The sequence below is a fragment of the Cryptomeria japonica genome, chromosome 4, assembly GCF_030272615.1.
Source record: "Cryptomeria japonica chromosome 4, Sugi_1.0, whole genome shotgun sequence".
NCBI lineage: Eukaryota > Viridiplantae > Streptophyta > Pinopsida > Cupressales > Cupressaceae > Cryptomeria > Cryptomeria japonica.
This window is the reverse complement of record NC_081408.1, coordinates 138,528,700-138,596,292: the sequence shown is the minus strand read 5'-3', so window position 1 is coordinate 138,596,292 and position 67,593 is coordinate 138,528,700. Positions and strand designations below refer to the sequence as shown.

Below are 67,593 nucleotides of genomic sequence, written 5' to 3'. Positions count from 1 at the left end.
GAGAGTAGGGTGTTGCACTAGTGGGTGTACTGACACTTATTCTATAAGCCCATAAAGCAAGGTTCCACGATTTCATTGACTATTTTCTTTAATATTTTCAGAATTGCTTTGTTGGGAGCCTCAACTTGGTCGTTGCCTTGCGGGTAGTAAGGTGTAGAGAAATGGTGTTGGATATGGAACTTGTCATAGAGCTCTTTTACATCCTGATTTTTAAAAGGTCGTCCATTGTCAGTGATAATGGATAGAGGGATTTCGTAGTGGCAAATGATATAATTTAGGATAAAGGAGGAGATTTATTTTCCCGTGACAGTAGTGAGAGGGACAACTTCGATCCACTTTGTAAAATACTCACTGACGGTTGTGATGAACTTATGGCTATGGGAAGAAGGTGAATGGATCTTACCCATGAGGTTGAGTCCCCACTGACAAAAGGGCAATGGAGTTGCTAAAGGTTGCAACTCTTGTGTTGGTGCATGTATCAAATCACTATGAATTTGACACTTCTTACATTTTCTGACAAAGTGGTGTACATTTGTCTCCATACTTGGCCAATAGTATCCTGCACGAATGAGTTTCTTAGCCAAGGTAGGACCACTAGAGTGAGTCTCACAAATACCTTCATGAACTTATCTTAAGGTGATTTGATATTTGTCATGTTCCAAACACCTGAGGAGAGTACTGTCAAGACCTCATTGATGTAGGGTGTCAGCAATTATGGTGTAGCGAAAGGCTTTATGAATGAAGGTTCTCTTTTGATTATTGGATAAACTAGGTGGTAGGGTATTATCTTTTAGACAGGTATATATGTCACCATATAAGAGAGAATCAAGTCTAACCAAATGACAAATAACTTGAGATTTAGGATCCTCATATGTAGGTGTAGACAATTGCTCTACCAAGAATTCACATATGGCATTAGCTGCTATGTTCTCCAATCTTGGCACTTGTTCAAAGTGAATTAGGAAAAAATACATTTTGAGGTCATCTACCATACACTTGTATGTCATCAACTTTTCATCCTTAGTCTGATATTCGTCATTCACTTGGTTAATGACTAGTTGAGAATCTCCATAAATATTTAGTTCTATGATTTTCCACTCTACTACCATCTTAATTCTAGTCACGAGTGCCTCATACTCAACCATATTGTTAGTCTAAGGGAACAACAATCTATAAGATTTGGGTATTGTATCTCCTTGAGGAGTTACAAAAAGAATGCCAACTCCTGATCCATGCTGAGTATAAGACCCATCAAAGTAGAGTTTCCATATTTGATTTATAATATTAAGGATTGATTCGTTTGGAAATTCTGAATGCAATGGATGATAATCAACTAAAGGTGCCTCTACCAACTGATCTGTAATCACTTGACCTTATATAGATTTCTGATCCACATATTGTATATCAAATTCGCTAAGGATTAGAACCCATTTTGCTAATCTACCTGTTAGATCTGCTTTGTTGAGCAAGTACTTTAAAGGATCTATCTTGGCTACAAGTTTGATTAGGTGAGTTAACATATATAATGGCACAATTTTTGTGATGCAAAAACCACAACAAACATGCTCGCTCAACTGGTGTACATAGTTTAGTTCATAGCCAACAAGAGTCCTAATAAATTGCTCTTTCTTTTCCTTCAATGTTTTCTTGAGTTAGGAGAACACCAAGAGATGCTTGTGTAGCTGATATGTAAAAAAAAAGTGGTTTTCCTTCATAGGTGGCATCAATATTGGAGGACTCATTAGATATTCTTTTATCATTTGAAATGCTTCTTCACACTTGTCATCCCACTTAAAAGATACATTTTTGTGCAATAAATGAGCAAAAGGATGACATTTGTCTGCCAACTGAGAGATGAACCTGGGAATGGACTGCAACTTGTCTTGGAGTGATATTAACTGATTGATGTTCTTAGGTGGTGGCATTTTCATGATCACTTTAACTTTCCTAGGGTTTACTACTATTCCATCTACAAAAACTATATATCCTAGAAGCTTGCCAGATGTGACTCTGAACACACACTTCTTTGGATTTAAGAGGACATTGAACTTCTCCATGCGCTAAAAGATCTTATCTAATATGTTCAAATGCTCTTCTCTAGTGAATGACTTGCCCAAGATATCATCTACATAATCTTCCATAAAAGTATGCATCATGTTGAGGAAGATGGTAGTCATTGCTCCCGCATTCTTTAAACTAAACGACATGACGTTCTAGCAGTATATACCCCAAGGATAGATGAAAGCTATTTTGTCTTGATCTTTTGGTGCTATCCTTATTTGATTATAACTAGAGAATCCATCCATTAATGATAGCATAGCATGTCCCATAGTCAAATCCACAATTCAATATCAATATTGGGCAAAGGAAAATCATCTTTTGGCCATGCTTTATTTAGATCTCTAAAGTTTGTACACACTTTGATTGTTTTGTCTAGTTTTGAAATAGGCACTATATTTGATATCCACTCGGCATTGTCAATTGATTTGATAGATCCCACATCTAACAACTTCTTCAATTATGCTTTAACTAAAAGGGCAATATGTGGATGCATCTTTCTTAACTTTTGTTTCATTGGCTTGTCACCTAGAGTTATTGATAAATGATGCATTATAAGATTTGGATACAAGCCTAGGATATCTGCATAAGACTAAGAAAAAATAATTTGTTTCTCTTCGAAGAATCTAATGAAGTTTTCTTATTCTTGTGTTGATAAATATGTTGCAAGATGAAGGATCCTAGAATTCTCTTCGGTTCCAATATTGACAGGTATTGTAGGCTCAATGATTACTGAAGACATTTCCTGATATTTTGGTCGTGGAGGAAAGTCAAGCCTCCCATCCTTTGGCACCTCAAGGAGGTTTTCACCATTGGATGCATCTTTTGTTTTTACTTTTTCGAGATCTAATACTGCCACATTGTAGTTTTCACCATTAGATCTATTATTTATTTTCACATTTTATGGCTGGAAGGCTTGGCATTTTCTCCAAAAGAATTTGCATTGTTGAGTTGATAAGCTGAGCACGTGTCATAACCTCCCACATATGAACGATCCTAAGGATTCAATTAATTAATTATAGAACTATCATTGCAAAAGGTTTCGAGTTCAAGTGTGGTTTCTTGTCCCCAATCTATGAGTTCGGGATGTACAAGAGGTAAGGGATCATCGGGGCTATTGGTATCAAAGGATATGATGATTAAGATAGAGGTTCTCAAGGTTTATTATGATACCTTCAAGGTCAAGATCGATAATCACTTCATTGTTGTCTATTATGTCTGTTATTCGACCCTCCTTGTAAGAGTCACTTTCGATATTTTGTGGATCTTTCTCTAGTGGTCTAGACCCTAGAATTTGTCCCTCATCATAATTTTTAGTAAATTGGTAAGAATAAATCACATCTATCTGCTTGTCTTCGGTAGATACTTCAGAAAGTCCCTCCCATTCATGAGAATTGGTCTCACTATCCTCTTGCAATTCATGAATCTTCTAGTATAAATTATCGGTAGCTTCCTCAATATCTCCTTTGTATCCCAATCGTTTTGTTTCTTTTGTAGGTACGAAAACAGGTTATATTGGTTCAACGATTCCTTGTTTTCTTAATCCAATGGGACCATGGCTATCATATCCCATCTTTTTCATTATAATGAAGCCTTTACCATATTGTTCAAGAGGTATTTGTATCTCTGATTCTGATGTGTTCAACTTATCTTCTTCCTCTTCATATAACCATTCTTTGATATCCTTTTCATCAGTTTCATCTGATAGAGTTCCCCATCTGATAAAAGTATCTCTAGATTGCCTCTTAGAATACAAGGATTGTTGTTTGCCACCCAAAGATGGTTTGCCATAAGATCTAGGTGAAGGAGGTAGCTGTGAAATACAAAAGGTTTTCTCAATAGAGTATTCTCCCATACCTTGATCTTTAAGTTTAAGCTTTGGTTCAACAACTTTAGATGTTGATGGGATTGAAGTTGGGACTATTTGTAAAGTGGGAGGTGAAGCTGCATGGTTATTTTGGATAATTACTTCAAATTTTGGTTTGATGGTATTGCAATACGAAAAAGGATTGGGATCTCCTTGGATAGTTATCTCCTGGCCATTATATGGAGACTTCAGACATTGATGGTACGTAGACGAGACTGCTTGCATTGCATGCATCCAAGGTCATCCAAGAAGTATATTATAAGCCAATACAAGGTCAAGCACCTAGCAAACCACATCTTTTTCCACTTGTCCCACTCTGAGAGGCAAAACAACTAATCCTTTGGATGCTCTTTCTTCTTCTTCATAAGCCTTAATAGTGATCTTCTTCTTTGGATCCATGACATTTTTGGAAAACCTCAATGCAAGGACTAATTTGAAAGTAAATATTTAAACCAACCCCTCCATCTATAAGGATACATTTGATTCTATTTTATGTACAAGTACTTATATATGAAGGGGCACATTGTGAGGTTGATTTATGACAATATGATCATGTTTGGTGAAATATAGGAAATGCGCAGTGGTAAGGTGTCCCACCATGGCCTGAAACTATGCGAGATCAAGGTTTGGGGATACATTGGTTTCTTGTAGAGCTTTCTCCAAAATTTCTTTATGGGCTGGCGATAAACGTAGAAGCTCTAGGATAGATATGTGAGCTGGTATCTTTTTAAGTTTCAATCTAGGACATTATATTGATTAGTCACGGAAGATGGCTTAGGTAGGACTCCTTGAAGCGTGACTTTGCCTCAATGTGTATTCACATTACAATCAGGTTTGTTGTTTATGGTAATCACATTTGTATATGAATCACTTTTAGATATGTGATTGATGGCATAGTCATAAGATGCATTTGTTTAATTGACATTGCTTTTACCTGACGTTGGAGGATTTCCCTTTTCATAGTTTGGAAGGGGATCCTTGAATGCTACATGTTCTTCATTAGATTTATGTCCATCAATTGATATATCACCCTTGTTAATAAAATCTTGAATTGTATTTTTTAGAATTTGACAATGATTGCTTTTATGTCCTTTGCTTCTAGGAAACTCACAATAATATTAATCTTTCCATCATGCAAGTTTGACCTTTGGTTCGTAATCTCTCGCTTCGGGTAATGTTATGAGGTTGTTCCTCAAAGTGATTTCAAGGGGTTTGCCCAATGGTGTAAATTTTCTACGAGGAGCATATGGAGCTCTAGATTTAGGTGCATTGTTGTTGTTTTGATTGTTTATATTATTCAATGGTCTTGATAAATTAAAGATGGGTTGTTTTGGGTGGAGATTTTGTGCATCTACAACACCATCATTCACAATGTTTTTGTTCTTAGTCCAAAATCTAGATTTGTCATTGTTGTTGCTTGGACCGATGTTATTTTGTAGAGTTTGATTTGTCCTTTCTCTATCAATGCTTTCTCTATAAGGAGGCCTTTGTCAATAACCTTTGCAAAGGTAGGTGGACATTGGAGTTGCAATTGGGAACTCAATTCAACATTCAAATTGTGGATGAATATTTCAATCTTTTGTTGCTCTGGAATATCATTGGGGCACTTGCTTATGAGTTGTCTCCACCTTTGTAAGAAACTAGTGGAAGATTCTCCATTTTTTTGTTTGGTATTGCAAAGGTCTAACACCAAAACATCCATGTTGTAAGAGAATTGTGTGATAAATTTGTCCACCAGTTCATCAAATGATTTAATTCTTGGTGGTAAATGATAGAACCACTCTATAGCTCTGCCACCTAAGATCTTAGGAAAGAGTCACATTAAATAAGTCTCATTATGTGCAACTTGTATGCATGTGCACAAAATTCTCTGATGTGGTCACACAGATCACCTTTTCCCTTGTACTTGTCAAACTTTGGAACCTCAAAATTGGGGAGAAAAGGTAGTAACATTACCAAGCTTTTGTCAAATTCGTAAGGAGATATATCCTCAAGTGAATATTGTTTGGGTGATGATCCTGATTGTAATTTGGCAAGTTGTGTTTGTAGATCTTGAATTTATTGCACAAGTGTACTCAAAGGATTCACTTGAGAATTTTTATCCTTCTAGTTTCTAGTTCTTGTGTTCACATCGGCTTGATTGATACCATCATTTATATTGTCATTGGTATTTATGTTGGCATTTGTTTCACTTTCAATTGTTGCTTTCAGTTTGGAAAGATCAAAGTTGGATGGAATTTTAACACCTTGTTATTCAAGTTGAAGAAAATATTTCTCTCTATCTTTCTACATCACTTTTTCAACAAGTTTATGAAATTTAGGATCTTGTGTTTCCACAAGAACATGTGCCTCATCTATGTCGCTATAGATCTCATAATCACTATCGTTGTCATACAATGGATTTGAAGTTTCTCCAAAGAAATCTGTTGAATCAAATTTAGGACCTTTTCGTTTCCCTTTTGTAAAGAAATCCATAGTTTCCTTGATTGCTCTTTGTCTTCTTGTTTCAACCATACGAGATTCTTGAAGTGTCAATGAAATTATGTTAAGGTATGAAGTTTGTATGAAGGTTGGATGAACGTTTGTATAGAAGTTGGATGAATGCTTAATGCTTCGATTTAGAAGAATGAGACTTAACACCAAGGTATCTAAAGTACAATTTTGATCTTGTTTTTGAAAGATTAAATCTTGAACTATTGAGAAATAGTGATACAAGGTATGTCAAATTTGGAGATGATAGATCTCTATGATGGTGCCTAACCTTGTCAAGATTCGACACTAGTTTTAGCTCCAAAGTTGAAGGATGATAGAATCCTGATAGGGGAACTAACCAAGTTGAATTGATGATCTTAAAGCACTAAAGAAATATTGATTTTTGCCTAAGGTTGAAAATGTATGTATGAAATATGTATAAAAAGTATGGATTGTTGGAAAATCTCTTTAGTTTGACAATGGATTGAGTATGTGTCTTTTGAAATGTGATCTTCACGAAAAAGGGTATCCAAATTTGTTTTTAATTTTCTCAGTAGATGTATGGAAGTACCCTCTATCATAGATGCACTAAAGTATAGGTGCTAAAAGAGTTTACAAAAGTGCTATAGGATTGATCAAATGCACTACTATAATGAGAAAAAGCGCTACTCTATGGAGTGAATGCACTATACTAGTTATCAAAAGCACCATTCTAGTTTACAAAAGTGCCACTCTACACTTTATATGTGCTACTCTATGTTTCAAATATGCTATGCTAGGGTATGAATGCACTAAAGGATTCTTCAAAAATGCTAATTTGTGCTGCAAATGTGTCACACTAGGTCGTAAATGTGCTACTCTAAGTTTTTTGTTTCTACATTTCCTAAACTTTTTGGTTAAATTCTTTGATTTGTCTGATATTTTTTAGGGATGATTTTCTCTATCTTGGTAAGAAATCATAATAGACATAACAAATCCACAATGTTTGTTTGAAAAGGAAAAAGAGAAAAGAAGAAGCATGTACAACCTAAACAAATGGTTTGGCTAGGACTATACTTATCAAATCCTCTTCCAATAGAATAACTCACTTAATAGTATAGATAGAAACTTGGTAGCACTGGCTCCCCCTTACTCGACACTCACTTCTCGTGCATACCAAGTTTCGAATTTCTAAAAATCCTAAGATTTCCAAAAAAATTCTCTCAAATTAAGGAGTACATGAGAGGTATCTTTGGAATGTGTGTATCACAACTCCTGTGTCAACAAGTAGAATAGGTAGGCTTCTAATGACAACAATTTTTAGTAAGGTCATCCGTTCAAGTGGCCATACATGCGGTGTTTCTCTCTTATAAAAAGAGGCCTCCTAGCCCTTGCGGGTTTTACTCACCACTATGGGCAGTTGAGGAGACAAATATTGGTATGATACATCAACACCTGTTACTTATGAGTTTCTTCACAAGTACATTTATTTATAGTGGCTTGGAAGGGCTTAGCCTTAGCCTCATTACCACTTGGGTCGTTCCCTTTCCCTTGGCCTTATGGGCTACTTGGGAGGTAGGCCCTCTAATGGGAATAACAATCTAAAGAAAAGTGAGTATAGCTTTCTGATCATCTAGTTAAGGGAAGAGCATAACCCCTATCACTTTTGCAAATACAGAAAACATTTTGTTTATTAACCACCTAAATTAAATTATATGTAGCTACTCTAAGAAAACAAAGATGCAAAATTTTGCATGCTATAAATTTAACCACCTATTGAATCTATGTGGAACAAAAATGGTTTAATTACTACTCCCCTAATTAAACTATGTTCCTAAATACAATTAAAATACCTTGCAAAAACCACAATTAGTAGTTTTCAAATAATTTCAATCTTCAATGTACGTAGGTACCTGTAGATTGTTAGATGGAAAATACCCTTCTCTTTGTGACGTATGCACTAAAACAAAATGCATATGCGCTACAAGAAATTACCTACATGCTATACTATGTCATGGATGCACTATATTGTGCAATGGATGTGCTAATCTAGGTCTTCAATGCACTATTTAAATTTTTGTATGTGCTACTAGAATTAAAAAATGTGCTATTATAATGGCTATATGCACTAAAATAATTGGTAAATGCACTAATAAGAGAAGTATATGCACTAAAATAATGATTAAATGTGTTAAACTGAACAAAGAATACACTATTCTACGGACACTAAACTTCATGCACTAAAACAGAGAAAATTTGTTAAAACAGGGCAAGGGCCCCATGGTGGGCGCCAAAAATATGAGGTGGAAATCCGAAAAAATGCAAGATTGTAAATTAAGCTACCACAAACCTAATAAAATCTTACAAAAAATCCAAATCACCAATGAGACAAATACAAGAAATAAACTAAAACAAGTATTCCTCATTGTTGTCCCGTTGTGTCCAATCATCTCCAAATATTGTTGTTGGTATATTTGCTCTCAGATTGCACTAATTTTGCTTCAAGATGACTAAAAATAAATGGACTATGGTGTGAATGATGCAATTTGTAGCTATATAGATAATGCAAGTTTATGATGGATAAGATGCTATGAAATGCTATAATGATAGTTAAGCCCAAGGCACACTGTTGATTTTCTTAAATGCTCTAAGATTTGTTGAATGCTCTAAGATTGCTTGATTGGTTGATAATGACTAGCTTCAAATGCTGGAAAATGGCATCCTTTTATAGATTTTGCAAGACCAAAGTCCTATGTGGCAAAGATCAACGATTAAGAGTGAATCTTGATAGAAGGAAGGGCTGAGAAGAATTGGTTGGAATGTGAGAGAGGAAGGGGGAAGATGTTCCTCCTACAATGACAAGGTGGAGGGTAAGGTAGAAGAAGAAGCCGCATGGCATGATGCTCACCTTAACTTGGAAGGATGAAGACCCAAGAATATAGGATGGTTGAAGATAATTTAGGCTTTCCAAGCCAAGTAGAATCAACAACCTAGGGAGGTTGGAAAGAATTTAGGCATTGTAGGACAAGTGGATCTTGACCAGGTTGATGTGGACAAAACCACCACCTAGGATGTAGGGGTGATAGAGAGAATATAGGAAGTAGGAGGACACTTAAGTTTCCTCCTCCTTTTGACTAGGAATGGATGTTAAGGATAATTGGGAGAATTAAATATTTAAAATATTTAATTTACTTAGCCACATGGTTGTTGAGATGGCATGATGACTTGGAAGAGAATATGACGTGGAATTAGAATTTGAAGACAAGGCAAATGATCAATTAATTTTTTTTAGAATTATTTAATTGAGATGAACTTATAGAGAAATGAGAAAATTTAATTAAATAATAAATATTTAATTAATAGATTGATTAAGAAGAATATGAGACATGAATCAAATAAATAAACTTTTCAATTTATTTATTGATAGAAGAATAGCACCATTAAATAAATAATAAACATTTATTTAATTATTTTTAGTCATTTTTAGTTGTATACACATACAATTGAGCAAGTTTATGCCAAGCCTCCTTGATTGCTTTGCATTTTTCAATATGAAAGATAAGATCAGGTGATATATATTTTCTCAATACTCCAAGAGCCAAAGAACTTTTTATGAGCCATTCCATTTCCAGATTAGCATCAACATTAGGATCCAAAAAATTTGAAATAGTGTCATCAACATAATGACATAAACCTTTTTCCATTAGTTTACTCCATGTGCATTAATCTTGCAAGTTGTATAATTATGTGGAGGTAAAAGTGGAAATTTAGGAGAACCCATAAATGAAAACCAAAAGAGTGCCAAGCAATCACACAAGATATCCCCCAAATTCACTTAATCAAAGAACCCCCCAAAATGATGATTTGGCAATTTATACTTAGTGCGATTATAATGGCCACTTACAATACAAAGACAAAGTGGACTTTTGATTTCAATTTTTACAACTGCCTCTATCAAGCAATATGAAACTCAAATCACTAAGGTAAAAGACAACATTGATATCTAAGCATTACAATTGCTAAAAATAAACCAAATAAGGCTATCCGCTAAAAGTGAAATTTCAGATCACAGTGACTACGAACTGATAGAACCACTATAAAATACATAAAAAATCATGCATTTTCAAAAAAATGCACCTGAAAAGGAGTGCATATGAACTTGAACGACGCCCCAAAAGTTGTCAAATAGGAATTTTGCAATTTTTGGAAAAATTCATGCATGGAAATTAGAAAAATCATGTACCATTATGAAGAGTGTGAAATTCTACCCCAAATAAAATATTAAAAAAAAAGGAGTCTAGATGACTGAGATATTGTTGTTTGAAAATCGCTTGCGTAATTATGGTGCCTAAATCAATTGCCTCACCTCCAAATTTTAAATGACCTTAGATTGGTCTCTAGAATTGGATTAAAATTAAAAAAAAGGCAATGTTGATTTTCTCAAACCTCTTGAATCCAATGGTGGCCTCAGATCTAACCTAGCAAGCTCCAATTTTGACTTGCAACAAAAAGCTATGAAATGCAAAACCCTAAATTACACCAAGATCTCACTAAAATGACTATCCAGAAGAATCCTATTGGATTTGATACCTTGTAAGAATTGTCTTTGGAAGTAGCCACTCAATATTTAGAGGCCAAATGGAAAGCACACCAACAAGAGAGATTGAATATGAGAAGTATAAATTGTGTTCCTATCAATGATACAATAGAATCCAATACATGTACATAGGAGACACTTAGGTTACATAGCTAAGGTGAAAACATAGGAGTGCATAAGATTATAAAAAATGTCATAATATTATGACATAAGACAAAAAGAGAAAAGCTATCATCCCATCTAAAGTGGAAAAGTGATAGTGTGATAACACCACTAAAGGTGGAAAAGTGCAACCACAAAAGGTGGATATGATAATGAGATAACATGATAAGTGCACCTAAAGTAGAAATGTTCCAACTACTCCTATGTAATTCCCTAAGATTAAGTAAAATACAATTAGGGCCTAGGTGAGAAATAACCAAGGTAAAACAACTTAATTAATCCAACAATACATATCTTTATCCATCTCTATATCTATTTATGAATATTTCTTTCATTCACACACACATTCCCTGTTTCTCCCTCCCTATCTCTATCTTTATATCTTTTTCACTCACATAGACACATAGTCCCTATTTTACCTTTCCTATCTCTATCTCTATCATATACACTCCTCTTCCTTCATCTCTCCTACTATTTTTCTATATATCAATTCCTATATATTTATCTTTCTATCTCTGTATCTACCTCTCTCATTGTCTCCCTCTTTCTCTCTCCCTCTCTAAATCTTTCTCTCTATTACTTGTTTTTGTCACCTTCTTTCTCTCTCACTCTTGCCTCCTCTATCTCTATCTCCATATACCTCTCTCTCGCTCTCTCTCCCTCCCTATCTCTTCTTGTGTATCTCTCTCTATGGATCTCTTCCAGTATATGTCCGTCTCTCATTCTCTCTCCACTATTTCTCTCACCCTCTCTCCATATCTATTTGTCTATATCTAGTTCTCTTTATTTTTCTCTCTTTAGCTATCTTCCTCTCCCCCTCTCTCCATATCTCCTTATCTTTCTCCCCCTCTCTCTATAGATATATCTATCTCTTCCTCTCCCTCTCTATCCCTAATATCTTTCTATCTTTATCTCTCCCTCTACACATCTCTATCTCTCCATCTATTTTTCCCTCTTCCTCTCTCACTCTATCTTCATCTCTACCTCCTATATTTCTCTCTCTCCCTCTATTTCTAAAAATGTCTCCCTCTATCCATCCATCTCTCTCACTTTTTATCTCTAGATATTTCTCCCTCTATCCATCTCTCTCCCTCTCTTTTCCCTCACCCTCTTTTTAGACCTCTATATCTATATCTCTTTTACTCTCTCTCTCTCTCTATATATATACCTCTCTCCATATTTTTTCTTTCATAGATATCCCTATAGATATCTACCAAGTTATCTCTCTATCTCTCTCTACCAATATATCTATCCCTCTCTATTTAGTTTTTTCTTTCATCTTTATCTATTTCCTCCTCTCTCTCTCTCTCTCTCTCTCTCTCTCTCTCTCTCTCTCTCTCTCTCTCTCTTTTCTCAATCTTCATCTCCATTTCCATCTCCATCTATATCTTCTATATCTCTATCTCTTTACCCCCCCCCCCTCTCTTGTTGTCCCCCACTCTATTTCTCCATCTTTGCATCTTTATCTCTATTTGTCTCCCTCTCACTCTATTGCAAACATAACATGAGCCTATTAGTAATTGAACTTGATTATTTTCCTAATTTAAAATTTTCAATTCAATTATGATTAGATCCTTGTAAGTGGATGTATATTTCATTTGAATCTATCACTTCTCCAATGAGACCTTTGTTGCACAAAAAATACCATTTTCTAAATGGTTTACCTGTTGATTTCATGTACTACAAAAGTTTATGCAAAAAGAAGACCAAATTTTTCCTAATTGACCTTCCATACCTTTTTGGAATACCCATTGCACAACAAGGTGCAATTGCTAGTGTATATGGTGAAAATGGATAACAATGATAACAATATTGAAAGACTAAAATGGATTCAACCACTAAACCCTAGCCTAACAATGAACAAAGATCCACCATAACATATGAAGATAACCTAAGACAATGCAAATAACTCAAAAATCACAAAGATTATACCATCACATGTCCACTAGGGTTTTGATCTCCATTCTTCCTATCTCCATTGATCTTGCTTGATATACTTGCTCTCAGATTTTTGTATGCACAAGAGCTCAACAAAGAACGGAATGTGGTTGCAAGTGGAATTGTAGTGTAGTCAATTGATCAAGTAGTTAGGGTTTGACAATGAAGGAAGCATCTCCTTAAATAGAAGACACAATAAGAAATGGAGGGTTAAGATTGAGAGGTGTAAAAAAGGAGGTCGGCTAGGATTAAAGGGTAGGTATAAGAAATACCAAAATAATGAAAGAGGTAGGTAGTGTATGAATTAAGAGATGAATGACATGTGTCATGTGTAAAAAAAGATAATGAATTAATTAAATAAATAAAGATTTATTTAATTAATAGAAGAAGTAGGATAATTAAATAAATAAGATATTTATTTAATTTAGGAAAGGGATAATTTAAATAAATAAATGTATTTATTTAAATGAGAAATAAGGCTAGAAGAGGATAAATGAATTAATAAAATAAATAAAGATTTATTTAATTAATAGAAGAATTAGGCTTAGATAATTAAATAAATAAAATATTTATTTAATTAGACATGACAATTTTAGGTGTCTACATTTTGCCCCTCTTTGAGACAATGCGGCTTGTCACGTTGTTTCAAAGAAAAATAAGATGAACTGATACAAAGTTGCCCCAGAATAAGGAATTATATGCCCCCTCGAGAGATTGGATGAAAATGTCTGAAAAGATTGCAGACAATCTCTCGATAAGAAAGACGGGATAGAATGGACTGATCGGATAAAGTGACAAAGTCACGGGATGAGAAAGACTGACTCGGGAAATGAAGGCGAGGGCTAGGCTAGGCTATAAGATAGACCACGGGCAAAAGACATCCTCATTGTCATCCACACCCTTAGAAGATCACAGTGCAGAGCGAGAAAAGAGCAGCAGCAGTCAGCAGCGATGGCATTCATTCATAGATTCGACCGTGTCCGCCGATTCCAGAGGCCAGCAGATGCAGGAGAGCCGGTAAGTACCCGAAAACCTCCTCGTACTTTCACGCATTTCGAGTTTTGTCATAAATGCATGTTTAGGAGCAATAAATGCGCTAGGAATAGGATATTTAAAAAGTGCAAAAACGCGCAACCGCGTCTGTGTCAGCGCCAGGCGCGTCTGTGTCCAATAGGCGCGTCTGTGTCGGGTCCAGGTGCGTCTGTGCCTGGAACCGCGTTTATGTTGAATGCGGACGCGTTTGTGAAATGTAGCAGCGTCTGTGCTTTATAGGAGCGTTTATGTCATGTAGGGACGCCTGTGTTCCCTGGTCGCGTTTGTGTCTGGCATAGGCACGTTTGTGTTCATAAAACGCGTCTGTGTTTCAGAAGCGCGTTTGTGCAGTCTATAAGCGCGTTTATGAGTTAAAAGCGCGTGTGTGTTGTAAAAGTGCGTTTGTGTGTTTAAATGCATGGTTTTAGTCTTTTAGGTCAAATTGGCAGTTCTGTGATGAACATACGCTGTCGATTGGATAAGCTGCTGAGAGGATACACTCAAGTAGGTCCTCTAGGAAGATTAGGATAAATCCAGGCACTTTGTGATGAATAGGGAGCACCAAGATAGGCAGCACTTTGTGATGAACAGGGAGTGCGAATGTGAGTGACACTTTGTGATGAACAGGGAATGTCACACACGTAGTACTTTGTGATGAACAGGGAGCACTACTAGGATAGATAGCAACACTTTGTGATGAACAGTGAGTGTCACTAGGATAGATAACCAGATGCATTTAGGTAGCAAGTAGCATTTTGTGATAAACAGTGAATGCCACGATAACTGACAAGATTGATTGTGTGACTGCAGGAGTATTTGCCGATGTTAGAGTCACGGGAGAGATTCCCGTCGACTCAGAGACTGCGACCAGAGTTGTCGATTCAGGACATGATTTCCATTGAGGAGATGGGTCTCACACATATGCTCTATGTGCCCGAGTTTCGGGCCAACATGGGGTTGCTGACTGCGTTGGCTGAGAGATGGCACTCAGAGACATGCACGTTTCACCTGCCGATGGGTGAGATGACAGTGACATTAGAGGATGTATATAGGATTCTGCATGTTCCTATTGATGGAGAGTTGATTCCCTACGACCGTGACGGTGACAGGGAGGCATTGAGACGGGTTTTTCAGGATCCTGAGTTGGAGATGCGAGCAGGTCATGTAGCCTGGGACACCATGACTGCCACAGGATTAGCATTGCCGGCAGTTGTTGGGGGAGTCATCAGTGGATATTTGTGTCCAGACAGGGCCACACGAGGATTGGCAGTGGGCTGGGGAGGGGCCTTGGAGACACTGATGGCAGAGCACACTAGGTATGCATGGGGGCCATGTGTCCTGGCACATTTGTATTATGAGCTGCATCAGTTTGTATACCACGGATCAGTGGGTTTGGGCTGCGGTGTGACTCTCTTGCAGGTGTGGGCCTATGAGCACCTTCCCATCACACGGCCCATTCACTTCAGAGGCAGAGGACAGGGACAGAGTTTTGTGCACCTGTATGACATGATCACATCGTAGCCTCGAATTGGGAGATTGGAGCATTGGATGCGAGTCATTGATGATATTGACATGGTGATCTGGAGGCCGTACCTGGGGTGCGAGGAGTGGGAGGACGATGCCTTGGAGCTACCATATGTGTTTAGGAGCAGGTATCTGATGGGGCGGACGCCCTATATTCTGGAGAGGCAGCTGGTAGACAGGGTGTGCAGGCAGTTCGGGCGGATTCAGCGGATGCCACGAGGCTCGGGCATGTATGCCCGTACAGTCAGAGATCAGGTGCAGTTTGGTCCACTGCTATCATATGATCAGGCAGTGACATAGTTAGCTGAGATGATGCCGATGCCATAGGACATGTGGCCAGAGGTAGATGATGCAGGGATGGATGCAGAGTACTCTGCGTATTGGGCAGAGCATCCATTTCCCAGATTGACAGATCCGGCAGAGCCACTGGATGGAGAGGGTGGAGGAGAGGATGATGATGGAGGAGGGGATGGAGGTAGGGGCCGGCGGAGGCGGAGGGGAGTGGTGGGAGAGAGGCGGGTGGCACCTCGGAGGGAGGGAGGACAGGAGAGAGTAGCTCCAGTGGTGAGAGGACGGGGTGGACTGCCCCTACAGGTGCCAGCAGCACAGGGTCTTAGACAGGGACCTAGACAGGTGCAGGCAGAGGGACAGAGACAGGTGCAGCCACAGGTACCTATACAGGCACAGGGACAGGTGCAGGCAGAGGTTGAGGGACAGGCACCTGTAGGGGAGGAGCCACAGGCGGAGGCGGAGAGCGGAGACTCTGAGGAGGATGAGGTGGTGAGGCTGCGGGAGATCTGCCAGGGCCAGGCAGATGAGATTGAGGATTTGGTTCGAGAGAGGAACCACCTCAGGATCAGGGTCCGAGACACAGAGCGGGAGAGGGATCAGGCCATCCAGAGATACACAGAGGCCGAGACAGCTCTGAGGGCAGGTAGGCGGGCAGCAGAGGATACAGGGGCAGGCTACGCATATGTTTTGCGAGCCGGAGAGGAGATCGCCTACTGGAGGAATCTATATTATGCAGCCGTGCCAGCAGATCAGCGGGCTAGGAGCTTCCATAGATTGTTGCGCACAACGACGGCTACGGGAGGGAGCCGCAGGAGACAGGCATCCAGCGGTGGGGTTATGGGGCCTCCACCACCACCAAAGAGACAGGGGGATCCTGGGGCGGGGCCATCTATAGCTCAGACTCCATCGAGGCGAGGCGGCTCCGAGGGAGGGAGTTCCTCATAGCTATAGTGGGCTCCCATTGTATCAGTATATGTATCATTGTTGTATTGTAGACACCTGCGGGTGATTCTTTTGTAGCCATATGATTCGTTTGACATCATTGTATCATGACACTTTTGATTATATATGAGAGATGGTCCATTTTTGCGGCAGCTATATGCATGTGTACCTATGTGATGAAATGTTCTTATGTGATACATGTTTTATGATATGGATGCTTATATGATGCAATGCAATATATTTTTGTTCTTTTATGTTGTATATGTGATGCATGATGCAAATGTGAATGTATGTAATGCAAATGAATATGATAATGCAAATGATTATTTACATAATGAAAATGTGAGATGTGCTAACATGTGTTGTATGCAGGATGTGATGCAATTGTGATATCTATATGTATGTATGAAATGCTTATATGTGGTGATGCAGGTGCAACTACATGAAATGCAAATGTTTTTGGTGTGTCATTACACTCAGTCATGTGATAGCGGGCTACGCGGACTCGAGAAGGACGATGGAAGTCAATCAAGAAAGGGGGATGGAAGACAGAAGATATGAACGTGAAAGAGCTTCTTGTGCGTTATCATCATTGAGCTTTATTATGGCAGAATAGGTTATGACAATCGAGGCATTTGTTCGGCCCAGAAAGTCATTGTACCTGTTTGCATGGAGATAAGACAGTCACAAACAAGGAATGCCCCAGTTCATACTAGACTCACAGTGTCCTCATATCCTTGGACAAGTCATAGCATTACTAAAAGACAATCCATAGACAGCAAATGCAAATAGGTGACGATACCCCATCCTCGCCTTTCTAGTCAAAGACATCCTGGAGATAGAATCTCTAGTCAAAGACATCCTAGAAAAGCTAAAAGACATGTCACCAAAAGATAAAATCAAAAGAAAACCAAGACTCGACACCAACATCCACTGTAGTCCTCAAGTTTAGTGTCTCTTGTCACTTGTTTAAGTCGAATTTTGATTGTGGTCACAATGTTTACTTTCACAAAAAGGATAGATAGCACTGAACCATAATGTTGTCTGAGTCTGTTGAAAGATTTGATTTTGTTGAAGCTCATTGTTGCTGCCGTGTCTCCTTTGAAACTGACTGAATCCATGAAACTGATACTTTATTGTGGAGAAGATGGAACTTTATTGTGGACTGGCGATGCAGATGTTGCTTTATTGCGGATTGTGCGCGGATAGACTTGAAGGAAGCTGGAAGAAACTGTACTCCTCGAAACATGTGATGTTCTCAGTTCCACACCCATTACTAGACTTAGGAATTGGCCGTAGTCACAGATAGGATCCGATTTATTATGGATGGAAAGGGAGTGAAAAAGGAGGGTTATGGATGGCTAACCAATCTTAGGTAGATCAATAACAAGCCATGATGGGAATGCGTAAGTTTATTATGGATGAATTGGTCGTGAGTGTGTGCAAAGTGAAAGGATGAAAGAGAATCCTGAAGGAGGGAGGAGCAAAGTCCCTATGCATGGCGCTGGTGACCCAGTTTTCACCATGGTACTTGCCCAGGGCGCCACCGAAGTGGTTTTCACCGTTGGACGAAATTATTTCTCTTTACTTTTTTTTTTTTTTTGTTGTCACAAGGCGCCTGTTTGCCAGGTTTTCACCAAGTGACGATTTTTTTGTTTTATAATTTTTTTTGTATTTTTGAATTTTTTGATTTTTTTTGTGTTTTTGAATTAGGATATTCCAAAGAGCTTATGTGTAGAACCTGCGAAGGTGCATGTTGTTGATAGGATCCTCCAAGGGTTCACCTTCTGTAGTTGAGAGCTGATATGCCCCAGATCTATATACTGCTGTGATGATGTAAGGACCAAGCCAATTTGGTTCGAACTTGCCCTTCTTATCTCTGTCTTGCTGATTTTTGGGGTTCTCTCTGAGGACTAAGTCACCTACCTCAAATGTGCGAGGCTTGACCTTGTGATTGTAACTGCGACTCATTCGTTGTTGGTAAGCCTTGAGATGATTAAAAGCAGTGTGTCGTCGTTCCTCCAGCAGTTCTAGTTCTTGTAAGCGAGAGACCCTGTAGTCTTCATCGTTGATTATGTTTCTCAAGGAGACCCATAAAGAAGGTAGCTCGACCTCAATAGGCAAGATGGCTTCAGCGCCGTAGACAAGTGAGTAGGGTGTAGCTCCTGTAGGTGTGCGGACACTGGTACGATAGGCCCAAAGTGCGGGATTGAGTTGGACATGCCAGTTACGGCCAGCGTCGTCGACTGTCTTTTTAAGGATTTTGAGAATTGTTTTGTTAGACGCCTCAGCTTGGCCATTACCTTGGGGGTAGTATGGTGTGGAGAAACGGTGAGAGATATGGAAGTGCTCACAGAGTTCACGAACATCCTGATTCTTGAAAGGACGCCCGTTATCGGTGATAATGTAAGTAGGAATCCCGTATCGGCAAATGATGTAGTTCAGGATGAAAGTAGCGATTTGTTTCCCAGTAACTTGTGTGAGAGGCACAGCTTCAATCCACTTTGTGAAATACTCTGTGGCTGTGATAATGAATTTATGTCCATTGGAAGAAGGAGGGTGAATCTTGCCTATGAGATCGAGTCCCCACTGACAAAAGGGCCAAGGAGATGCAAGTGGCTGTAGTTCTTGTGCTGGTGCATGTATAAGGTCTCCATGAATTTGACACTGCTTACACTTCTTGACAAACTGATATGCATCTTTTTCCATAGTAGGCCAGTAGTATCCAGTCCTGATGAGTTTCTTGGCCAAGGTAGGACCACTAGTATGCGGACCACATATCCCTTCGTGCACTTCTCGTAACGCAATCTGAGCTTCGTCACTCTCTAAACATCTAAGGAGGGTGTCATCTAGACCTCGTCGGTATAGGATATCAGCTAGGATAACGTATCGGGAGGATTGGCGAATGAAAGTGCGGCGTTGGTTGTTCGATAGATCGGGAGGTAAGATATTGTCGCGAAGGTATGTGAATATGGAACCATATAACTGGGATTCAGGACCAACAACACATATCATTTCCGTAGGAGTGATCTCATATGACGGAATCAGCAGGTTGTCAACCAGGAACTCATAGCAGGTCTCATTTTGCGGTAGATCAATGAGCGAAGCAATTGTAGCCATGGCATCAGCAGCGCGATTCTGTTCTCTTGGTATCTGTTCAAACTCTATCTTTGCAAAGTGCTGTTTCAGATCATCTACCAGTTGTTTGTAAGGCATTAGCTTTTCATCTTTTGTTTGATAAAAATCAGTTGCTTGACGGATGACAAGTTGAGAATCCCCAAAAACACGAAGTTCTTGGATCTTCCACTGAACTGCAATTTTTAACCCAGTTGTTAATGCCTCGTATTCCGCTATATTGTTGGTACAAGGAAATGATAAGCGGTATGACTTTGGTATAGAATCGCCTTGGGGAGTTATAAAGAGTACACCCGCTCCTGCCCCATGCTGTGTGTATGAGCCATAAAAGTATAGTTGCCATGGCTTTGCAGGTGATATTGTTAGAATGGACTCATCTGGAAATTCTGACTGTAGAGGAACATCATCTATCATGGGAGCATCTGCCAGTTGATCTGCGATGGCTTGTCCTTTTATGGCTTTTTTGTCCACGTATTCAATGTCGAATTCACTCAAAATCATTACCCACTTGGCCAGTCGCCCAGTAAGTGTAGCTTTGTTGAGAAGATATTTTAGTGGATCAATTCTGGCAATCAACTTGGTCTTGTGAGTAAGCATGTAATGTCGTAATTTTTGTGAAGCAAAGACCACAGCGAGACATGCACGCTCAATTGGAGTGTAGTTTAGCTCATATCCCACCAATGTGCGACTGATATAGTAGACTGCTTTTTCCTTGCCGTCAGGTATTTGCTGTGCTAGGAGTGCCCCCAGTGCTGTTGGAGTAGCTGATATGTAAAGTAGCAATGGTTGATCCGGAATTGGTGGCATCAAAACTGGTGGGTTCAAAAGATAGTCTTTGAGTGCCTGAAAAGCCTGTTGACAGTTCTCATCCCATTTGAACTTGATGTTTTTGTGTAGCAGGTGCTGGAAAGGATTGCACTTATTTGCAAGTTGTGCTATGAATCTTCGTATGGACTGGAGTCTCCCTTGTAAAGACCGAAGTTGACTGATATTCTTGGGTGGCGACATGTCCAAGATAGCCTTGACTTTTGCTGGATCAGCTTCTATTCCTCTTTTAGACACAATGAATCCTAGGAGCTTCCCGGAGGTTACTCCAAAGACACATTTCTTTGGGTTACCTTGTATTTTTCCAGCCTATTAAAAGCAACTGAAAGTAAGTCCAAGTGTGTATTTCTGTCTATTGATTTAACCAAAAGGTCGTCAACATAATCTTCCACCGTTACATGCATGAGATCATGGAAGATAGTAGTCATAGCTCGTTGATATGTGGCACCTGCATTTTTCAGCCCAAAGGGCATGACATTCCAGCAGAAGGTTCCCCATGGACAAGTAAATGATGTTTTATGTTGATCTTCAGGTGCAATCCTGATCTGATTATATCCAAAGAATCCGTCCATTAAAGATAACATCTCATGGCCTGCTGTAAGATCAACAATCAAATCAATGTTTGGTAATGGGAAATCATCCTTCGGACAAGCCTTGTTGATATCCCTGAAGTCTGTACATATTCGGATGCTACGATCTGGTTTGCTAACAGGTACTAAGTTGGAAATCCATTCAGGATAATCAATTGGGCGTATGAATCCGACATCCAGTAATTTCTCCAGCTCTGCCTTGACTAATAATGCCACTTGTGGATGCATTTTCCTCAATTTTTGTTTTACTGGTTTTGCCCCCGGTTTGACTGTTAAATGATGCATTACTAAATCGGGGTCTAGTCCAGGCATATCAGCATAAGACCATGCGAAGTTGACTTGTCGTTCCTTAAAGAAGCTTATGAACCTTGCTTTCTCGGCCTCTGTCAATGATTGAGCCAAAAATATGTTGTGGAACCTCTGTTGTACCAATGTTTGTCTTTATAGTCTCCTCTACCAACATGGATGATTTTTCCTCGTATGATGCTGGGAGAATGTTAAGCCTTCCATCTTCGGGCGCCTCAGAGAGGTTTTCACCCTCAGATACGTCCTTTCTTTTTACTTTTTTAGAGTCAGATAGCGCCACAGTGTGGTTTTCGCCTTAAGACCCTTGTTTTGTTTTTATTTTCACATTTTTGCGACTAGAAGGCCCGACACCCTCACCAAAGTATGCCATGTTATTAAGCTCTATGGTGTATCCTGCTTTATGGTCTCCAAGAGGAAAATCATCGCGAATGCCAAGATAATCGACAATAGCTTTGTCATTTTGAAATGTATCAAGCTGTGCTGGTCCATCCTGATCCCAGTCAATGAGTTGGGGGTGAACGAGGGGAAGGTCTTTAGTGTGTTCAGAGTTCGCAAGGCTAATAGTGAAGATGTGGTTATATTCAGGTATGTCAAGATAGTTATCGAGGTCGTCAATGGGACTCTCCTCATCAGTTTCGATCGTGAGTGAGTCCAAATTATCATCACTAGTAGCACCCTCAGGGACAGGTGTCCTCATCCTATGTGATCTTGACCTAGGGCCTTGAAACGAAGCTTGTGCGGGATCCTTATGGGTTGGTGTTTGACCAACTCTGAATTTTTTGTAAAACTCCTCCTCCTCTATAGGTTCCTCTGGCTCTCTAAACGTCTCGCTGAGCTCATAGTCGCTGGAGGATTTGTCTGAACCCCATTCCCATTCGTTGGAATCTATAGAATAGTCATCTTCTTGTTGAACTTCAGCCACTTTGACTCGCCATATCTGTTTTGTTCTTTTATTGTGAATCTTGGGGTTTAGAAAACCAAGCCCCTTGGAGCGTTCCCTTCTTGTAGTTAGCTCAGGTTGTAGAGGCTCCATGACACCTTCTTTGCGTAGTCCGAGAGGGCTTTTTCCATCATACCCAAATCTTTGTAGAATTTTGAAACCTTTGCCATAGTTCTCACAGGGTATTATAATTTGATCATGTGTATCCTCTTCAGCGTCCTTATATAGCATTTTATATAAATTTTCTTCCTCTAGTTCGCCCCATTTTTGAAAGACGGTAGGATCCCATTTGAGTAGCATGATGGAGATTTGCTTATTAGGCTGTGGCCTCCCATATTCCTTGGGAGAGGTCATGACTTGTCGTAAGAACATTGTTTGATTCAGAGTGTATTCTCCCATGCCTTTGTCTTGAAACTTGGCTCTAAGTTCACCTTGTTTGGATGTCGAGGGCTTTAATGACTCAGGATCAATATATGCTGAAGAAGGAGTAGCCTCACGATTGCTGGGAATGATAGTCTCAGTATGCGATCTCAAGTTATTGCAATATATGAATGGATTTGGATCACCATTGACCATTACCTCGACTCCATTATGAGGAAACTTAATGCATTGGTGGTATGTTGATGGAACTGCCCTCATTTCATGAATCCACGGATGTCCTAGCAATATGTTATACGTGAGGTCTAGATCCAGGACTTGACAAACCACATCCTTTGTGACTGGCCCTATTCTTAGTGGTAAGATGACTATGCCCTTGGACGAACGCTCTTCATCATCATAAGCCTTAATAGTGATTTGGTTTGTAGAATTTATAGCTTTGTCAGAATATCCCAATTGTCTGATGGTGCTCAATGTACAAATATTAAGACCTGCTCCTCCATCTATCAGGACTCGCTTTATTCGGTGTTTATGTATGAAGGCTTCAATATGTAGAGGTGCATTATGAGGCTGACTTATGGAGGCGTCATCGGCTTCTGTGAATGTGAGGGAGTGTGGAACGGATAAATATCCCACCATGGCTTGAAACTGGTCCACGTTTAGATCAGTAGGGACAACAGTATCTCTCAAGGTTTTGTCAAGGACAGCTTTATGTGCAGGAGATATACGTAAGAGCTCAAGAATAGAGATGAGTGCGGGTGTTTTCCCTAATTGCTCTACAAGGTCGTACTCAGGCTTAGTTGACGGAAGATTGGTATTCTTAGTAGAGGTACCTGGCAATGCGATCTTACCTCGACGGGTTGTAACATGACATTCAGAGGTAGATGTGGACGAAGATCCCACACCTTTTAGGACAATTTTGGGTCTTGGAGAAGAATTCTCAGGATTTTTATTTTTGATAGTAATGGTAGAAATATGATTGTCCATTGAGATGTGATTAATAGTGGAATCATAATTGTAAGATGCTCTGGTGTAATTGGCTTGATCATCTGTGACTTTGCCTTTTCCTTTGTCATGTTTTGGGAATGGTTCCTTAAACACCTCATGCTCTTGATTAGATGAATGTCCCTCAATCTCAATATCTCCTCTGTCAATGAGATCTTGTACAATGTTTTTCAATCGATGGCAATTACTTGTCTTGTGACCCTTGCTCTTATGAAACTCACAATATTCATCATCATTCCACCAATTCGGTTTTACCTTTGGTTCATATGGAGGAAAATCTGGGACCGTGATCACTTTGTTTGCTACAAGCTTTTTGAATACTGATTCAAGTGGTTGTCCCAATGGAGTGTACTTCCTTCGTGGTTTAGCAGCCGTTTGATTGTTCACTTGATTGTCGGTAGAACTTGAACCAGAAAAGATGAACTTTGGTCTTACTGTGTTGGCATCAACAACACCATCATTAACCGTGTTCTTGTTCTTGTTCCAAAATTTTGGTTTGTCCTTTCCTTTGAAGTCCTCTTTGTTTTCTTTGAATAGTTTGATAACTCCTTGTTCAATTAAGACCTTTTCTGTTGCTAGGCCCTTTTCAATGACATCCTTGAATGTAGACAAACAAGCTTTTCTGAGATCATAGCCAATAGCCTTGTTAACATTTTGTGTGAACATCTCCACCATTTGTTTTTGCGGGATCTCACAAGAGCATCTGCTAGCTAAGTTTCTCCATCTTTGTAAAAATGACGCGAAAGATTCTCCTTCTTTTTGTTTTGTATTGCACAAGGTAGTAACTGAGACATCTGTTTCAATGTTGTAAGAAAAATGCTGAATGAATGCTTCTGCTAAGTCGCCCCATGACTTAATACCGGGAGGTAATTGAGAAAACCATTCCATCGCTTGATCTCCTAAGCTCTGTGGGAACAACCTCATTAAGTATGTTTCTTTTGCGGCTACCTCAATGCAAGCTGTGAAGAATTGTCTTATATGTGCCTTGGGGTCTCCTCTCCCTCTATATTTGTCAAATTTTGGTGTTACAAAGTGCAGAGGAAACGGAGGCATTGGAATGCTCTTATCAAAGGGATAAGGGCATATATCTCTCATAGTATATGTGGGTTTTGATGTGCCCATGTCTTCCACTTTCTTTTGTAGATCTCTAATTTGTTGCTCCAAATAATTTTTGGGAGGAGATGGATTTCTTGTAGCATATCCCATGTTTGAAATACCCATTTGAGGAGGAGCTTGTTGCATGTATGGATGATACTGATCGTAAACATGTCCATATGGAGGTCTATATTGTTGCGACATGTATGGAGCACTTGGCATAACTTCTTGTTGAGGGACCCCATATCTGTTTTGTGCATATAAACCATATTCAATAGGCCTTTCATTTTCCATTGTGTTGCCCCCAATTTTGGCATGAGGTCTCCTTGTGTCAAAATTTTGAGGAAGTCCTTGAGTATCCATTTGTCTTGGTTGACCCATATCTTGAGCATGTGTTTGAGCATAAGGCCTCCATGATGGTCTTTGAGTGTAAGTATCATGCATTTGAGCTTGTGTATGTGGGATTGCTGGTTTCTGAAGCAAAACTGATGGTGACTCCGGCATCATATTATTTGGTCCTCCACTATTAGGTTGAGTTTGTTGTGAAGGTCTACTTTCCATAAGTTGAGATAAGTCAAAATCATGTGGTATTTTAGCTCCACTTTGTGCCATCATGTTTAGGAAATATTGACGATCTCTCCTCATTATCTCTTCAACCAATCTATTGAATTGAGGATCCATTATAGATTCTTGTATGTCTGCTGATAGTATTGAAGAATTGTCAACATTGTCATTGTGTGTAGCGTTGTGTATAGTGTTTGCGCTTTCCACATTTGGATTGTGTCTATAAACATTCATGTCTGGTAATGTAGTGTGCTCAGGATTGTAGAAGACATCATTGTCATACTCATAAGAACTCATGTTTACGGATTCTTGAGCTTCTTTGACTATTCTCCTAGATTTTTGAAGACGGGTTTCAACCATGAACTAGGTGTTTAGCAATATGTGAGAGACTAGACGAAAAATATGACAAGAGTATGGAAGACCAAGAGTTGTATGAAGTGTAAATGAATCTGAGGTGTACTTGCAATGTCCAAAGTGTAAGACCAAGTATGTAAGTAGTAGAGTAGGTGTGACTTCCAAAGAGAGGATAGTTTCTCTTGATGAGGTAAGCTGACCTTGACTCTAAGTAAGACCAAATGAGACCCAAAGGTAAGAAACCTTGATGAAGGACCACTTAGCAAAGTGTAGTTATATGTAGTGTGTTGACAAAGTATGATGAGGACAAGCAAGTGACCTTTTGACTCAAGTTTAGACAAGTATGAATGTAAAATGGGATGTGAAGCAATGATGGACTATGTGAGACCTTAGAATAGGCTGAATGCTAGATGAAATCTGAAGAGACAACCTAGGAAGCTCAAGTATGCCGAAACTGATTTCTTTGTTTGTTTGACTGTTAAAATTTTCAAATCCTGACACAGACGCCTCTGTATACTTCACAGACGCGGTTTTAAGACACAGACGCTACTCTGTTTAACGCAGACGTGATTCTGAGATTTTCCTGTTGATGCTTGTTGGGACTGTAACAGTTTTTTTGCACTTGTGGACACAGACGCGCCTGTATACTTCACAGACGCGATTCCCAGACACAGACGTGTCTCTGTTCGACACAGACGCTGATAAAAACATAGACGCTATTCTGTACTTCACAGACGTGTTTATCCGACACAGACGCGGTTTTAACAGACACAGACGCGTTTCTGTAACCTTCGTGCAATCTTTCCTATCTGTGAAGTTGTTTTGTTGTGACCAAATCTGATTGTTCGACTGTTTTTCATGACAAGAGGACACAGTGTTGATGACTCAATGTTTGCTAGTGTTTAGACTCCAAAATGACTCCAAGAAAGTGTGTTGTTTGATGTAAAAAGTTTTTGCATACACTTGAAGACACAAAAGACACAATGTTTTGCTGTTTGGTCTTGATTGTTTGAATGTTTATCATAAGTCAAGCACAATTCTTATGGCTGGCCAAGACAATAGTTGTTGATCCCACATGGGGTTTTACCCCCGAGGCTACGCTATTCAGAGCGGATACTTAGATGCTTGACCTCACTGGCTCCACCCTCGGCACTCACTTCTCGGGTCAGCCAAGCATCAGTCCCCATGAAAACTCCCCATGGCAAACTTTGTATCTCTACTAAGAACCGTATGTGTGTGGGCCGCTACCAGAGGTCCGACCTCCTGCCCCAACAACTAGAAGGATTTGGGCCTCTAAAACAAAATGGTGCTAGTAAGGGCATCCGCTCGTGTGGCCATACATGCGGCACTTTCAGCTCTGTAAATACAGAAGGCTCCCAGCCAGTAGGGGTTACGCCCTACAAATGATCAAATAAATTTGATCAAACGGGTTTATGGGGAGACATAGTGTCGGTATGAACTAATCAGCACACGTTATTCATAGTTTTCACCATGAATACATTTGATTATAGTGGTTTGGATGAGGTGGGTTTTCCTCGCTACCACTTGGGTCGTTCTCTTCTCACTAGTAGTCCTAATGACCACAGGGGAAGACAGGCCCTCTAAAGAGTAAACAAAAAGAGCCTATTGCTCAAGACACAAAAGACAATGATTCAATTTTAGTGCACCAATCGAAGTGTTTGCTAAGCTATGAAACAAGGCACACAACAATAAAAATTACAAAACCCTAGCTAAGGCCCTACAACAAAATTGTTAGTAGTTTGGGTTGTTTCAAATGATAACCCCTTCCTGCAAGCACACAAGTTAGGTAAATTTTAGAAAACCCAAAAAGACTTTGTGAAAAGGGGCCTTCAACAAAAACGTATTTGGCTCCAAAGCAAGCTGCACAAACCAGGTTAGCTAGATCTGCAAAGGTTAGCCGAAAATAAACCAGATCTGAAACCCTAAGTACACAATCCGAAAACCTGAATCGAAAAACTTGAAAAATTTGCAAAACAGAATGCACAGACGCTGTTATACCAGACACAGACGCGTTTGTCCGACATAGACGTGGTTCTGTAATTCACAGACGCGGCCACAGAACACAGACGCTTCTTTCGACTACAGACGCGATAAGATGATGCACAGACGCGATTAGGAATCACAGACGCGACTTTCGGAAACCTGCAAAAATAGAAAAATGACAGAAACACAGACGCGATCCAAGATATCGCAGACGCCTCTGAAATACAAAAACGCGATCCGAACACTCGCAGACACGGAAAAAACCTAAAATATCGTCGAAATCGTCCGATCTGCAACTTCAAAAATGCGAAATCTGCAACAAAAATGTTAAATGCAAAGGGACAAGAGTCCCACCGGGCGTGCCAAAATGTATATGGTGAAAATGGATAACAATGATAACAATATTGAAAGACTAAAATGGATTCAACCACTAAACCCTAGCCTAACAATGAACAAAGATCCACCATAACATATGAAGATAACCTAAGACAATGCAAATAACTCAAAAATCACAAAGATTATACCATCACATGTCCACTAGGGTTTTGATCTCCATTCTTCCTATCTCCATTGATCTTGCTTGATATACTTGCTCTCAGATTTTTGTATGCACAAGAGCTCAACAAAGAACGGAATGTGGTTGCAAGTGGAATTGTAGTGTAGTCAATTGATCAAGTAGTTAGGGTTTGACAATGAAGGAAGCATCTCCTTAAATAGAAGACACAATAAGAAATGGAGGGTTAAGATTGAGAGGTGTAAAAAAGGAGGTCGGCTAGGATTAAAGGGTAGGTATAAGAAATACCAAAATAATGAAAGAGGTAGGTAGTGTATGAATTAAGAGATGAATGACATGTGTCATGTGTAAAAAAAGATAATGAATTAATTAAATAAATAAAGATTTATTTAATTAATAGAAGAAGTAGGATAATTAAATAAATAAGATATTTATTTAATTTAGGAAAGGGATAATTTAAATAAATAAATGTATTTATTTAAATGAGAAATAAGGCTAGAAGAGGATAAATGAATTAATAAAATAAATAAAGATTTATTTAATTAATAGAAGAATTAGGCTTAGATAATTAAATAAATAAAATATTTATTTAATTAGACATGACAATTTTAGGTGTCTACAGCTAGTATTATACAATTTATAATTATTAATAGTTATTTTATTAACATCAATTATAATCAATATTACATAAATATAATTAAATAATATAATTTTATACTAATAATTATAATTAAGTTTAAGATTAATTGTTTTTTTTTTAATCGATAAGTGCTATCATTTATGGGGATAGCTCCCTATATTACTTGAAAATTTTAGAGATTACATTGACTTTGACATTCATGGACCCAAAAAACCAACTACATCTATCCAAATACATATATAATATACTTTGCATAATAGACACATAATGTTATTCCTTCCACTTCAGCCAAAAATTTTCACAAAAGGACCTTCACAACCCCGAGGTTACATTTGTCCTCCTATGGCTTGATATATCACAACAACATACTCACCAATCACAATTGCTTTGCGGGTGGAGCTCTCCGGAAGCCACCAATCATCTGACTTAGTAATCCTATGAAATGTTTCCATGTTTCCATTGAAGACAACGCATCTAAATATTTCCCATGCCTCATCCCCAAATGTCTTCAGTCTCTCCTGCTCTTCCTTCCACACTTCTCTGCGGGCCATATAGCGAATCTCCTCACTGTTTACAGAGGCCTCCTCTCCTCCTTCACTGCTCTCGATGTCATCTCCTTTCTCAGTGTCATCACCTTCTCTCTCTTCTTCTTCCTCTGAGTCCGAACAAAGGTAGTTTTCAAATTGAAAATAAACCTTTAGTATACTAACTTTGACTTCTTCCTCCAAACCCAGAATGGCTTATGCAGCCGTGTTTGCTATGAAGGGTTTTATGAAACCTGCTAATAATTCGACCACTCGCTCCTTCGTTTTAATGATGTCTGCCAAAGGAAGGAGGACAGATTCCAACACCAGAGCATCACACCAGTGTCTGTCGGAATTTAAGGTAATGCCCACAAGCCCCCTAATGGAATCATAAACGTACTCTTCGGTATTGAACAAGTTTTTTAACTGTGCGATCAATGCATTTTCACAGTTAACACAGCCGATCCTTCCAAAAAAAGCCATGTTCAACACTAAACCTACTAATCTCCCCTGAGACCTCGCCCAAATAACCACTTGGCAAAAAGTCCTTCACCTTCACCTTAAAAAGATGAAGAATGAATTGGCAATTTCAATCTTTATCCGAAATCTGCTAAAATCTTTCTCTTTGATATCAAATCTTTTTCGGAGTGTTCCTTTTCTGAACTTATTGAGCAATTCAGGAGCCACGTGACCCAACCATCAATCGCTTCCTAGAGCCCTCAGTTTCAATTTTCGCCTATTATTGGTACCCGAACAATATCTTTTCTCACATCTCTTTGCATTTAGTCTCTGTCTATCAGCTTTCATTGAGAAATGTTCTCAAATGTGACAAGCCTCAAATTCTATGTGCTATCGCAGTATTATTGATTCCTTAACGCTTATCCTCGATGCACCCTGCTTGCCTCATAAAATCTTTGTCATCTGATTCCAGTTTTAGGAAATTTGATTTTGTCTGCAGCAAGGATCTCTACTAATCCGTCCTGTAGCTCCTCCTTTTCTGTCAACTGTGTTGGGCCATCACAGTTGATACCACTGTTAGCCAGCTAGTCCGTCACCGAGTTGCCCTCTTGGTAGATGTGTTTAAGGGTGAACTTGTTTAAACTTTCGTATATTCTTTGAATTTTGGGACGTACCGCCTCCAATTTCCAATTTTCAAAATTCTGTTTTGAAATCCCATTCAAGATAATTTGCGAATCTCACTCAACTTCTACATCCTAAATGCCACGGGCCACACACCATTCCAACCCAATTAATACCCCCACCATTTCTTCCATATTGTTTGTATTGATTCCCAATGGGCCGTAATTTGCCCCAACAAAGTTGCCAAATTCGTTCCTTATAATGGCACCATATCCAGATTTACCCGGATTACCTCGGCTAGCTCCATCAAAATTAATCTTGAAGTTTCCTGATATTGGAGGAGTCCAGACTATATTGGCTCTATTTTGCTTCTTATCCATTAGCTTGTATCCACTAATTTTCGTTAAGTTCCAGTGTCTTTCCATCTCTTTGTCCCAAGAAGAATATGAACTATACTTTCTACCCACTACTTTCACATTGATGACTTCTTCTATGGCTCCTTTTATTTTAGGAATTAGTGTATCATAAGACAGAGCTTCCTCATTAAATACTCTTCTGTTTCTTTCCTTCCATATATGCCAAACAAGCATCGCTGGACTCACCACCCACAGAATGCTCCATTTTGATTTATTGATACTAGACGACCATGTTAATAAAGAACTTTTTAATGTTAGATTTCTCACCGACCCAAGCTACAAATTTCCCAATAGCCAATCCCAAACTTTTTTAGAATATGAGCACTAAAATAATAGACGGTCCTCTGTCTCTTCATTTTCCTTGCATAGGAGGCATACGCTCAGACCAACAATTCCAATAGTTCTCAACCTGTCCCCTATTAAGATGTGACCATGCAAAGTTGTCCATAGGAATGCCTCTGCCTTGGGCAATACCAATTTATGCCAACACAACTTCGAGGGCCATTCCAGATTCTGTATTCTACTTCTAAGGATCTCGTATCCCAAATTGACCTTATATTTTCCAGTTTTAGAGACACTCCATAATAACTAGTCCATTTCGTTGAGAAAGATGATTTTTTTTTTTCCTGTTTAGAATGTCCTTTAACTGCGCATTCTTCTCCATATTCCATTCTCCAACCGATTTCCATTTAATCCACTTTGATTCCTTCTGCCCTTCCAAAATATAATCCGCCACATAAGAACCTACCACTGCTTCCACTTCATTAATCCATACCATGTCGTCTGTTTCTTCAGCTAAAGAAATGTCACCATTCCATGAGTCTCTCCAAAATTTAGCCTTTCCATCATTGCCTATTTTCCATGTCAGATGCTCTGTTAATATACTTCTACTTTCCCAAATATGTTTCCAAATTGGAGAGCCCTTAATTGAGTTAACCACTGTAAAAATCCTTTCCGCTTCAGTTGAATCCAGATACTTAGCAGCCACAATCTTACACCAGGATTTATGAGGTTGAGCATACATTTTCCATGCTAATTTAGCCCCAAGAGCTAGATTGTGCAAATCCATTTTTCTTAGACCCGCTCCTCCCTCCAATTTTATTAAGCAAGCTGTATCCCAATTGATGAGAGGAATTTTCTTCTTCTCCTGTGATCCTTCCCACAAATTTTTTTTGAACAGACTGTCTAACTCTTTGGCTGCTTTAAATGATAGCCTAAAACATGACATTTGATAAATGGGAATCGTTGAAAGAACAGATTTAATCATCTGAATTCTACCTGCCTGAGTTAACCACTTGTTCTTCCAAGAAGAGGCCTTTACTTGACATTTATTGATCACATCCTCCCACATTCTGTTATGATGTCTACCCGGATCTAGTTGAGCCCCTAAGTACTTTAGAGGAAAATTGCCCTGAGGATAACCCATCATTTCCCCAATTTTACATCACATTCTCACATTAGTATTGAGGAAATATATCATTGATTTCTCTTGGTTTATACTCTGCCTCGAACCTTTTTCGTAGTCATTCAGAAGCTTCTTAATTACCATTGCTTCCTTCTCAGTGGCTTCCCCAAAAAGAATTGTACCGTCAGCAAATTGGGAGTGGGAGATAGGATCAATACTATTGTGAATGAATGCACCTTTCGAAAATCTCATTTTTTAAGATTAAATTTTATTATTATAATTATAATTATATTGTTTTTCTAATTAAATGAGTATTATCTATTTAAGAAAAAATATATTTTCACTATATAATATAACTATTAATACTATTTTATTGAATCAAGAGTTATAGTTAATATTACAAAAAAATAATAATTAAAATAATAATAAATTAAAAATATAATAATTATGAATTATAACAAACATTTTTATTACAATACTATGAAGGCAAGTACTTGCCTCTACATGACACTTGTTTTAATTTACAATCATTTTATTATTTTAATTTAATTCAGTTTATAATAATCAAATGCATAATTGTTCTCTTATGATTTAATTTGATAAATAAAATAGAGGTTAGAGAGCATATTATAATAGGCAATACATGTCAAGTTAAAATTTGAAGAATGTTGACAAAATTTCAATTTTTAAAAGTATTTTTATATAAATATATTTAAAATATCTATATTAATTTAATTAATATATTATATTATAAAAATAAAAATTATTGCCATTTTTTAAAATATAGTAAACAAAGCAAAATTACAAAGAATAAAGCTGCCAAAATGTAGCAGCGGAGAACAAACAACAACTCTCAAATGAGACTAAATCGATACAGTTGAAGAGACTTAACAAATGTCATACAATAACACATGATTTTGATTGAAGAAATTATATAATAGCACTAGATTTGGTCTAAAATACTTTACATAAGTCAAGATTGCTTCTATTTTGAAATTGTTTGAATTGATCTTAAATTTGCTATAGCTGATCCATGGTCATTACATTCTTCTTACTTCTTAGATAGGTTTTCCAACTATAAAAACAAGAAAGCAACCTGAAAAATATATGTTAGAGTAAAGCCTTAAAGTACCAATTTCTTGATAATTGTCAGAAAATACACATAACATCTTACCTTCCAAATATGTTTTAAAATCACTTGTCTAATAAAATCAATGATTGTATTATTCTGTGGGGGGGATTTCCTTTGAGGTTAATGAAGAGGTCATAGCCCATGCTATAGGATTGCCAACTACGGGTAGGAAATGGAAAAAAATTAAACATGTCTCTGACAATGAGAGCATCAACCATTTTTTAGAGGAAATGAGAGCCCTTTTAAGCTTCATGGTGGGTTTGATGGAGAAAAACTATCATTCCCTTGGAACGAGGTGATATGTTGTGGAGTCTAATCAGTCTCCAAGTGGGAGATTGTTGTTATATGAAGCCTAATCAGACTTGGAGGTTAAATTTTCCCTATTTCTATCGGTGTGGTTTCCCCCCATATTATTTGACGCGGGTTTGGGGGCAGCGCCCCCAAGATAGGGTTAAGGGGCAGCACCCCACGAGACCAAACAGACTAATTATTTTATAAAGCCGCCAGGTGTTACTTTTCTATTAGCTGACATGTTGTAGCCCTAATTTTGTAACCGATAGAAGTCTTGATAAAAAGGCTAAGGGTTAGGGTTTTCTGTAGAGAATTTCTGTAGCATTTTGTAGCAATATTGAGTTGCAAAGGATTGCTTATTGTAATCGATTTGATTTACTGGATAATAATATTGGACTCTTGATGTTTGGTGGACATAGCCTGAGTTTGGGTGAACCACATTAAATATTGTTTCTTCCCTATTATTATTTCTATGTTTTTCATTCTTCTATTTAATATTTATCTGTATATAATTGGTATTTTCTGCATGTGATTCCTAACACCAGGTATGTCTCATGAACATGAAGTATTTTACACTGGAAGAAAGATATAAAACCTTTTACTTTTATCACTTGTTGTTGCTCAGTCACTTTAGGAATCACAACCTCATTTATTTTTTCATTTTTCCTCCTCAATTCAATGGAGTGTTTAGTGAATGAGGTTGTTAAGAGTGCCAAGAGCTAGGGGAAAAGCCTGTCCCACTCCTTCAAGGCTTGATTTTCAACCTTTTAACATTTTCACCTAGCTTTGTGCCCCGCTATGAAAATTGTTGTGCAAGAATTTTTGCACCCGACTACTCTACCCCAGGTCAACCCCATTGATATCCTTGGCCCTAGTTCAAAAAAATGCATCAAATTCCCAAGTGTTGGGAAAATTATATCCTGACCTGGGTCTCCAAAATCTTCCTCAGTGACTAAGAGTGAATAGAAAGACCCCAAGCGCAAAGCCTTGGCCTCTGATACTAGCAACAAAAAAGGAAAAAAATGTACTTGCCCAACTAAAAAACTCAAAGTGTCTATCCAAGATGTGAGTGAGGAAGAGGAAGAGAATGTGAAAGCCTTGAGTAAATGTGAAAATACCCCTAGACGATCCTTTAGGCTGGTCATCTGCTCTACTAAAAAGGAAAAGCTTACAAACATTGTGGATTATGAGACAAATGATGAGGCTGACCTGGGTATTGAAGAGGGGAAGGGAAGAAAGAGTGCTGAAATTGACAAGGGAGGGGATAAAGATGAGGAGAGGGAAATCTCTACGAATGAGGGTAGCTCCACCCATATTTCAAAGAGGCTAATTCACCTCATGAAGGATATGATGCCTGATATTTTGGAGATAAACAAACCAAAAGTTGAAGGGACCTATAACCCCCAATAGGAAGGGACCTATTTTGGATGTCGATCGAATGCCATGGAGCTAGAGAAGGTTAAATCTAAGGTATTTGATCTTGAAAAGAAACTCAGGAGTGTTTCTTAGTTCAGTCTAAGGGTCATGCATAAATCAGTCACATCCTTGTGTTTAATATAGAAGAAGATCTTGGGAGTGGACAAAGATGAGGATGGAAACTAAAAGGAGCTTTTTAAGTTCCTTACTGAGGATTGGTCCAATGTTCTCCACTAGGTTGGCTACAAGTTTTAGGGATGATAGTTAGGGTTGTTGGTTTCAACCATTGTAGCCCCTCTATTAAGATTGTTTCATATTTTGATATTGTTTATGTTTATGGTCATAAATGGCCTAGTATTAAGAGTCTTATTAGGATGATAAAGATTTTAGCTTTGATATATGCTACTAATAATTAGTTTTTGATATTAGTTAGCTGTTAATGTGTTGCTAATGCTTTGTTAATCTTACGTCTGCTCGGTTGTTGTTTTTGGACATCACCCTTATTTTGCTGCTTTTTAATATAAAAAATAATTGCATTATAATGTAGGCCAAAACCAAGAACAACATTTCAAAAAATATGTTTCATTGCATCATTAAACAAAATGTTATCTTGATATTAAATATAAATAGAAAATAATTTAACAACTCTTCAATTAAAATTTATATATTTCTATAATAAAAATAATAATATATGCAAAATTGTTTAAAACACAAGAGAGACACCAATTTTTTTGTTTTGTTTGCATAATTAAATTCTCCCTTGAACTAGTTCGATTATGGACTCAATTTAAAAAATAAAAAATAAATTATTTCAAAACATCTACTCATAAGCATAATTAATTCACTACTTTTTAATGTTTTACCTACATCAAAGTCTTGATTAATATTTTTTAGTTAAACGACAAAACAAAATCTCTCCCCTCATGTGCATAGTAATTAAGTCATGAATTTTAGTGAGAATTTTTTAGGTTTTTCTTGCTTCTTGACAGGTGAATAAAAATCTATAGATTAGTGAGTTATGACATATTTGTGGTGGAGATTTCCTGTGGTGTGTGCATCCGACAAGGTTGTTATTATGCTTTTAATAAAAAAATTTGTTTTGCATTTTCCATTAACACAACATAAAGGTAGTTAAGTGTACCCATAGTTGTTATAGCCAACTTTGCACACTACATATTCTAAACTATACATTAGATTTTGATAATTTGTTTTTGTTGTTTCCATATGCGACTTAACTGCTTATAGCTATTGTTTGGGCTTTTGAGTAGTAACAATGCACATTGTGGGAACCATTATACACGCAAGGGTAAAAAACTACACATTTCAAAGTGTTGCTTGATACCTACTTAAAATTTCTGAATAACTATGCACTTAAAATTGCCAATACTTATGCACAAATGGGCCAATCATGGAGCAAAAAACCTAAAAAGTGAGCAACTATTGGTACATGTGAAATTAATTAATAGAATTTTAGTTATCAATTTTTTGGTTTCTTTAAAGTTAGTAGCTTGGGGTTGGGTTCACATGGAGTTCATAGTTATTGGAACATACGGCTATTGGTGCGCTTCCCTATGGAAAGAGATTTTAAACCACAACTGCTCTAAAATATTAAGAATTGTTTTATAATTGCTATCCTTAAAGGGACATTTGAGATATTTCCTCTAGTTTTGAGTTGGTTATTCCAGATCATATTTGTCACATGATATTTCATTAATCCTAATGATATTAATAGTTATTTAAATATTTTTAAGAGTTGTGATTTAAAAAATATTGATATTTAAGGATAATTTTAATGAGAGGTGTAAAAATTCTCATCATTTTGAGAATAAGAGCTAAATATTTCCAACAAAGGCTCTTTTAAAAAACAATTTATATTATTCTAGAGAGAGAGAGAGAGAGAGAGAGAGAGAGAGAGAGAGAGGGGGGGGGGGGGAAAGAGAGAGATATAGGGAGAGGTAAGGAGAAATAGATAAAGGAGAGAGATGGAGATGGAGATAATAATCAAATGACATGCTACCATCGGCATAACTCCCCAAAGACATGATATCCTTAAATTATTTAGGTGTTAAGTTGAAATTTCTTTTATTATATAAATTAGAATAAAATTCAAATATAATTATTCTATAATAAATAAAATTTAAATAAGACAAAATCTATAAATTCTAATATATTTTAATTATTATTTGTAATTCCATTAAAAAAACATAAATAATTAGATTGCAATTTTAACTTAATTAAAAATCAACCCTTAAAAAAGAAGTGGAAGAATTAGAATAAATAAATAAATAATAGAATATCTAATAAAACAAGATAACATTAAAAGAAAATAGTAAGAGAAGAAAGATTTTAATTCAAAATATAATTATTCTATCATAATTAAAATTTTAATAAGATAAATAATTTTAGATTAAATTATAATGATTTTTAATTATTATAAAAAGACATAAATAATTAATATTAATTTAAGCAATTAATTATATAGTCTTCATTCTTCTCCCCAATTTTAAACCATTAATTTCAATAAGTAGGTGGTTCACTTCATATAAGGAATGCTTCAACATAATAATTATAATATAATACAAATTTTTCTTAAAAGCATAATCTTAATTTGATTTAAAAAATTATATAATTATAATTATAATAATTAAATTAATCTCAAATATAATTACTAGTTTGTAGTATAATATTATATTATTTTTTTATATTTATGTAATATTAATTATAATCAATTTTAATAAAATAACTATTAATAAATATAAAAGTGAATAGACATTTTTAAATAACTTAATGAAAAATATTTAAATTTATGACTAAAAGTTATTAAAATATTTTGTATATATTAAAATGATTAAAAAATTTATGGTTTTCAAAAACTATTAAAAAATAGAATGATTTCAAAAAAACATATAAATATAATTATAAACACATATAATAATTAGGTTTATTTTTTAATAGAAATATTTGTATTTATTTTTTCATTTAAACTAAATGAAATCCTTAAAATTGGTTTTATTATCTATATTTTGAGATAAAAAATGATTATTAAAATTTATATGGTTATTTAGAAAAAATATTTACTTACAATATTGTAAATGATAAAAAATGAAAAAAACTATTTAAAATAGGCACTTCACTTTTTAAAATAAAAAGAAATAAATAAAAATCTAAAAAATCTATCATCCCTAAAAGTTTGCTCCTATAACACCAAAATATAAAGCAACTTCAGTGAATGTATATTACAATATTTTTAAATCAATGCTTATAAAAAAATAATTTCTATAATTTATTTGGTCAATTTTATAAAAATCAAATTTATTTTTTGAAAAAATCACACTTTTAATTGATGTAAAACTAAATTATTAATCACTAATAAAATATTTATTAATACAATAATATTACCTACAACAAATACTAATAATAAACTTAATTTTCAATAGTTATAATTTTAAAATTAAATTATTTCAATTATATTTTTATATATAATATTAATTATAATCTTAATCTTAATACGTAACAATTTTAAAATAAAATTGTTATAAATGCTAAACTCATTTATATACACTTTGTACTTAATGGGATGATCATCGGAAAGAAAAAGGAGAAAGGAACATAACGAAATCCCTAAATAGTACCTCCTAAGCCCTAGAATTAGATAACATTAACCCTAGAATTAAATTACATTTCGACACGAATTTTACACGGAGCCCTATAGCGCGAAACCTTTTATGCTTTGTCGCCTTTAGTTTTCTTTCCATTCCGTAGGTTACAGCAGTAGCGGTAATGGAAACCTAGGTCTACAGAAATGGCGTGGAGGGCGGCATCCTCTGGTGCGTTTTTAATAAATATTTGTTATTTTTAAATGAAAAAGGATCAAGGTGAATGGGCCGCCATGGTTGGATTCCGCCAGGGGGAATTGCAGATCATAAATCTTTAAAAAAATTCGCGTCCGTGCGCCAAGATTCTGGGAGGCGAGATGAACTCTTTGCTTGTGCCACCACTTTTCAAGGCAAAAACCAGGTTTTCAACCTCTGCCCGCATTCTTGTCCTTCACAGGCCCACGGTGGCTTTCTGGTGCGTTTAATATTCGGCCATGGACGCCTAGGTTTACCAAAATGGCATACAGAGCGACATTTTTCTAGTGCATTTTTTTTAAATAAAAAAAGACCAGGGCGTTTGAGGCGGCATGGTTGAATTTCGACAGAAAGGATCGCAGATCATAAATCCTTAAACTAATCGCTTCTGAGAGACGAGGGTGAACTTGTTCTTGACTTCTGCACGCGCTCTGGTACTCTACAGGCTCTCGGTGGCTTCCTTCGGATCTTAGCGCTCGTCGTCTAGATCAATAAGCGGGCGGAGAGCACTGTGCTTCATACGGTGACGCGTCCGGCTGAGCAACCGCGTCCTCCAGTTTCGGCTCTGCTTACAGGCGGGCGACAGACACGGTTTTATTAAAAATTAGTTATTAGGGTTTTAATATGTAATTAATGGCCGTGGTTTACTGTAATGTGTGCGATTTACGAGGTTTAAAATAAGGACAAAAAAGGAGGATAAAGTACATAGGTGCAGTTTTCAACTATTAAAGAAAGTTCTGGGGTTGCAAAGTTTCCAAGAAAATTCTATGGCAATTTCCACGTTCTAAGAAATAAGAGGATGAGGTCTGCCCCTGTTCCCCGACTTCTCTTCGAATGTTCGAGTAATCTGTGAATATCATTCGATGTGATATTTTTAAGATGCTGTTTTCAAATATATAAGAAAGTCCTGGAAGTTACGAAGTTTACAAAAAAATTCTTAGGAAAATTCCATGTTCTAAGGAATAATGGGATGAGGCTGCCCCGGTTCCCCTACATGGTTCGGAATGTTCGAGTAATCTGTGGGTTATTCGATGTGATGTTTTTGGCTTTGCAAAGCAATTACGCCATCTTCCAGTGCATTGAAACGTGGCAATTTCTATGCAGCTTCCAGACCCTATTTTGATTATTAATTAATAAATAATATTGAGAAATGTATATTCTTATTGAGAAATAATCTGATCTGGAAAAATATCTGATTGGTCCCAAAAACTTTTTAAAATAGAATGTCATTAAAATCTTTCATTTCATACTGATCCATCAGACATGTGGAAGAACAAGACCGGCCAGTAGTCATTAGCCAGAATCCTGTCTTGTGCTCGCCTTTGGATACAAATTTGACACACAATATCCGATAAAGAAACATTAAACTATTTCAATCGGTTATCCGAGACAAGTCAAACACAAGTCAAGTTCTCATTGACACAATTCAATTACAGTAAATCAACGGCTATTTCCGCGGCATGTGGCCGTTGAACGAGCATAATACCGTTGTCGATTTGCTGTTGCCTTCGCACTAAGTGAAACTCTGTATCTATCCGTTGATGACGCTTTCCCGGAAATCTGGATGATTCTAAAATCTTCTATTTAATGCTTGAACCATGCCTCATAACTTTTTAACAAGAGATAGTAATACGTATCTACAAGTTTGAAATTTCGAGAGCTACTGAATTCTTCTATATTTTGTGTACATATCTACAAGTTTGAAATTTCTAGAGCTACCGAGTTGTTCTATATTTTGTGTACATATCTACAAGTTTGAAATTTCTAGAGCTACTGAGTTCTTATATATTTTGTGAAATCTTTAACTGAATTTTTATTTTAGCAATACATAGAATGGAGAGTTTCAATAGTAAGGTTCTGTGTACTAGAGCCGAGGCCCTTCTGAAATCCCTTATCCTAGCTATCCAACAACTTTGTGCATCTGACCTGCAACTGCCCAAGGATCAGCAAAACCCTGCCATTCACCTGTTTTTAAACACACTTATTAGGGGCGCAGAGCTGGTGAAATATTGTGAAAGCATTAGCGCTTTCAATGTATTTCGTAGGTGTAGATATGCTTCACAGATACTCAAGCTAGAAGAGGAGGTTGATGGCGTCATGGTTTCCATCCCAGCACACGTTGAGTTAGATGCTAGAAATCTTATTGCAGTCTTGAAAGATCTATACAAGGAATTGAAGCCTCGTGATTTAAGTCGTACGCTGAATGCCATTGTTAAACAGCAAATGAGTTTAGGCAACCTGTGTCGAAGTACTGAAGTGGAAGAGAATAACAAATGCTCTTATCTTAGTAATGTTCCTGTGAAATCTCGGTTTTATGCGGGATTGGAGAAGCCTGTTGGGGATTTGAAGGAGCTTTTATTCCAAAGCGAGGTATCTGTCGTTGGGGTGCATTGTATGGGGGGTGGTGGGAAAACGACTTTGGCCTTGGCTATTTGTAATGATCCTCATATCAAAGGTAACATTTTTTTTTCTTTGTTTTTAATTATTGTTTTAATCTTTTATGGGGAAAGCACATTTTCTTTAGGTTCGTACCATTGGAAATAGCTTTGCAGTAACAGAGTGGTTCTGACTAAACATTGTTTTTTAATAAATATATATTAACTAAATTGAAAAACAATTGTTGATTTTCAATTTATTTAATAAATAAAAATAAATATTTAATTAGAACTATTCTGTGTCCTGTATAGTCATTCCCATCCCATTTGTGCCTACAATTTCTGGTGTTAAAATTCGTACTTGTAGATTACCAATAATAATAATTTTTCTCCTTGATACTCTGTTCTAAGATTGCACCATTCTTTTACAGCGTACTGAAAATAATTGGTTTTTTCTTTGGACATCAGATTATTTTGAGGATGTACATTTCATCACTGTTTCGCAGTCCCCAAATCTTAAGGGGATTATAGAGACAATGTGGGAGAAGATTGTTGGAAGGAAGAAGCCCGATTTTCAGAATGTAGAGGATGCACGCATCCAGCTAAATCAGCAGCTTTTTAGTCAATCGAAGCGAACCCTGATTATATTAGATGACGTCTGGTCCAGGGTTCATTTGGAGGAATTACTACTTGAAGCGCCAGGGTACAAGACTGTTGTCACAACCAGAGACAGTTCTATCATCCCACAAAACTCCTATACTCGACTGTATGAGTTGCCATTGCTGGGCCACGAGGATGCTCTCTCGTTTTTCTGCTTCTCAGCTTTTGGACAGACATCAATTCCAAGTAACGCAGATGCAAATCTAGTCATGGAGGTATAGTCTTTTCTTACCCAAAATAAAGAAATTTAATAAGCCCAAAGTTTCTTATCGAATCAATTAAGGGCAACAACAAAAGTAAAATGAATTGCGCGCTTATTTGTGTTTTTGCTTTAAAACTTGCAGGTACAAGCTGAATGTAAGGGCTTACCCCTTGCTCTAAAGGTGATTGGGAGCTCTTTGAATGGGGAACCTCATGTGACCTGGTTGAACGTGAAGAATAAGCTTTCCCTGGGCGAATCCATATCCAGCGATCACGAAGGAGGGCTTTTCAGGTGCTTGGAGACCAGTATTGATTTCTTGGATAATGATGGGAGAGAATGCTTCTTAGATTTAGCCTCATTTCCAGAGAACAAGAAAATATGTGCTGATGCACTGCTGGACATTTGGGTTTATATTCGGAAGCTGGAGAGGCAAGATGCCTTTATCATGTTATTGGATCTTGCAAGGAAAAATCTTTTGAATTTAGTCAGCAGCCCAGGGTATTTGCCTATCTTTATATATATTAAATTTGTTGCTATAATTTTTTTAAGCATTAAGCTCATATTGTGTCTATAGTTATCAGAAGCCAAGCAACAATCTCTATTGGAAATACCTCTGAGCTGTAATTAAAAATGTCTTGAATTTAATCAGCAGCCCAGGGTATTAGCCTATCCTTATATATATTGAATTTCTTGCTATAATTTTTGTTGAACATTGAGCTGATATTGTGTCTGTAATTTTCAGAAGCCAAGCAACAGTCTCTTATGGAAATGCCTCCGAGCTGTACTTTTCTCAGCATGATGTAATGCGAGATTTGGCCATATATTTGGGAAGCCAGGACAGTATAGTCCGTAGGAAGAGATTATTCATGCCCAGGAAAGAGCTGAGCTTGCCAGGGGAGTGGGGGGAGATGCCTTATGACAGAACATTTAATGCTCAAGTTGTCTCTATTCACACAGGTAGGGTATTCCGCCCAAAATATTCAGACTTGTTTAGTGTCAAAGTGCACAGGCTATTTTGAATATTAAAATGTTCTCGCCTTTGTGGTTTTGTCATCATGAAAAATGATACGATTGTAACAGTAACTTTGATATAAATTCTTTTATGTTAACTTCTAGTATTCTTAGCCACTCAAAATGTTCTAATTCAATTGCATATGTGTGATTGATCTATTGCAGGCTCTATGGCTGAGAATCAATGGTATGAGATGGATTTTCCAGAGACAGAGGTTCTGGTGTTACACTTTTTTGCGAGCAAGTACTTTCTACCACCATTTGTCAGAACAATGAAGAAACTGAAATTTGTAATGTTGTGTAATTTGAACTCGAAGAGGGCCACAATAGAAGGTTTAGATGCCTTATCTTCACTCACTCAGCTCAGAAGTGTTCGCTTGGAGAAGTTGGATGCACCCACTATTTTAGAACAGATTAAAGTAATACAAAAAGTAGAGAAACTATCTCTATGCTTGTGTGAAGGGTTTGGAAATATTTCCACATTCAGCAACACTAACCTACAAGAATTTATCCTCGATCACTGCAGCGATTTGGAGGAATTGCCCGCAGACATCTGCCATATGCCCTCTGCTCGGATATGGTCTATTACCAACTGCCATCTGGTTAAAAAGTTACCATATGATCTCGGAAACCTGAGCTCTCTAAGAATGTTGAGATTATCAGCATTACCAGCCTTGAAAGAACTTCCGGCATCAATTGGAAAACTTGGTCAGCTGGAATTTCTGGATATTTCACTGTGTGAGGGATTGAGAGAACTTCCAGAGGAAATAGGTCAACTCAAGCGATTGAAAGAGTTTGACATGAGAGAGTGTTCTCGATTGAGGAGGTTGCCTAGAAGTGTTTGTGAACTAAGCTCTCTGAAACATGTCATCTGTGACGAGAAGATTGGGCACCAGTGGTTGCAAGTTCAGGCCTCTTCTATCCCTGATCTGAGAGTTGAAATCGTGGAACCGCAATTTACTTTGGATTGGCTTGATGATTGATTTCATATTTCACTGTGTAAGAACTTCCAGAGGAAATAGGTCAACTCAAGCAATTGAAAGAGTTTGACATGAAAGAGCGTTCTCGTTTGAGGAGGTTGCTAGAAGTGTTTGTGAACTGAGTACTCTCTGAAACATGTCATCTGTGATGAGAAGATTGGGCACCAGTGGTTGCAAGTTCAGGCCTCTTTTAACCCTGATCTAGTGTTGAAATCGTGGAACCGCAATTTAATTTTGATTGGTTTGATGATTGATTTCACATTTCACTGTGTGAGGGCTTGAAAGAACTTCCAGAGGAAATAGGTCAACTCAAGCAATTGAAAGAGTTTGACATTAAAGAGTGTTCTCGTTTGAGGAGGTTGCCTAGAAGTGTTTGTAAACTAAGCTCTCTGAAACGTGATGAGAAGATTGTGCACCAGTGGTTGCAAGTTCAGGCCTCTTTTATCCCCGATCTTAGAGTTGAAATCGTGAAACCGCAATTTAGTAATTTACTTTTTATTGGCGTGATAATTGATTTCACAAACAAGAAGCTTCAACCAACTTGACAACATTTGTAATGTATATGTTAAAGTCAACTATGTCAAAGTTTTGAGTTCAGGCCTCTTTTATCCCCGATCTTAGAGTTGAAATCGTGAAACCGCAATTTAGTAATTTACTTTTTATTGGCGTGATGATTGATTTCACAAACAAGAAGCTTCAACCAACTTGACAACATTTGTAATGTATATGTTAAAGTCAACTATGTCAAAGTTTTGACTTTAGAAACAGTCTTCCGGTGCCCACAAATTTCTGGGGGCATTCTTTGGTTGAGGGGGAAACTGTGTGAGAGTTTTTGTTGTTGGAACTTTTAATGCATCGAAGTTTTTTTTAATTTTTAAAAATAGTTTTTAACTTCAGATGTAATTTGTAATGTATGTCAAGGTTTGACTTTAGAAACAGTCCTCAGCCAAAGTGTGTGAAAGAGTTCGTAATGTATATATCGTTCATATAATTTGTAATGTATATGTCGAATTTTTAACTTCAGAAACAGATGTATGTCCAAGCTTCAACTTGGAAATAGCCTTTGGTTGAGGGGGAAAGTGTGGGGAAGAGTTTGTAATGTATGTAATGTATATATCGTCCATATAATTTGTAATGTATATGTCGAATTTTTAACTTCAGAAACAGATGTATGTCCAAGCTTCAACTTGGAAATAGTCTTTCAATATCCCCAATTTGTTTTGGGGATTCTTTGGTTGAGGGGAAACTGCATGATGGATTTTTTATTCTTTCTACATGTGAAGCTGCATGGCTAAATTCATGTAATTACATCTTCGAACATTACAGCCTTTCTCTTTCATCAAATAGATCTATTTATTAAATAACAATAATTTACAGAGTATTTTAACTTTATTTCCTTGCAATTGCTCTCAAAAACAGCAGAAATTTTTACTGGTTTTGTTTCCAGCCCGTCGTAGATTTAATCCAATGCTTCGACTTCATCTTCATGTTTGAGTTTTTCGATTATCAGGTTTGCTTCTTTTTATGCTTCAAAGAATCTACTTGTTCTGAAGCGGTCATGCTTCAAAGAATCTACTTGTTCTGAAGCGGTGCGAGTATTCTCAAAGCAAAGATTGTAAGGTCCTACTCCATGTAGAAACTGAAAATTACCCTTCTCTTTAAACCAGCTGATTGACAGAAAAATATAACAGTAAAGAAATCGCATACAGAAATTAAAAACAGAGCACCCCTGTTTCAGAATTGTATTTCCTCTTATTCCAGCTTGTTAAAAAGATTACACAGCTATTGAATAAATAGTTTTTGAGTGCTTCTAGAAACTAAATTGGAAAGAACTTAAAAAAAATATTAAGTGCTTAAAAGATGAGCATGCACAACATGCATTGTTCGGAGGAAAGAACTAACTATAAAAAACTAACTAGCCGTTGCAGGGTAACAAGACTCATGCAGTCCTAAAAAACTACAAATTACAGTAGAAGTCTAAAGATAGAGCATGCGGTGAACGGTGATCAAAGAATGCGGCTTTGTGTTTGACGGTGGAAGCCAAATATAGTGGCTAAGTTCGAAGTTGCATGAACAGCTTCAATTATCCACATACTCCTCCTTGATGTTGAGAGGGTTCACAATCTCATCTCGTAGTGAGCTTTTGCAAGCTCACAATCTTATCTCGTAGTGTCAAAAATTGAGCTTTTGCAACTGCTTTGGTGAAGATATCCACTAGTTGATCCTGGGTGTTGATGTGCTTCAATTCAACTTCCTTCTTTTGTACCAAATAATGAATGAAGTGATATTTCAAATCAAAATGCTTTGTCCTACTGTGATGAACCGGATTCTTTGCTAGCTTGATGGCACTCACATTGTCACAATAAATCACTGTCCGCTGAATTTGCTTTTCTCCAATTTCTTTTAAAAATTTTCCGAGCCAAAGAGCTTGTGTGTCTGTTGAGGTAATTGCAACATACTCTGCTTCTGTGGATGAGAGAGCAACAATGTTTTGCTTTTTCGAACTCCGGGTAATCAATCTAAAACCAAAAGAGAAAGAATTTCAAGATGTAGATTTTCGGTCATCCATACTACCTCCCCAATCTGAATCACTAAAGCCAACAAGACTGAACTTTTCAGAAGAGTAGTAATGAATGCCAAAATTTAGAGTGCCTTTCACATACCTCAAAATCCTCTTGGTTGCTTTAATGTGTATTTCTGACGGATTTGTCATATACCTTGAAACAATTGAAACTGAATGCAATATCAGGTATCCTGTGGGTTAGAAACATCAAGCTCCCCACAATACTTCTATAAGCTGTCTCATCAACAAATTCAACACCATTATCTCTACACAACACAACTCCATGAGCACTTGGAGTAGAGGATGGATTACAATCAAGCATATCAAATTTCTTCAGCATATCCAGTGTATACTTTGTTTGACAAATAAAAATCTCATCCTTACTTTGATAAACCTTCATTCCAAGAAAATATTTCATGAGACCAAGATCTTTCATCTCAAATTCATTCATCATAGCAACTTTGAATTCATCTTTCATCTTAGAATTACTACCCATGTACAATAGATCATCAACATACAAACTTATGATAAGAATATCAATATCTTCTTGTTTGTAGTAAAAGGTAGGATCACTCTTACTTCTCTGGAAACCATTCTCCTGAAAGTATCCATCAATCCTGGCATACCATGCTCTTGGTGCTTGCTTGAAGCCATACAAAGGCTTCTTCAACCTATAAACATGATTCTCTTTTCCTTCCACTTCAAAACCTTTTGGTTGCACCACATATACTTCCTCTTCTAAGTACCCATTCAAGAAGGCACTTTTCACGTCCATATGATGTATGCTCCACCACTTCTTAGTTGCTAATGAAATCGACATTCTAATGGTCTCCTGTCTTGCTACTCTGCAAATGTCTCTTCATAATCAATGCCATACTTTTGTGCGAAGCCTTTAGCAACTAATCTTGCCTTGTGTCTTTCAACACTCCCATCACTATTAAACTTGGTCTTGTAGACCCATTTTGTGCCAATCTTCTTCTTTCCATGTGGAAGCTCTGTCAACTCCCAAGTATCATTCCTATAAAAGGAATCCATCTCTTCTTGCATTGCTTGCACTCAAAACTCATTAGCACATGCATCTTCAAAACATGATGGTTCAAAATCAACCTTAGGTAATAAAGCAAAATTCATTGTCTCACCTATTGGGTTTTCTTCATGTACTTGATTTGCACTCCCCTGATAGATATCACTCAATCTCCTTACCTTCCTTGTAGAACTTGGAGAAGAAGCTGGACTTGAACTTGGAACTGAAGAACTAGATGAGGGGTTGCTTGGTGGATTTGTAGACTAGAAACATAAACATTTGAAGGCTGCTCATGATTAATATCAACAATTACATCATCATTCAAAAAAAAAATTGTCTTCTCAACATGACCTTTTTGATGACCATAAACTCTCCCTTAATCAAAAATTACATCTCTTGAGACAATAAGCTTATTCGTGAGGGGGTTATACAATCTATAAGCCTTTCTTTTCTCACTATACCCAATAAAAATACATGACTCACTTTTTGCATCTAACTTTTATCTATTCTGATCAGGCACATGCACATAAGCCAAACAACTAAAAACTTTGAAATGATTAACATTAGGTCTTTTTCCACACCAAACTTCATAAGGAGTCATCTTTTTGAGTGCACTGGTGGGGCTATGGTTGATGATGTACATTGTTGTAGCAACTGCATCTCCCCAATAAGGATTGCTTAAACACTTGGTTTGTAACATGCACCTTGCCATTTCTACCACTATACAATTCTTCCTTTCAACTAATCCATTCTATTGAGGTGTGTATGTAGTAGTGAGTTGCCTCCTGAAAGCCTTTGAGTAAAATTCTCCTCCACGACCAATCCTCAAAAATTTGATCTTGCACCCTTTCTCATTTTCCATGAGAGCTTTGAACTTGTTGAATGTATCCAGGGCTTCATCTTTGGACTTCAAAAAATATACCCAACAATTTCGTGAGTAATCATCAATAAAAGTAATGAAATATGATGACTTACCCAAACTCTTAGTATGCATTGGACCACATATATCTGAATGGACAAGTTGAAGTGGGTGATGGGCCCTTCATGCATTGCCCTTTGAAAACTTTTCTCTTGCATGCTTGCCTTTAGTACATTCTTCACAAACCTCCTTATGCTCCTCAACCTTGGGCAAACCAAAAACTAATGCATGTGAGGTTACAAATTTCAAATTGTGAAAATTTAAATGCCCATACCTGAGATGCCATAGCCAACTTGAATCTTCATATGCCATATTTGTCAGGCTATTGTTATGTTCACCGAACCTCAAGGGGAACATCCTATTCCTTGTTATAGGCACAACAGTGATCACCCTATTGCCTTGATTAGATTATCATAGATAGTACATGTTTAAGACTACATTATAATTCTTTTCAGATAGTTGTCCAACACTTAACAAATTGTTCTTCAACTGTATAAGAAATATCATGAATACTCTTTATACCTTCTTTTGTTTGGACCTCCATAGCTCCTTTTGTAGCAACCTCTAATGATTTATCGTCACCAAGCTGAATATTGGATTTAAAACTTCCATCCTTTGTTGAAAACAACTTTTCATTCCCTGTCACATGGTTAGAGAATCCAAAATCTAGGTACCAAACATCTTTACTAGTACTATCACCTTTGGCATAAGATAAAAATGAGTGATCTGAAGGATTCTTACCACTTTCATGAGCATAGTTAGCACTTTTACCTTCTTTCAATCTGCATTTTCTTTCAAAGTGGCCATACCAATTATAATGATAACATTGAACATTTCTCTTATCAAATCTACCTCTACCTCTTCCTTTGGAACCACCTCTTCCTCTTGAGCCATCTTTGCCTCTACCTCTTCAAAAATTTTGGCTTTGCCCTTTACCTTGGCCTTGATTGCTTTTGGCACTACTGTTGCTAGCATCTTCATTCTTTGTGATTTGTATTTTAGAGGAGCACGCTTTCTCAACACTTTCAAAAGAATCTTTCAACCTTTCTTCATGAGACATTAGGGTCCCAACCAATTGATCAAACTGAAGGGTTGTCAAATCCTTTCTTTCTTCTATGATTATGGAAACATGATTCCATCTAGATGTCAAAGATCTCAACACCATTTAAATCAAAAACTTAATTGCTTACAGTTTCTCCAAGTGTAGCCATTTTATTGACCACATCTTTGACTCTGACACAATAGTCACTTATACTTTCAGCTTCTTGCATCTTTAAATTCTCAAACTCTCACTTCAATGTTTGAAGTTTGACCACCTTAACTTGAGCACTACCCTAGTAAACTTCTTGTAGAGTATTCTTGGCATCTTTGATAGTTGTTGGTCCTGAAATTCTTGTAAATAAGATTTTATCAAGAGCTATTTGAATGTGAAACAAAGTTTAAGCATTCTTCTTCCTCACCTCCTTCCTTACCGTTCTTTCATTAGCAGTAAGGGTATTCCAATCAGCTGTCTCCTCATAACCTGATTCAACAATCTCCCACAAATCTTTTCCTATAAAAAAGGTCAGCATCTTAATGCACCATTAATCATAGTCATTCCCATCAAATTCTAGAACGAGCATCTGGTTAGAATTTGACATGATAATTTACTTTGGCGAAATTCCAATACTAAAAACTTTAACCCAAAAAATATTACATGCTTTGATATCACTTGTAGAAACTGAAAATTACCCCCCTCTTTAAACCAGTTGATTGGCAGAAAAAATATAGCAAAACAGAAATAATTAACAGTAAAGAAATCACATACAGAAATTAAAAACAGAGCACCCTTGTTTCAGAATTGTATTTCCTCTTATTCTAGCTTGTTAAAAAGATTACATAGCTATTGAATAAATAGTTTTTGAGTGCTTCTAGAAACTAAATTGGAAAGAACTAGAAAAAATATTAAGTGCTTAAAAGATGAGCATGCACAACATGCATTGTTCGGAGGAAAGAACTAACTATAAAAAACTAACAAGCTAAGATAGAGCATGCGGTGAGTGGTGATCAAAGACTGCGGTGAATGCAAAATACTACTGTGGATTTGAGAGTTTAGCAATGCATGACATTGACTTTGTGTTTGACCATGGAAGCCAAAAATATTGGTTAAGCTCGAAGCTGCATGAACAACATCAATTACCCGCACTCCAGGCATTTTAGGTTAAGACATTTTTTGAGGCCAAAGGCATGCTAGGGAAAATTCGGTAACATGGGAAGTAGAATACTTTAATACCTTTGGAAATAAATGTTTATTTCAGTCTTGAAAGAATTATAGGCCGTAATTTCAGTAGATACTTGCGATTGATCCAATTTGATGTGTGTGTGTGGGACTTCTCGTGCCCTTCCCAGATGCTATTCCCATGCGAGCGTGACTGCTTTGAGACTTCACTTATGATCAATCTGCTTGACTTTAATGCATACCCTGTTTGTTCCCCTTCATCTCTTTAAATATTGTGTGCAACAATCATAATTCAATGAGAGCATGACTGCATTGAGACATCTAGCGCGCTTATCAATCAATTCTTTTGAAACATCACAAAGTTTTGTAATTTTTTGAGTTTCTGCAAAAAAATATGGCAAATAGTTTCATTTGAACGAACTCGATAAAAAAATTTAAATACATTGAGACTTCACGTGTGATGAATCTGCTGGACTTTACTGATCAATCTGCTCCACTTTACATGCCCTATTTTTTTCCCCTTTGATCTCTTTTAAATGGCTCTATCAAACTCATTTTGGGACTTTTTTCCTCGAAAGCTCTACTTATTACCTTCACAAGGAAATATACCAAATAGTTATTTTGTATTTAGAAGTAGGCTTGGAATTTGACAGGCAAAATGGCCTTTTTTTCACTTTTGAACCGTATTTGACAACGTAAAAAATTAGTAGAACGTATGCATTGACATGCTATTTTTTTCTAAAACCGTATAGATGTATTTTTTTCTAAAACCGTATAGATGACACTTCAAATTATAAATAAACCGTAAAAAAATATAGTAGGTAATATATATATATATTAGTTTAGAATGTTTATTATAAAAATACAAATTTATTTAGAATATTTTGAAATGGAAGGATTTAGAATATGGAAGGATGTAGTTTTTTCTAATTTTATAATATTTTAATATGATTTTTTAGAATAGTTTTATTTTTTCATATGAATTTAGAAACTTGTCATAATTGAAATGATAAGATATAATTGATAGAATATTTTAATATGAATTTTTATAATATATTCTATTTTTTTATATATGAATTTAGAAACTTAGTCAATTTAATTTTTAAAATATATTTAATAAGATTGTTATAGAAACTTGTCATAATATATATAATTTTAAATTTAAATGTTTATTATTACTAAATTAGTAATTATTAATTGATTATCATTTTATATATATATATATATATATATATATATATATATATATATATATATATATATATATATATATATATATATATATATATATATATATATATATATTAGTGTATTAATTCAGAAACTTATTTAGTAAATTTAAGTTTTTTGCATATATTACTAATTTATCATTATTTTCTCATTAAGATAATGATTTTCATTTCTTCTCAAGAAAGATGTGCATTGATTTTCATTGCTTCAATCTTCTACTTTTATATTTTTTTATAGTTAAATTTTTTCTTAAAACGTTAAATGAAAGGCATTGAAATGACTAAACCGTCATCAAAAATTCATATGATATATATATATATATATATATATATTAGTGTATTAATTCAGAAACTTATTTAGTAAATTTAAGTTTTTTGCATATATTACTAATTTATCATTATTTTCTCATTAAGATAATGATTTTCATTTCTTCTCAAGAAAGATGTGCATTGATTTTCATTGCTTCAATCTTCTACTTTTATATTTTTTTATAGTTAAATTTTTTCTTAAAACGTTAAATGAAAGGCATTGAAATGACTAAACCGTCATCAAAAATTCATATGATAGGTACGGGTGACCATCAAATTCTAGGCATGTTTAGAAGGCAAATAGTTACATTTGAACAAACTCAATAAAATTTAAACATGACCCGATCCACCTGATGCCTAAACTCATGAAATGCCGCAATCAAATATGTTTCCTAAACTTGAAGGAGAAATTTTAAAAGGCTTGATACAATGGGATCAATACTCTGCCTTCAAGCTTCTCAGAGGCACTAATTTCTGTAGACACCTAAAATTGTCATCTCTAATTAAATAAATATCTTTACTTATTTAATTATCTTAGCCTAATTCTTCTATTAATTGAATAAATCCTTATTTATTTAATTAATTCATTTATCCTCTTCTAGCCTTATTTCTCATTTAAATAAATACATTTATTTATTTAAATTACCCTTTTTCCTAAATTAAATAAATATCTTATTTATTTAATCGATCCCATTTCCTCTATTAATTAAATGAATCTTTATTTATTTAATTAATTCATTAACCTTTTCTACCCATGACACATGTCATTCATCTCTTAATTCATACACTACCTACCCTTTGTGATGAACAAGGAGTGCCACTAGGATAACAAGCAACACTTTGTGATGAACAAAGAGTGTCACTAGGATAGAGCACCATAAGAATTAGGATAAAAATAAGCATTTTGTGATGAGCAGGCAATGCCACTATGATTGACACAGTTGATTTGCTTGACTACAACAGGACCTACCTATGCTGGAGTCAGGGGAGAGATTCCCTTCGACTCAGATTTTGCGAGCAGAGCTGATAGTTTAGGAGAGAGCAGCGGTTCAGGCTATGGGCCTACGACATATTCTGTATGTGCCTGAGTTTCAGGTGAACATGGGGTTGTTGACTGCGCTGGCCGAGAGATGGCACTCAGAGACTTGCAGTTTTTATTTGTCGATGGGTGAGATGATAGTCACCTTAGAGGATGTTTATAGGATACTAAGGATACCGATCAATGGGGAGTTAGTACCCTACGATTGAGACGGAGACAGGGATGCACTGAGACGAGTGTTTCAGGATTCGGAATTGGAGATGAGGGTTAGACACGTGGCTTGGGATACCATGACAAGGACAGGTTTGGCACTACCAGCGGTACTGGTAGGAGTTATCAGTGGGTTCCTCTGTCCGGACAGGGTGACACGAGGATTGGCTGTGGGGTGGGGGCATGAGAGGTGATCCTGGGGTAGGTCCTTCTAGGGATCAGACTTAGTCGAGGCCAGCCAACTTTGAGGGAGGGAGTTCATCATAGCCTTAGAGGGTTCCTTATGTATCTATTTTTTGTACCATTTTGTATGATGACACCTTCAGGTGATTGTAGCCATATGATTTTCGACATCATTGTATCATGACACTTATGATTTTGAGATATATATATATATATATATATATATATATATATATATATATATATATATATATATATATGAGATGATTCACCTTTGCGGAAGCTATATGCATGTGTACCTATGTGATGCTTCTATATGATGCATGTTTCTATATGATGCTTATGATATGGATGCAAATATGTACACGATGAAATGCAATATTTTTGTTCTTTTATGTTTTTAATATGTTATGCAAATGCAAATATGAATGTATGAATTGTAGATTAATATGATAATGCAAATAACTATTTACCTGATGAAAATGTAAAATGTGCTAACATGTGTTGTGTGCAGGATGTGATGCAATTGTGATATCTATATGTATGTATGAAATGCTGACATGTCACTAGGATAGAGCGCTATTAGCTGTTAAAGATTCATTTAATTAATAGAGGAAGTGGGATCAATTAAATAAATAAGATATTTATTTAATTTAGGAAAAAGGGTAATTTAAATAAATAAATGTATTTATTTAAATGAGAAATAAGGCTAGAAGAGGATAAATGAATTAATTAAATAAATAAGGATTTATTCAATTAATAGAAGAATTAGGCTAAGATAATTAAATAAATAAAGATATTTATTTAATTAGACATGACAATTTTAGGTGTCTACATTTTGCCCATCTTTGAGATAGTGCAGCTTGTCACGTTATTTCAAAGAAGATAATATGAACTGATACAAAGTTTCCCCAAGATGGGAATGATATGCCCCTCAATAGATTGGATGAAAATGTCTGAAAAGATCGCAGATAATCTCTCGATACGAAAGAAGGGCTAAAATGGACTGACCAGATAGAATAGAGTGACAGACTCATGAGATAATGAAGACTGACATGGGAGACTTGAGTTACGGCCAGGGCTAGGGCTAGGGTAGCCTATAAGATAGACTACGAGGGGAATACACCCTCATTGTCATCCACACCTCCAAGAGAGCAGAGTGCAGAGAGAGAATAGAGCAATAGTAGTCAGCAACAATGGCAATGGTGCATAGATTCGACTGTGTTCGCCCATTTCAGAGGCCAGTAGATGCAGGAGAGTCGGTGAGTACCGTAAAACCTCCTTGTACTTTGTCGTAAGAAATATTGTCATAAATTCATGTCACGTAGGGTAATAAATGTGCATTAGGAATGTCTAGAAAAATGTCAAGCGGGAGGAAAAATAGTAAGGCGCGTCTGCGTTGGTGCTAGGCGCGTCTGGGTTGGCTAGCGCGTTTATGTCATGAATGTGCATTTATGTCTTCAAGGACAAATCGACAATTCTCTGATGAACATACATTGTTGATTGGATAAGCTGCTAAGAGGATTCACTCAAGCAAGTCCTTTAAGGAAGACCAGAATAGCAGATAGGGCTAGGATTGACAATTTTGTGATAGAACATATGTTGTCAATTAGGAAAGTACTCAAGAGGATACACTCAAGAAGAGACCCTAGGATAGGATAGATCTAGGCACTTTGTGATGAACAGGGAGTGCCACTAGGATAACAAGCAACACTTTGTGATGAACAGTGAGTGTCACTAGGATAGAGCGCCATAAGCACTAAGATAAAAAGCAACATTTTGTGATGAACAGGGAGTACTAATATGAGCAACACTTTGTGACGAAAAGGGAGTGCCACTAGGATAACAAGCAACACTTTGTGATGAACAGAGAGTGTCACTAGGATAGAGCACCATAAGAATTAGGATAAAAATAAGCATTTTGTGATGAGCGGGGAATGCCACTATGCCCATAGCCCTTACTCATTGGGGATCAAAAATCAAGCTTTGAAAAGAAAAATCTAAATGTCAAAAATAAAGAGAAGTCCTTCAGTCCAAATCAAAATAAAAAGCTATTGGACTCTAAAAAAATCAAAGTCAAGGATAAAAATCTCATGAAAGAAAAAGAGAAAGAGTTAATCTCCCCTAATATCAAAATAACTCGGGGTAAAAGTTCTAAAATTTTAAGTCAAAAAGCATACTTGTTGATCCTAAGTCTCCATCATGTTATCCTACTTTCACTTCTTTTTGCAATCATAAGCCTTCATCACTCATCCACTTGTTTCACACATCCTTTCCCTTCTGGCAATACATCATGGACTTTTAATGGAACTTCTTCAAGGGACTTTGTTATCAGGGATGCCCAAACTTCTTTAGGTGACACGCATATGGGACTGTGTAGTCCACACACTAGTAATTCTATCTCAGTTCCTTTATCAAGGAAGACAGACAGTCGAGCTACACATCATTCGGTCAAGGAACAATGTAGTTACAATCATAAAGTCAAGCCTTGCACATTTGAGGTAGGTGACTTAGTTCTCAGAAAAAATCCTAAAAATCAACAAGACAGAGAGAAAAAGGGAAAATTCGAACCAAATTGGATTGGTCCTTACATCATTACAACAACCTATGGATCTGGTGCATATAAACTCTCAACTCTAGATGGCGAACCTTTGGAAGATTCTATCAGTAGCATGCACCTTCGTAGGTTTTACACATAGCTCTTTAGAGTATCCTAATTTAAAATACCAAAAAAATAAAATAAAAAAATAAATAAAAAATAATTCAAAAATACAAAAAAAATCGTTACTTGGTGAAAACTTGGCAAACAGGGGCCTTGTGACACAAAAAAATTGAAAAAAAAAAAAAAAAGTAAATAGAAAACATTTCGTCCAATGGTGAAAACCACTTTGGTGGCACCCTAGGCAAGTACCATGGTGAAAACTAGGTTACTAGCACCATGCGTAGAGACATTGCTGCTCCCTCCTTCAGGATTCACTTTCATCCTTTCACTTTGCACACACTCACAAGCTTTCCATCAATAAACTTACCCATTCCCATCATGGCTTGTTGTTCATCTACCCAAGATTGGTTAGCCATTCATAATAAACCTCCCTTTTCACCCTTTCCATCCATAATAAATCAGCTCCTATCTATGGCTAACACAAATCCTACGTCTAGTAATGGGTGTGGAACTAAGAGCATCACATGATTCGAGGAGTACAATTTCTTCCAGTCTTCTTCAGTCTATCCGTGCAAATTCCACAATAAAGTTTCATCTTCTAGGTAATGGATTCAGCCAGTTTCAGATGAGACACAGTAGAAATAATAGGCTTCAACAAATCAAATCTTTCAACAGACTCATACATCATTACGGTTCAGTGCTATCAATGCTTTTGTGAAAGTAAACATTGTGACCACAATCAAATAAGACTTATACAAGTGACAAGAGACACTAAACTTGAGGACTACAGTGGATGTTGGTGTCGAGTCTTGATTTTCTTTTGATTTTTATCTTTTTGGTGACATGTTTTTTAGCTTTTCTAGGATGTCTCTGAATAGAGATTCTATCTCTAGGATGTCTTTGACTAGAAAGGAAAAGATGGGGTATCGTCACCTATTTTTCTTTTGCTGTCTGTGGATTGTCTCTTAGTAATGCTATGACTTGTCCAAGGATGTGAAGACACTGTGAGTCTAGTATGAACTGAGGCATTCCTTGTTTGTAACTATCTTATCTCCATGCAAACGGGTACAATGATTTTCTGGGTCGCACATATGCCTAGATTGTCATAACCTATTTTTCCATAATAACCTCAATGATGATAACGCACAAGAAGCTCTTTTCACTTTCATATCTTCTAACTTCCATCCCCCTTTCTTGATTGACTTCCATCATCCTTCTTGAGTCCATGTAGCCTGTTATCACATGATTGAGTATAATGACACACATCTCATGTAGTTGCACCTGCATTATCACATGTCAGCATTTCATACATACATATAGATATCACAATTTCATCACATCTTGCACACAACACATGTTAGCACATTTTACATTTTCATCATGTAAATAGTTATTCACATTATCATATTAACCTACATTTCATACATTCACATTTGTATTTGTATAACATATTAAAAACATAAAAGAACAAAAATATTGCATTTCATCATTTACATATTTGCATCCATATCAAAAGCATCATATAGAAACATGCATCATATAGAAGCATCACATAGCTACACATGCATATAGCTTTTGCAAAGGTGAATCATCTCATATATATATATATATATATATATATATATATATATATATATATATATATATATATATATATATATATATATATATATATATATATATATATATATCTCAAAATCATAAGTTTCATGATACAATGATGTCAAAAATCATATGGCTACAATCACCTAAACGTGTCATCATACAAAATGGTACAAAAAATAGATACATAGGGAGCCCTCTAAGGCTATGATGAACTCCTTCCCTTAGAGTTGTCTGGCCTCTACTAAGTCCAATCCCTAGAAGGACCCGCCCCAGGATCATCTCTCATGCCCCCACCCCACAACCAATCCTCGTGTCACCCTGTCCGGATAGAGAAACCCACTGATAACTCCTGCTAGTACTGCTGGTAGTGCCAAACCTGTCCGTGTCATGGTATCCCAAGCCACGTGTCCAACCCTCATCTCCAATCTCGGATCCTGAAACACTCAGCTCAGTGCATCCCTGTCTTCGTCTCGATTGTAGGGTACTAACTCCCTATCGATCGGTATCCTCAGTATCCTATAAACATCCTCTAAGGTGACTGTCATCTCACCCATCGGTAAATGAAAACTGCAAGTCTCTAAGTTCCATCTCTCGGCCAACACAGTCAACAACCCCATGTTCGCCTGAAACTCAGGCACATACAGAATATGTCATAGGCCCATAGCCTGAACTGCTGCTCTCTCCTCAACTATCAGCTCTGCTCGCAAAATCTGAGTCAAAGGGAATCTCTCCCGTGACTCCAGCATAGGTAGGTCCTCCTACAGTCAAGAAAATCAACTGTGTCAATCATAGTGGCATTCCCCATTCATCACAAAATGTTGCTTTTTATCTTAGTGCTTATGGCGCTCTATCCTAGTGACACCTACTGTTCATCACAAAGTGTTGCTTGTTATCCTAGTGGCACTCCCTGTTCATCACAAAGTGCCTAGATTTATCCTATCCTAGGGCCTCTGCTTGAGTGTATCCTCTTGAGTACTTTCCTAATTGACAACGTATGTTCTATGACAAAATTGTCAATCCTAGCCCTATCTGCTATTCCGGTCTTCCTTAGAGGACTTGCTTGAGTGAATCCCCTTAGCAGCTTATCCAATCAACAACGTATGTTAATCAGAGAACTGTCGATTTGTCCTTGAAGACATAAACGCACATTCATGACATAAATGCACTTGAACAACACAAATGCGCCTAGCCAACCTAAACGCCCTTGGCACCAATGCAGATGCGCCTTACTGTTTTTCCTCCCGCTTGACATTTTTCTAGACATGCCTAATGCACATTTATTACCCTACTTGACATGAATTTATGACAATATTTCTTACGACAAAGTACAAGGAGGTTTTACGGTACTCACCGGCTCTCCTGCATCTGCTGGCCTCTGAAATGGGCGAACGCAGTCGAATCTATGCACCATTGCCATTGTTGCTGACTACTATTGCTCTATTCTCTCTCTGCACTCTGCTCTCTTGGAGGTGTGGATGACAATGAGGGTGTATTCCCCTTGTAGTCTATCTTATAGGCTACCCTAGCCCTAGCCCTGGCCGTAACTCAAGTCTCCCATGTCAGTCTTCATTATCTCATGAGTCTGTCACTCTATTCTATCTGGTCAGTCCATTTTAGCTCTTCTTTCGTATCGAGAGATTATCTGCGATCTTTTCAGATATTTTCATCCAATCTCTTGAGGGGCATATCATTCCCATCTTGGGGCAACTTTGTATCAGTTCATATTATCTTCTTTGAAATAACGTGACAAGCTGCACTATCTCAAAGATGGGCAAAATGTAGACACCTAAAATTGTCATGTCTAATTAAATAAATATCTTTATTTATTTAATTATCTTAGCCTAATTCTTTTATTAATTGAATAAATCCTTATTTATTTAATTAATTCATTTATCCTCTTCTAGCCTTATTTCTCATTTAAATAAATACATTTATTTATTTAAATTACCCTTTTTCCTAAATTAAATAAATATCTTATTTATTTAATTGATCCCACTTCCTCTATTAATTAAATGAATCTTTAACAGCTAATAGCGCTCTATCCTAGTGACATGTCAGCATTTCATACATACATATAGATATCACAATTGCATCACATCCTACACACAACACATGTTAGCACATTTTACATATACGATCCTACTTGCAACCACATTTCCGTTCTTTATTGAGTTCTTGTGCACATATAAAATCTGAGAGCAAATATATCAAGCAAGATCAATGGAGATAGGAAGAATGGAGATCCAAACCCTATTGGACATGTGATGGTATAATCTTTGTGATTTCATTTGATTTGCATTGTCTTAGGTAATCTTCATATGTTATGGTGGATCTTTGTTGTTGTTAGGCTAGAGTTTTGTGGTTGAATTCATTTAGTCTTTTAACATTGTTGTTTCCATTTTCACCATATCCACTCACATAGCCTTACCATATCATCCGCTTATTCCATTTTCACTCCTCTCCTAGACTTGGATCAACAAGAATTACAAAAGCCCTTACTCATTGGCGATAAAAAATCAAGCTTTGAAAAGAAAAATCTAAATGTCAAAAATAAAGAGAAGTCCTTCAGTCCAAATCAAAATCAAAAGCTATTGGACTCTGAAAAAATCAAAGTCAAGGATAAAAATCCTGTGAAAGAAAAAGAGAAAGAGTTGATCTCCCCTAATATCAAAATAACTGGGGGCAAAAGCTCTAAAATTTTAAGTCAAAAAGCATACTTGTTGATCCTAAGTCTCCATCATGCTATCCTACTTTCACTTCTTTTTGCAATCATAAGCCTCCATCACTCATCCACTTGTTCCGCACATCCTTTCCCTTCTAGAAATACATCGTGGACCTTTAATGGAACTTCCTCAAGGGACTTTGTTATCAGGGATGCCCAAACTTTTTTAGGTGACACACATATGGGACTGTGTAGTCCACACACTAGTAATTCTATCTCAATTCCTTTATCAAGGAAGACAGACACTCAAGCTACACATCATTCGATCAAGGAACAATGCGGTTACAATCATAAAGTCAAGCCTCGCATATTTGAGGTAGGTGACGTAGTTCTCAGAAAAAATCCTAAAAATCAACAAGACAAAGAGAAGAAGGGCAAATTTGAACCAAATTGGATTGGTCCTTACATCATTACAACAACCTATGGATCTGGTGCATATCAACTCTCATGTCCGGATGGCGAACCTTTGGAGGATCCTATCAATAGAATGCACCTTCGCAGGTTTTACACATAGCTCTTTAGAGTATCCTAATTTAAAATACAAAAAAAACAAAAAAAACAAATTAAAACAAAACAAAACAAAAACAAAAACAAAAACAAAAACAAAAATACAAAAAAAAATTATAAACATAAAAAATCGTTACTTGGTGAAAACATAGCAAACAGGCGCCTTGTGACACAAAAAAATTGAAAAAAAAAGAAGAAAAAAGTAAAGAGAAAACATTTCATCGAATGGTGAAAACCACTTTGGTGGCGCCCTGGGCAAGTACCATGGTGAAAACTGGGTCACCGGTACCATGCGTAGAGACATTACTCCTCCCTCCTTCAAGATTCATTTTCATCCTTTCACTTTGCACACACTCACAACCTTTCCATCAATAAACTTACCCATTCCTATCATGGCTTGTTATTGATCTACCCAAGATTGGTTAGCCATTCATAATAAACCTCCTTTTTCACCCTTTTCATCCATAATAAATTAGCTTCTATCTATGGCTAAGGCAAATCCTACGTCTAGTAATGGGTGTGGAACTGAGAGCATCACATGATTCGAGGAGTATAGTTTCTTCCAGTCTTCTTCAGTCTATCTGTGCACAATCCGCAATAAAGCAGCACTTGCATCGCCAATCCGCAATAAAGTTTCATCTTCTCCGCAATAAAGTATCAGTTTCATGGATTCGGTCAGTTTCAAATGAGACACAATAGAAACAATGGGTTTCAACAGATCAAATCTTTCAACAGACTTAGACAACATTACGGTTCAGTGCTATCTATCCTTTTGTGAAAGTAAACATTGTGACCACAATCAAATAAGACTTATACAAGTGACAAGAGACACTAAACTTGAGGACTACAATGGATGTTGGTGTCAACTCTTGATTTTATTTTGATTTTTATCTTTTTGGTGACATGTCTTTTAGCTTTTCTAGGATGTCTTTGACTAGAAAGGCAAGGATGGGGTATCGTCACCTATTTTTCTTTTGCTGTCTGTGGATTGTGTCTTAGTAATGCTATGACTTGTCCAAGGATATGAGGACACTGTGAGTCTAGTATGAACTGAAGCATTCCTTGTTTGTAACTGTCTTATCTCCATGCAAACGAGTACAATGATTTTCTAGGTAACACATATGCCTAGATTGTAACACATATCCCCCTTTCTTGATTGACCTTCATCGTCCTTCTTGAGTCCATGTAGCTTGTTATCACATGACTGAGTATAATGACACACCAAAAACATTTGCATCTCATATAGTTGCACCTGCATTATCACATGTCAGCATTTCATACATACATATAGATATCACAATTGCATCACATCCTGCGCACAACACATGTTAGCACATTTTACATTTTCATCATGTAAATAGTTATTTGCATTATCATATTCATCTGCATTTCATACATTCACATTTGCATTTGCATAACATATTAAAAACATAAAAGAACAAAAATATTGCATTTCATCATGTACATATTTGCGTCCATATCATAAGCATCATATAGAAACGTGCATCATATAGAAGCATCACATAGGTACACATGCATATAGCTTCCGCAAAGGTGAATCATCTCATTCATATATATATATATATATATATATATATCAAAATCATAAGTGTCATGATACAATGATGTCGAAAATCATATGGCTACAATCACCTAAAGGTGTCATCATACAAAATGGTACAAAAAATAGATACATAGGAAGCCCTCTAAGGCTATGATGAACTCCCTCCCTCAGAGTTGGCTGGCCTTGATTAAGTCTAATCCCTAGAAGGACCCACCCCAAGATCATCTCTTATGCCCCCACCCCACAACCAATCCTCATGTCGCCATGTCCGGATAGAGGAAACCACTGATAACTCTTGCCAGTACTGCTGGTAGTGCCAAACCTGTCCATGTCATGGTATCCCAAGCCACGTGTCCAACCCTCATCTCCAGTCCTGGATCTTGAAACACTCATCTTAGTGCATCCCTGTCTCCGTCTCGATCATAGGGTACTAACTCCCCATCGATCGGTATCCTTAGTATCCTATAAACATCCTCTAAGGTGACTGTCATCTCACCCATCGACAAATGAAAATTGCAAGTCTCTGAGTGCCATCTCTCGGCCAGCACAGTCAACAACCCCATGTTTGCCTAAAACTCAGGCACATACAAAATATGTCATAGGCCCATAGCCTGAACCGCTGCTCTCTCCTCAACTATCAGCTCTGCTCGCAAAATTTGAGTTGAAGGGAATCTCTCCCGTGACTCCAACATAGGTAGGTCCTCCTGCAGTCAAGTAAATAAACTGTGTCAATCATAGTGGCATTCCCTGTTCATCACAAAATGCTACTTTTTAACCTAGTGCTTATGGTGCTCTATCCTAATGACACTCACTGTTCATCACAAAGTGTTGCTTGTTATCCTTGTGGCACTCCCTATTCATCACAAAGTGCTGCTCATATTAGTACTCCCTGTTCATCACAAAGTACTATGTCTTGGTACTCCTTGTTCATCACAAAGTGCCTAGATCTATCCTATCCTAGGGCCTCTGCTTGAGTGTATCCTCTTGAGTACTTTCCTAATTGACAACGTATGTTCTATCACAAAATTGTCAATCCTAGCCCTATCTGCTATTCTGGTCTTCCCTAGAGGTCTTGTTTGAGTGAATCCTCTTAGCAATTTATCCAATCAACAACGTATGTTCATCAGAGAACTGCCGATTTGTCCTTGAAGACATAAACGCACATTCACGACATAAACATGCTTGAACAACACAAACGCGCCTAGCCAACCCCGACGCACCTTAGTGTTTTTCCTCCCGCTTGACAGTTTTCTAGACATACCTAATGCGCATTTATTACCCTACTTGGCATGGATTTATGACAATATTTATTATGACAAAGTACAAGGAGGTTTTACGGTACTCACTGGCTCTCCTGCATCTGCTGGCCTCTGAAATTGGTGAATGTGGTCGAATCTATGCACCATTGCCATCGCTGCTGACTACTGCTGCTCTATTCTCTCTCTGCACTCTGATCTCTTGGAGGTGTGGATGACAATGAGGGTGTATTCCCCTCCTAGTCTATCTTATAGACTACCCTAGCCCTAGCCCTAGCCGTAACTCGGGTCTCCCATGTCAGTCTTCATTATCCCGTGACTCTGTCACTCTATTCTATCCAGTCAGTCCATTTTAGCTTTTCTTTCTTATCGAGAGATTGTCTGCATTCTTTTCAAACATTTTCATCCAATCTCTCGAGGGGCATATCATTCTCATCTTGGGGCAACTTTGTATCAATTCATATTACCTTTTTTGAAACAACACGACAAGTTGCATTGTCTCAAAGAGGGGCAAAATGTAGACACCTAAAATTGTCATGTCTAATTAAATAAATATCTTTATTTATTTAATTATCTTAGCCTAATTCTTCTATTAATTGAATAAATCCTTATTTATTTAATTAATTCATTTATCCTCTTCTAGCCTTATTTCTCATTTAAATAAATACGTTTATTTATTTAAATTACCCTTTTTCCTAAATTAAATAAATATCTTATTTATTTATTTGATCCCACTTCCTTTATTAATTAAATGAATCTTTATTTATTTAATTAATTCATTAACCTTTTCTACCCATGACACATGTCATTCATCTCTTGATTCATACACTACCTACCCTTTCATTATTTTATTATTTTCTTTACCTACCGTCTAATCATAGCCAACCTCTTTTACACCTCTCAATCTTATCCTTCCATTTCTTATAGTGTCTTCTATATAAGGAGATGCTTCCTTCATTATCAACCCTCACTCACTCACTTACTCACGCATTTGACTACACTACACCTTTGCACTTGCATATGCGATCCTACTTGCAACCACATTTCTGTTCTTTGTTGAGCTCTTGTGCACATATAAAATCTGAGAGCAAATATATCAAGCAAGATCAATGGAGATAGGAAGAATGGAGATCCAAACCCTATTGGATATGTGATGGTATAATCTTTGTGATTTCATTTGATTTGCATTGTCTTAGGTAATCTTCATATGTTATGGTGGATCTTTGTTGTTGTTAGGCTAGGGTTTTGTGGTTGAATTCATTTAGTCTTTTAACATTGTTATTTTCATTTTCACCATATACAATTTCAAATGTGTAAGATTCTCTTAAATTTAAATTTTTTTAAACATTATACCGAGCACTATTTTCCTCTTGCAGATATAGTGAAAAGATCTGGGGGATTCCATCAGATGAAATACTAGTATTTCACAGGACAAATTATCTTCATACTGACAAGGCTATTATATCAGAGCCGATATTGAGTCTGATGAATTTGTTAATTAGTCTTATATTTTTGAAACCATTTACTAAAATTTTCATCAACAAAATTTGAACATCTTTTAACTGACCTTTGGTGATATTCTCTCTTGCAAGTACTACACACTAAATTAGGTAGGAGCTGTATTTCTTGATAAGATATGAAATGGAATTATGTATATTTACTCTTATTCATTTCATGTGAAGTCCAACGCCAATGACCTTGAATCCAAGTGTGATGGTTTAGACACTATTATTCCTAATTTTATTGATCATTTACTACTTAATGCCTAGGCTAGGTATATCATTTTATATTGTTCCATATCACAATAACACAAGAAGATTAAGCGCAATTTATTTTGGATTGCTTTGATTGACTTCTCAGAGCAGAAGCCTCAAGAGATTTCATATTCCTTGCATGTAATCATTACATTCTTTTTATTAATTCCTACATGCATAGGATACTACAGTTTCATCCCAGCTTAATAACTTTTGTAGTGAGCCAACATATAGAAATGTCACCCTTTCAATTGCCAACATGTAAAAATGTCAACGAGTGTATAGTTTTAACTTTGGAAACAATCTTCTGATATCCCTAATTTTTTTGGGGGGGCTTCTTTTGTTGAGGAGTACATGATATTTAATTTCCACTTTAAAAAACAATTATACAAGTTATTAGGGGTGAACGAGGGATAAGGTGGAGGGCCATATGGTTTTAACACATTAGTGCTTCATTAATGGCTCTTATAATCTCAATTGCTCATTATGTCATTACACAACATGCAAAGCTACAGGGCAATTTTTTTTTATCGATAAAGGCAAAGCCAAAAATTTATATTGATAAAAGATGCTTTTCTTTTACAAAATTAAGCAGAAAGAGAGCCTTGTTGAGCAGACTAGTGGTTAAACCACCAAAAAATGTAACAGTTTTAACCATGAGCAAATTGGAAATAAAAACTACTATCCATATCCTCAGACTATCAATATTTTGTCTATACATATCTTTAATAATTAAAACAAAAAAAAAACATAGGGAAGCATAACTCTTTGAAAATGAAAGGAACCAACAAGAGTTAGTGATGGTATGATGAATCAATAAGGATCCAAACAACTACTGAGAAGGGGGAGGGGGAGGAGGAGGAGGGGCATGAATCAATAGATAGAAAACTGATTAAACTTTCACCAAACTCAATAACAATCTCACAAGCCAATCTCAGAACTAACTAGTTCAAACTTTGAACTACAAATTGCAATATCACTGTCAATACTAGTTGACTATCATAACACTATAACAATTATGAAACTCTCAAAACCTTTTAATAAAAACATTCAAATACTTTACTAACAATAGTAAAAGCATATTTCAGATTAATGTTGGTCATCTTATCATATCTATATGGATTTAACAGTTAATAAAATTAACCATAGCAAACATAACCACAAAAACATTCACCACTTCAACAATGATTTTGAGGTGGAAACCCAAATGGGAAAAACCACGGTGGGGATGAATATCCACAAGTATTCTGAACTCTTTTGAAGTTCGCTCTGTT

General features: G+C 36.7%; 1 protein-coding gene across 1 annotated transcript; it reads left to right on the top strand.

Annotated features, from left to right (window-relative positions):
- The first annotated feature begins 39,170 nt into the window (after positions 1-39,170).
- On the top strand, positions 39,171-45,582 carry LOC131077493 (putative disease resistance protein At5g47280). The gene is made up of 5 exons (XM_058015002.2): positions 39,171-41,782; positions 42,171-42,577; positions 42,707-43,062; positions 43,307-43,521; positions 43,741-45,582. Exons 1-5 carry the CDS (start codon positions 41,161-41,163, stop codon positions 44,556-44,558), a joined length of 2,418 nt encoding a protein of 805 aa, XP_057870985.2. The 5' UTR covers positions 39,171-41,160; the 3' UTR covers positions 44,559-45,582.
- The last annotated feature ends 22,011 nt before the right edge of the window (positions 45,583-67,593 follow it).

Coding starts and splice junctions, on each gene's coding strand:
- LOC131077493 (XM_058015002.2), top strand. CDS start 41,161: ATGGAGAGTTTCAATAGTAAGGTTCTGTGTACTAGAGCCGAGGCCCTT. Junction 42,578..42,706: donor ATGCAAATCTAGTCATGGAG/GTATAGTCTTTT, acceptor TAAAACTTGCAG/GTACAAGCTGAATGTAAGGG. Junction 43,063..43,306: donor AATTTAGTCAGCAGCCCAGG/GTATTTGCCTAT, acceptor TGTAATTTTCAG/AAGCCAAGCAACAGTCTCTT.